We start from the raw sequence: 61,056 nt of genomic DNA, 5'->3' as shown, positions 1-61,056 counted from the left end.
AGCCTACCTCACTAGCTCCCTCTCCATCCCTGTTCAGTATATGTATTGACCAGTAAACCCACTGCAGCCTACCTCACTAGCTCCCTCTCCATCCCTGTTCAGTATATGTATTGACAAGCAAACCCACTGCAGCCTACCTCACTAGCTCCCTCTCCATCCCTGTTCAGTATATGTATTGACAAGCAAACCCACTGCAGCCTACCTCACTAGCTCCCTCTCCATCCCTGTTCAGTATATGTATTGACCAGCAAACCCACTGCAGCCCACCTCACTAGCTCACTCTCCATCCCTGTTCAGTATATGTATTGACCAGCAAACCCACTGCAGCCTACCTCACTAGCTCCCTCTCCATCCCTGTTCAGTATATGTATTGACCAGCAAACCCACTGCAGCCTACCTCACTAGCTCCCTCTCCATCCCTGTTCAGTATATGTATTGACCAGTAAACCCACTGCAGCCCACCTCACTAGCTCCCTCTCCATCCCTGTTCAGTATATGTATTGACCAGCAAACCCACTGCAGCCCACCTCACTAGCTCACTCTCCATCCCTGTTCAGTATATGTATTGACCAGCAAACCCACTGCAGCCTACCTCACTAGCTCACTCTCCATCCCTGTTCAGTATATGTATTGACCGGCAAACCCACTGCAGCCTACCTCACTAGCTCCCTCTCCATCCCTGTTCAGTATATGTATTGACCAGCAAACCCACTGCAGCCTACCTCCATCCCTGTTCTGACCAGCTCAGCCTACCTCTCCATCCCTGTTCAGTATATGTATTGACCAGCAAACCCACTGCAGCCTACCTCACTAGCTCCCTCTCCATCCCTGTTCAGTATATGTATTGACCAGCAAACCCACTGCAGCCTACCTCACTAGCTCCCTCTCCATCCCTGTCAGTTAGTATATGTATTGACCAGCAAACCCACTGCAGCCTACCTCACTAGCTCCCTCTCCATCCCTGTTCAGTATATGTATAGACCAGCAAACCCACTGCAGCCTACCTCACTAGCTCACTCTCCATCCCTGTTCAGTATATGTATTGACCAGCAAACCCACTGCAGCCTACCTCACTAGCTCACTCTCCATCCCTGTTCAGTATATGTATTGACCGGCAAACCCACTGCAGCCTACCTCACTAGCTCACTCTCCATCCCTGTTCAGTATATGTATTGACCAGCAAACCCACTGCAGCCTACCTCACTAGCTCACTCTCCATCCCTGTTCAGTATATGTATTGACCAGCAAACCCACTGCAGCCTACCTCACTAGCTCCCTCTCCATCCCTGTTCAGTATATGTATTGACCAGCAAACCCACTGCAGCCTACCTCACTAGCTCACTCTCCATCCCTGTTCAGTGTATGTATTGACCAGCAAACCCACTGCAGCCTACCTCACTAGCTCACTCTCCATCCCTGTTCAGTATATGTATTGACCAGCAAACCCACTGCAGCCTACCTCACTAGCTCACTCTCCATCCCTGTTCAGTATATGTATTGACCAGCAAACCCACTGCAGCCTACCTCACTAGCTCCCTCCATCCATCCCTGTTCAGTCCCTCTCCATCCCTGTTGTATTGACCAGCAAACCCCCTGCAGCCTACCTCACTAGCTCCCTCTCCATCCCTGTTCAGTATATGTATTGACCAGCAAACCCACTGCAGCCTACCTCACTATCTCCCTCTCCATCCCTGTTCAGTATATGTATTGACCAGCAAACCCACTGCAGCCTACCTCACTAGCTCCCTCTCCATCCCTGTTCAGTATATGTATTGACCAGCAAACCCACTGCAGCCTACCTCACTAGCTCACTCTCCATCCCTGCTTTGGACAATTAATAGCATGACTCTCGTACTTTGCCCTTTCCTTTATGGTTGATATTAATGATGAAAGGAAATATTATCTGTACAGCTGTTAAATACTGAGGAGAAAAATAAAAAAATAGGGAAAATAAGTACTTAGAATGACCAATTATTAAAGATAAATATTAAAGAAAAGGGTAAATACAACACTGGACTGAACCCCCTAATTGTCAAACTAATATTAATGAACAACAATATTGAAGATACATGACTAGAGGTTATGCAATATGTGTGTATATCCACCACATGCTTCCTAGGTGTCTAATTGACCAAGGAGCTATTGAAATGTAAAACTATGAAAAATGTACGGTACACTGTGTGATTTTACAGAACACAAGCAAGAGTGTGCCATATATAATGCTAGTCCGTGGACATTCTAAAGTTTGAGTCTAGTAGGTCACATGACCAAGGAGCAATTCAAGTTTGAAAAATGAATGTAAAATCGAGTGAGATGAAAATGGACAAACTAAAGGGTGTGCAATGTGTAGGCCCACTGAGTGGACATTCTGAACCTTGTTTGAAGTCAGTAGGTCACATGACCAAGGAGCCATTGAAATTTGAAAGTTTGAAAAATTAATGGAAAAACGTGTGAGATGAATATGGACAAACTAAAGGGGGTCCAATGGTATCAAAAATGTTATCAAAAATCTGTATACAATCAACCTATTCCAGACCGGTCTGCACGTTTTAAAGTTTGAATGGCGTTTCTATCGTTGAAATGCATTGGGATTCATGCACATTTATTTGTAGTGTGAAAAGTATAAGTAGTATGAAGACGTGTTTTTCAAGCAACTTGGAGACATTCTGCACCTTTTAAAGTTGCTTTAGTCTCGGTAGCATTAGCTTTTTTTGCGCTAGAGGTTCCAGCAGAAGGCAAATCATAATAACTATACTGAACAAAAATATAAACGCAACATGTAAAGTGTTGGACCCATGTTTCATGAGCTGAATTAAATTTCTCTCCAATTTTGTGCACAAATTTGTTTACATCCCTGTTAGTGAATATTTATCCTTTGCCAAGATAATTCATCCATCTGACAGGTGTGGTATATCAAGAAGCTGATTAAACCATGATCAATACTGTGCTGGTGACAATAAAAGGCCACTCTAAAATGTGCAGTTTTGTCACACAATCAAATGCCACAGATGTCTCAAGTTTTGAGGGAGTGTGCAATTGGCATGCCGACTGCAGCAATGTCCACCAGAACTTATCCCAGAGAATTCTATGTTAATTTCTCTACCATAAGCCGCCTCCAACGTTGCTTTAGAGAATTTTGTCAGTACGTCCAACTGGCCTCACAACCGCAGACCAAGTGTAACAACGCCAGCTCAGGACCTCCACATCCGGCTTCTTCACCTGCGGGATCATCTGAGACCAGCCACACGAACAGCTGATGAAACTGAGGAGTAAATCTGTCTGTAAAAAAGGTATTTTGTGGGGAAAAAAAACTTACCCTGATTTCCTTGGCCCGCCCCTGCTCAGTCACGTGAAATCCATAGATTAGGGCCTAATGAATTTATTTCAATTGACTGATTTCCTTGTATGAACTGTAAATTGTTGCATGTTGCATTTATATTTTTGTTCAGTGTAGAAATCTACAGAAAATGTTTGTGCTTGCTAGGCCCTGTGGGGGCAGGGGCTGGGATTTAAAAAATAATAATTCATTAATTAAACATGGCAGCAGCACAAAACAGGGTACAAACACCCCCCCTAAGTTTTAGATGCACTATTGTTAAGTGACTGTCCCACTGGATGTCATAAGGTGAATGCACCAATTTGTAAGTCGCTCTGGATAAGAGCGTCTGCTAAATGACTTAAATGTAAATGTATGTAAATGTAGAACAGCACAAAGGGCAAGAAGGTAGAGACAACGATACATTACGCAAAGCAGCCACACCTGTCAGTAAGAGTGTCCATGATTGAGTCTTTGAATGAAGAGATTGAGATAAAACTGTCCAGTTTGAGTAGTTGTGGCAGCTCGTTCCAGTTGCTAGCTGCAGCAAACTGAAAAGACGAGCGACCCAAGGATGTGTGTGCTTTGGGGACCTTTAACAGAATGTGACTGGAAGAACGGGCGTTGTATGTGAAGGATGACGGCTACAGTAAATATCTCAGATAGTGGGGAGTGAGGCCTAAAAGGGTGGTATGATAGCAACTGGTTATAGTTGAAAAGTAGATAGATGGGACAATTGATTGATTGATTTATTGATAGGATAGTCTGAACTTGTGAAAGTTAGTTTGTGTCTTTAACTTGAATGGTTCAAGAGTTGCTATTGTTGTTTGCTGGGATATTAATGATTTATGAAGAAGACATTTTTTTTATCAAGTTTTATAATTTTGGGGTTGACAAGACAGAAAAACACAAATCAAGAGACATTACACAGATACACACTTATCCCCTCACCCCTCCCCTTCCCACCCACAATACATGCTTATTTGAGAACATAAGGTTCATTCGGAAAGTATTCAGACCCCCTGACATTCTGTTAGGTTACAGCCTTATTCTAACATAGATTAAATCAAAACAAATCCTCATCAATCTACACACAATACCCCATAATGACAAAGCAAAAACAGGTTTTTAGATTGTTTTATTAAAAAGAAAAAAAAAAGGAAAAAAAGAAAATTCCTAAGTAAATTCCTAAGTATTCAGACCCTTTGGGATGAGACACGAAATTGAGCTCAGGTGCATCCTGTTTCCATTGGTCATCCTTGAGATGTTTTTACAACTTGATTAGGTTCACCTGTGGTGAACTCAATTGATTGGACATGATTTGGAAGGGCATACCCCTGTCGATATAAGGTCGAAAAAAATGTCTGCAGCATTGAAGGTTCCCAAGAACACAGTGGCCTCCTTCATTCTAACATGGAAGACGTTTGGAACCACCAAGACTCTTAATAGAGCTGGCCACCCGGCCAAACTGAGCAATCGAGGGAGAATGGGCCTTGGTCAGGGAGGTGACCAAGAACCCGATGGTCACTCTGAGAGAGCTCCAAAGTTCCTCTGAGGAGATGGGAGAACCTTCCAGAAGGACAGTCTGCATCTGGGTCTTACCTTGATTCCTGATAGTACAAACTGGCCATGACTGACCCAGCAGACCTGGGCCAGCTGCGCAACGCCATCTCCACCCAAGTTACCACCATCGGTAAGCATTGCTTCGTGGCTTTGTGGTGGGGGTACAAATATTGTCTGAACGCCATGACTGGGCATTGGACAGTTTGCTGGAGCAATTCCACAGTTGTCTGGGAGGCCGCCTGCCAATGTGGTAACCCCCACAGCTGCTAGCAGCGCCATCTCATTGGTCAATCCACCTTTTCGGGAGCCTCACTTACTTCCTCCGGAACACCTGGCGGGTGTTCCTATGTCAGTGTACCCTCGTGTTTGAGCTTCAGCCCTCCTTCCCCTTGGATCACTCCAAGATAGCCTACCTCATCATGCTGATGGCCGGGAGATTGGGGCGATTTTGGCCTGAACACTTCTGTCTCAGTACCTTTTGATCCGAGGACGCTTGCCCTTCCATATACATTTGGAGATCAAAGTGTGCAGTTTCTTCCAATATGTGAAAGGGGAATCATGGGGCTGTAAAAGTTTATCCGTGGAAGTATGTTCATCTTAACGATGGAAATGCATGTATGAACAGAGCTTGAATTTGAGCATTGAGACTGCCTTTGCAGGTCAGACTCTATTTGTTTTAAACACTATTCAAATTGGTGGTAATCTGTAAGGATGGGGAGATGTCAACACCTGGGTATTTGAAATGGCTGACTATTGAGATGTCAGTGGACAAGGAGGTGTTCCTCATATCTTCATTCAGTGGTAATAGTGCACATTTTGACCAATTAATTTTGTAACCTGAGATTGAACTGACGTTTTTAAAGATATTGAGAAGGAAAGGTAGAGAAGGAGGAACGTCTCCAACACATATTATCAAATATCATCTGCATAAAGGGAGATATGGTGGTCAGAGTTGTGAGCAGTGATAGGAACATGTGTGGACTGACAGACTGCCTGAGCCAAAGGTTCTAGTGATAAAGCGAAGAGTAAGCTGTTGAGAGAAACGCCTTGCCTTGTCCCTCTGTCAATGGGGAATTGTTTAGAACATCATTTCCCAGGAAGCACCATAGTGGATGGGTAAGAATACAGTGATAGGAACATGTGTGGACTGACAGACTGCCTGAGCCAAAGGTTCTAGTGATAAAGCGAAGAGTAAGCTGTTGAGAGAAACGCCTTGCCTTGTCCCTCTGTCAATGGGGAATTGTTTAGAACATCATTTCCCAGGAAGCACCATAGTGGATGGGTAAGAATACAGTACTTTGATCATATTGATAAAACAATCTCCAAATCCCATATGTTTGAATACTGTCCAGAGGTAGTGCCAGTCAAGGCGATCAAAGGCCTTTTTGGCATCAAGTGAAAGAACAGCAGCAGGTAGTTCCACATTTTCAGCTGTTTCAATGATGTGTAATAGACGGCAGATGTTGTCATAGGCCAGACAACTTTTTATAAAGCCAGTTTGAACGTGATGAACTAAATTTGTCATGTAAGATTCAAGTCTTCGAGACATTAATTTTGCAAATAGTTTGACATCTGAATTTAACAGTGATAGGGGTTGATAATGAGCACACTCTAATGAATCTTTGTTTTTCTTAAGTAAAGCAAGATAATTGCTTTGTTTACATCTATTGAGAATGACCTTTTGGACACAGAGAACTGGATCATATTAAATAGTGGCTTCCCCAACTGTGCCCAAAAAACAGACAATAACTCTATTAGTCTATTGTGAATCCATCATAGCCTGGTGATTTTCCTATGCTCAAGTTTTGTACTCTCTCTTTAAGCTCAGCCAAAGAGATTGGAGCATCTAATTGAGATGCTGCAGGATTAGGGAGATGTCTGAGTTGTACAAAACTGGTGCAATCAGTATCATCATGTTTAACCTGTGATGAGTACAATTCAGAGTAAAAAGAGCGATATGTATTGTTAATTACCTTTTGGTCTGTATGGACTATCCCCTCTGTTGATTCGACTGCTGTAAGGTTCTGCCTGTTGTCTGTATAGACCAGTCTGTTCTTTCTTAACCAATTCTAAGTAATTCTAATTTGAATTGTTATAGTTTACAAAGTTTTGAAGATGTTAAAGTTGTTGAATGTGTCACTGTCTGTCCATGTGTCCCTGTCTGTAATCTCACATTTTTCTCTCAACCTGTGTGCACCTATGTTGTAAACCTCCATTCATAGGCTAGATTGTAGCAAGCTCATGATGGATATAAGGACATTTTCAGTATCATGGGGTCAATGTCAATAGTCCAGGTAGCCATTTGGTTAACTGTTTAGAAGTCTTATGGCTAGGGGGTAGAAGCTGTTAAGGAGCCTTTTGGACCTAGACTTGGCTCTCCGGTACTGTTTGCCGTGCGGTAGCAGAGATAACAGTATATGACTTGGGTGACTGGGGCCTTCCTCTGACACCACCTGGTATAGATGTCCTGGATGGAAGGAAACTTGGCCCCAATGATGTACTGGGCCCTACGCATTACCCTCTGTAATGCCTTGCGGTCGGAGGCCAAGCAGTTGCCATACTAAGCAGTGATGCAACCAGTCAGGATGCTCTCGATGGTGCAACTGTAGAACTTTTTGAGGATCTGAGGACCCATGCCAAATTTTTTCAGTCTTCTGAGAGGGAATAGGCATTGTCGTGCCTTCTTCACGACTGTCTAGGTGTGTTTGGACCATGATAGTTTGTTGGTGATGTGGACACCAAGGTACTTAAAGCTCTCGACCCGCTCCACTACAGTCCCGTCGATGTGAATGGGGGCCTGTTCGGCCTTCCTTTTCCTTTAGTCCACGATCAGCTCCTTTGTCTTGCTCACGTTGAAGGAGAGGTTGTTGTCCTGGCACCACACTGCCAGGTCTCTGACCTCCTACCTATAGGCTGTCTCACCAATGTTGGTAATCAGGCCTACCATTGTGTCGTCGGCAAATTTAATGATGGTGTCGGAGTCATGCGTGGCCACGCAGTCGTGGGTGAACAGGGAGTACAGGATTGGACTATGCACGCACCCCTTAGGGTCACTGTGTTGAGGATTTGCGTGGCAGATGTGTTGTTGCCTACCCTTACCACCTTGGGGTATGCAAATTTTAAATGTTGAAAAACTATAGATAGTTGGAATGTTTGTTTGATTGATTGATTGATTGCTATGACAGGATAGCCTGAACATGTGAAAGTTGATTTGGTGTCTCTAGCTAGAACACTTTGTGAGTTACTATTACTGTTGGTGCGTTATTTTATGCTAATTTGTGCAAATTTAAACAGAGTGGTCTAGCCTTCAGCAAGCACATTAATAATACAACTATGTAAGAACTCTAGAGTGGTCTTGCCTTCAGCAAGCACATTAATAATACAACTATGTAACTCTAGAGTGGTCTTGCCTTCAGCAAGCACATTAATAATACAACTATGTAACTCTAGAGTGGTCTTGCCTTCAGCAAGCACATTAATAATACAACTATGTAAGAACTCTAGAGTGGTCTTGCCTTCAGCAAGCACATTCATAATACAACTATGTAACTATAGAGTGGTCTTGCCTTCAGCAAGCACATTAATATGAATATGTAAGAAATCTGGAGTGATCTTGCCTTCAGCAAGCACATTAATAATACAACTATTTAAGAACTCTAGAGTGATCATGCCTTCAGCAAGCACATTAATAATATGAATATGTAAGAAATCTGGAGTGATCATGCCTTCAGCAAGCACATTAATAATACAACTATGTAACTCTATAGTGGTCTTGCCTTCAGCAAGCACATTAATAATATGAATATGTAAGAAATCTGGAGTGGTCTAGCCTTCAGCAAGCACATTAATAATACAACTATGTAACTCTATAGTGGTCTAGCCTTCAGCAAGCACATTAATAATAAGTATGAAACATTTCTAAAGTTGTGCTTGGCTTCAGCAAGCACACCTAATGATGGTTTTGAAAGAGAGACAGAAAGCACAGTCAGACATTGGGAGGTAAACAGAGGAATTTACCAACGGATATGGAAAAGCCTCTCCCCAAGAGGCTGCATGCTCATACATTCTTTTGGTCTGATAGGACAGGATATTATTAGACAGCTCTAGGGCTATGAACATTTCTCAAGACATCCTACTGTCTATATCAAATGTGAACCAGTATACAATTTATTTTCTTTCTGTGAGAAGACGTTTGCCAATCGTTCACTGTGTGTTATAGATTTGTTCATATTTCCCTGTCCAGTAATAACCTTTGATGGGGCTGGAGAAGAGAGCACCTTGTGAACCTTAGAGTTGTTGATGGCTTGACGCCCAGCTCCTACAGACTTGTGAACCACAACACCACACTCTGCCTTGAAAATGCACACACACACACATGCAAACGCACACACGCACACATGCACCACAAGAACAAACACACACACATACGCACGTACACACACAGATACACACACAAGATTCAGTATGTGTTGTTTGCGTGCTCTTAATTGTTGTTGCTGGACAATCATTTGTTTGTTCTCCACATAATTGTTTTTAGAGAAGTGGTCCTCAAGGATCTCCTTATTAATGTATTGAAGACGATGTGTCAGTTCTACGATCATCTACAGCAAGTAACAGAAGAGGGCAGCAGACTCAAGCACAGTATTATATCAAGAACCCCTGGCAGAGATCCTTGTTTAGTATTTCTTCATTTTTGGGATGGGCTCATTTTGAGGAATCATTGCGTACTTGATAGATGAACATATTTAAACAATGTAATTCAGAATAATAGTACATTCTGGTCAATATCGAATACTGATCCATATCTAATTCAAGGGTATTGTAATGCAGTGTCTGAATCACCTCAAGTAGACAAGTCTACTCTATATTTTCCTTGAGGCTCCTTCTGAAGTGATCCTGCTCTTACAACTCAACTGTATTGAGTTGAATCTGCTGCATCTTCATCAAAATGTTCACAATCAGAGTGACAAAAACAAACTCCCATTGACACATTCTGACAACGAATCTTCATCAGAGCACACATCAGCTCTTTTTAGTATTTAGAAGCAATATAGATGCACTTGTGTGTGGAGACCGTGGAGCTTTGTCTCCATGTGGCTGGCCAGTTTATGAGGGACTGATTAAGCCTGTGGTTGTGGATGACACAGGAGAGCAGCTGGCTGCTGCTGCCTGTTAGTTCCCTATGGACCCAGACTGCTGCTGAGGCTCAAAAGGCCCCTGTTGTCATGGGAAGAGTGACTGATCATGGCATTACTGCTGTTGAGGAGCATCCCTGTTGCTGTTTCATACCCATTCTGGGTTCCCTATCCAGTATTTAGTATCTATAATCCCTCAGGATAACCCCTAGTGGACTGGCACTCCAAAAATATTCTCAGGGTGTGATTCACAATAGACTGTTGGGTGGGAGTAAGTAAGGTGCTGAGGGAGGGAAAATAACATTATTTGAATACTGTAAAACACTTGTTCTCTTTGGCTCTTAGATCAAATTAAAGGCTTATTATTCCTCTGTTGCTGTGATGAAACTACAATGGCTTGAAATCACTGGATTGTTGTCTATTCCAACTATCTTAACATGTAACTGCAACCCTTTACGTTTTAGTCATTTAGCAGATGCTCTTATCCAGAGCGACATATGGTTATTTTGTGGTTTGCTTCCTTAGCTCTCCTGGTCCTGGTCAGCTCATAGTCAGGGCTGGGGGCATAGGATACTAACTACCTACTCAATCTGAGCCACTATCAGTTACTCACTGAAGGTGATTGTGAGGGAGCTCAAGATGAAGGTGAACAGAATGTCACCGGTATGATTAATGGAATGAAATGAGAAATGAAATGTAATGAGAACCTGAGAAGCTTTAAAATGCATGCTTAACAATTGTCTTTAGCCTCTACTTCAATATTCCTGCTCAAGCTCAAACCAGACTTTCCAGAACACTGCACTTTGTTCTGCCACCATCATTCACCTTTTGTGTACAGGAAGTAAGCACAGCATGTATGAAATACTGTTAAACCAACTTAAAATACAATATCTGTCACACCCTGATCTGTTTCACCTGTATTTGTGCTTGTCTCCACCCCCCTCCAGGTGTTGCCCATCTTCCCCATTATCTCTAGTGTATGTATACCTGTGTTCTCTGTTTGTCTGTTGCCAGTTCATTTTGTTTGTCAAGCCTACCAGCGTTTCCCCCTTGCTCCTGTCTGTTTCTAGCTCCTGTTTTCTAGTTTTCACAGTTTTGACCATTCTGCCTCCCCTGTCCCTGAGCCGGCCTGCCGTTGTGTACCTTGTCACATCACACTGGATTATTGACCTCTGCCTGCCCTTGACCTGTCGTTTTGCCTGCTCCCTGTAGTAATACACTTTTGTTACTTCAACACTGTCTGCATCTGGGTCTTCCCTAAAGCGTGATAATATCCTAAAGTGATGCTTTTGGCCCAGTGAACAATTAAAAAAAATGTAGTTTTACCATCCATATCAGGGTAAGAGATGTTATGGTATTAATATTCAGGCTCAATGTCAATATGATTCTAAGTATTTTTGTAAGTAATGTATAAGCATTTGTATTAATTAAACAGAGAGATTATCTTTTCTTCTGAATGTCATACAGACCTACAAAAGATGAAGTTATTAGTTCCTGCTGGAGATTGAACCACATTTGACAATGCAGTACATTGCATGACATTGTGCTGCATGACAAAATGACAGGATGACACTCCCTCTTTCTACCAAGCTTCCTCAGGGATGATTGACTTTCAAGAAGGTTTCATCAAATTAAAGGTCATATCTTTGCAAATTTGCCTCTGATATGATTTTTCAAGACTATTCTATATAGATAGATTTTCGTAAAGGATGTATACCTACACCAAGTAAAGGAAGCAATTCCGTTGTTTATTATAGTACAGGATTTAATCGCTATAATGTCATCTTACACACAAGTCATGTGAGAGGGAGGGTGTATTAAAGGTTTGAAAAGTGTCACTGCATTGGCAGGAACCTGTAGTGTTGCTTCCCATATTGCCAATCCGTGTAAAAAGTTAATGTAAGCAGGATTCGTAGGGAGCTGGTGATGAAACTATGCTGTAACTGTTACCAATGTACCATACTTGCGAAGTGCAAGCCCTCCTTTGAAAGCAGTTCTCTCTATGATGTAGGGTCAGATCTCCCAAAGATTCTTGGACAGTAGTTGCAGAGAAGGCAACGCTTTTGCAGCAGAAAATATGATTTGTATTATTTTCCATAAATGAAATTTAGATAGAAAATTAATCAAATATAGCATAAAATGATATAGGTACGGCATACGAGATGATATGTGACTACATATGCATACAATATGCCTGTTATAATATAAACCTTCTCTGTGACCTCTTCAAACCGAAAAAAGGGGAAAAACATGAAAATATTTGCACATTGTCCACATCCACACACACAAACATCCGTTCGTGACAGCATGCATCAGTGTTAATTGGGTGCTTCATGTTGAATTTTTCCACTATTCCAAATCTTAAAGAACCTCTCGAAAAGCAACAGTACTCTCCCATATGATTATAATAGTTACATTCCAATTTACTAGTGCTGGTCTCCTGGAGAGATGTTAAACAATAACAAATGGACTATAATAGCAAGTGGACTACATTCCTCAACAATGCTATTGATAACACCAGGTGGCGTTTCTGCTGCTATCAGATGGTTAATGCTGTGAGAAATTGAAATGAAAGCGAAGAAAGCAAACAAAAAAAGACAAAAAAGTGTGTCCTGTATCCTTATACTATGACCAGTTTTGTGCATTATTTTGGGAATGGAATAGAGTCAAATTTTAATATATTACAATAGAATATCGGTTGCAGGTTAGGTTACACACGTCGAGAAAGAATAGACGTAGAAAGGGTCAGACGACTGCAGGAAGTTTTCATGAACTTCATGGCACGAATATTACAAATGCAAAGAATTAAGAGGTTGTATGCACAAAAGCTGCAAAGAGTGCAATAACAAGAACATTGTAAGCGCAGAGGTAAGGGGATTATTTTAAACCCTTGGCAACAGACACGCCAAAAAGCATGTTTTCAAAGGGGGGCAGTGTTCCCTATTACTATAGCAACAGGAAGACATGGCTGCTTCAATCAGCTTTTGGTTTCTCAGTGAGGAAAATGCATAGCAATTCCAGACAGAGAGTGGTGTAACTGTTGTACTAATGAGAGATAAAGTCAAGTGTAAACTGCTTTGACCTCCTGTGTGTCCTTTTGTCCTTCTAACCATATAGCCCTTTGGAATTATTATTTTACTTTTATTAATATTCTACACACAAAATATGTTAATAAGATATTTTTTTATAGAAGTTTGACCATTTTAGTTGAGATGAAATTGATGGCTAGCAGCCTACTAAGTTTTTCTCTGGTTGATTACACTAAAGTGCATTACATTTATAATAGAATTTGCTCATTCGTAAAGTTATAGGTTGCAACCTTCTTATTATAACTATTAAAGAGGTAATGTCTTATGGAGGAAATAATAAATACTGAAAGAGGCAGGTGGCCTCTATCTCCTTACTACTTGTACACACATATACAAAGTAACATTGGATCTATGATGATTAAAAATAATTTGACAATTCCTAATCGACCAATAAGAGGTTTAGTCTAGATAAACCAATAGTGTGACCACAATCCTACAACATTCGGCGAACCCGCTGCGTAACTGATGCAACAGTGCTGCAACAAAAGTCACACCTTCCAACTGCAAGACTGTATCCTTCCTCACGTGTGTGTGACTAAATAGTCCGTTATAAACCGTGTCCGTTATTACAGAGTGCTTTATGTAGGACATTCTCTGTTGGTGACAATTTATTTACCAACAAGATATTAGCTCGGAAATATGATCCTTAAAAATGCCATGATTCCTGAGGTGAATTGCGTTTTTGCAACCCAAGTGTGGTTGTAGAAATTTAAATATATATTATTATTTACATGTAAATAATGTAAAGTTACATCGTTTTATTTCCATTTTATTTCCATTACAATATGTCTTTTGGAAATAACAGGGTGGAAAGTCCCTTGGATATGACGCGATAAAAGGGGTAAAATGTAAACTGCGGATTGATTTGTAACAGTGTGATACGATCCGGATTTAGTAGTTCCAGAAGAAGTTGCTGATTCCTAAACTTTCTGTTTGAAACTCATCGTCTTCATAACACACCAAATGAGGTCATTGTGTTCTAAGTAAGAGATGACTTATTAAACTGACCTCCCTGTCACTAGTTGTTGTGCTTTGCATTTGCAACGCACTTCCAAACAACTATACTATTGAGAAATAATGGGGTAAGTGAAATCATTTGTTCTCTTTATTCTACAGTTGTTGTCAAGTATAATGTGTTCAATATGTTAGCTTTGACATTGTAATTGTTTTATTAACCATTTCTGAAATGATGTTGGGGTTATTGTAATGACCTTTTAGTCTAACAGATATATTTAGAATCTACAGTTTTACAGTAGCCTACTGAGCTCAGAGGTGAGAACTGCCACTGAAAAATATTTTATCAGTGGGCTACTAGTAAAATCTATATTTTTCAAATGTAGACATTTGCTATATATTTAAAACATAAACATATAATAGTTTGAACGAGAGGAAAAATAATACTTTTTAATATTTGATATAGAATACACATAGGCTAACTAACATAAACGTTGTTTACTATCCTGTCGTGTAGGCACTGCTTTCCTGGACTGTGAAATGGATTATAACAAATACAATTTGATATGTTGTTGAGATATTATAGTTGCATTTTACGAGGGGAGTGAGTTTTCATAGAGACAGTGTTATATAGCCCTGTAACAGATTTCCAAGCCTAACTTATTTTCCTAAAGTTCAGTGATTTCGTAATGTGAAAACTAAGATGTTGGTTTATGGATGCAAAATGCAATTATCAGGAATCTTCAACCATTTTTTGGTCTGTGAAGACCCTCTGATAATTGTACAATTTTAACAGTTGTTTTTAGTGTGTGGTGGTTTTGGGGGTGTGGCAGTGGGGTGAAATGGGGTGTTTGGGTGTGGAAATTCAGTAGTTGTTGATTGTTTTAAGTAGATTATTTTGTCATTCACAGGTCTTCAAGTGTTCCCACCACTCTGTCCATAGTGACGCTTCTCTGGAACCCTCGCACACTTAGTGCATTTCACCATTTTGACCGAAATAAAAGACACGATGGCGATATCGATCCTTCGCAGGAAAATTCCTCTTGTTTGCACGGTCGACCTCATCATTCCCTCTTCCCAACAAGCTAACGACAGCCAATCCTGGGGAAGGAAGGGGTGGAGTTACCGGAGAGACAGCACAGAATTGGTGAGTTACGGCAAGACGCTTTTTTTATTTTTCCACATTCCAGGTGGAACCGCACTGCAGTACGAGCTTATGTCGTACAATGAGTGAAGCTAAGTGGATATTTTCCCAATGAAGACGATGGCGTTAAATTATTTTCAAATGATCGGTTAGTTTCGCAAGGATATATATATATATTTTTCTACATTTATCGTTTATCGTCTGAAATTAAAGGACCGTTTAAAAAAATCCTCATTTAATTTTATGCCTGCGATATGGACATTTGAATTCAATATTTTAATAAAATCATTTTTTTTTCATAGGTGATGGTCAGACGGACTGGATGACGGAAAAAGTTGATTTGTCTTCGTTCCAGTCGACTACTGAATCCTCTTCTAGCTCATCATCTCCGCCCTCACCGTTGGAACATGATGTCAAGGTGCCCTCTGACTTGGAGGTCATGACCTCTCTTTTGCAAGAGGAGCTTGCTCAGCTTGAGGATTACTTCCGGTCTGAATCGACTTCAACCAAAGTGGACAAATCACCAAAATGTGACAAAGGCGCCCAAGCAATGGGTGCCCATTCTTACTACCAGTTGCCCTATGCTTCGTACAGTGGCAACCAATCAGAAACCAGCCCATTGTTTGTTACCCTGGCAACAGGGGAACTCGACCGAGTGAGCTTCTGTGGTGGTCCCATTGGAAGACCCAAAATGGCTAGACAATCCCCATACAACTGTCATCATCGTTCATACAATACTTGCCGAAGAATGGTTTCAGATGGTGTCAACAAAGTTGGAGAGGAACTTGAGCATGACACCTGGAGTGCCAAAGGAAGTTCCTCAGGAAGCACAGAGGTTGCTGTTAACCACTTTTCTACATTGAAGAGAGTTGGGAAGAACATTGGCAGTGTAAAGAAAGTCAGAGAATGTGGTGTAAGAGAATGTGGTGTATTGCTGAAGGAAGAGGAAAGTTATTGTTTTACAGAGGACGTTTTTTGCAGTGAAGAGATGACCAGAAGTTTTTGTGTGGGTGGGTCCTTCGATACCCACCCCAAGAGAGAAGGACAGTTGATGCATGGAATGAAGGTTAGTGGCAGGGGTTATGATGGTATGGGGCTGGAGGTCTTTCATTGCAACAAAGATGGTGGACTCTCTGGAGGTATTCCTCAAGAGCCAGAGGCAAATGGTGGCTATTACCACCACCACCCGAACATTGCTGATACAGAGCCTTATAGCTTTATAAGTGAAATCGAAGAGCCTACACAAGTACATGGTATAGAGCCCCAGCATGGCCACTACCTCTTCCCAGAATGTCTTGGAGACCAAAGCTACGAATGTCTGTCAAGAGGAGAGAGCGAGAGGCCAATGATGGACTCGCCCATTCACAGGCAAGCAGTACAGAGGCTAAAGGAAGATCCATGCTCCCTGAGCTGCCTCAAACCAGGCCTTGTCGCTGTCCCTCTGGAAGTACATACCGGAGAACGGAAGCAGAAGAAGAGAGACCAGAACAAAACAGCTGCTCACAGGTATGTTGTGAAAAATGTACTGATTTTATAAAGTTTAAATAAAAACTGTGATGATAGAATGTTTGGTCATTTTTAAAAGTCTGACCAAAAAAATGTCTGTGCACATTTTAAGTAGACCTTAATCTCTGGTTTGAATGGGATCACTGTGTCTTTTCACTGGTGTGATAGTGCTACAAGAATTTCTCAGATATAAATGTGTTTATAAAATCTGAAATCTGAACTCTTCTAATAGGACCTGCTATCTTGGATATTATTATTATTATTATTATGTTCATAGATACATATCCGGAAATCTAGTACTTAAGGGATGAGGTTGGGAAAACATGTCCATGTTAAATTCACGACACTAGCTTTCTCTATCTCTTAGAGAGAACTGATATTGAACTGCCAACCTACTGTAGCTCAGTGACTCAGACAAGTCATGGTTACTTCTACAAAGATAGATGAGATGTTGTGGGTGTAGGATAGGTTGGCAACTGCCACTTGTGGTGGGGACTGAGAGAGGGACATAAATAAGGGGAAAGGGGAGGGGGCTCCAACGGTACAGCAGGTGCAAGCTGACCCTGGCATTTTGTAAACTGTAGGTATCGACTGCGTAAGAGGGCGGAGCTGGACATACTGGAGGAGGAGCTTCATGGGCTGGAGGAACACAACCGGGAGCTCCGCGACAAGGCGGAGTCAGTGGAACGAGAGATTCAATATGTCAAAGATTTACTCATCGAGGTCTACAAGGCACGTAGTCAACGCTTAAAGCAAGATGCCAGTGCCTAATCTCCCACCCACAACACCAGCACTCACATCAAAAGCACTTGTTTGTTAAAAATTATAGTTGCATGATTTTGGTAGTTTTTCAAAAAATAAATAATATAATCGCTTTATTATTGTTACAGACAATAAACAACACAATGTATTTTTACAAATGTTTCCCTGAATGACTTCAGGCCTTAGTTGAATTAAGGAGGGAACTAAAATAAACTGTCCGTGACCACTGTGACACTGACTTGCCTTGTAATGTTTGAGCTTGCAATGATTGACTGTTTAACTGTCATTTTTTTTAATTATGTCTGTGTTATTGACACTCAATGGCAGCATAAAGGAAGGAAGCTTTATTCTGTGATATTGTACGTTTTGTTTTATTTATTAATGTAAGTACCCTTTTGCTTCTTCCACTCATTTGGTTTAAGGGACTGAAGAAGGAATGTTTAAAATGCTGTGTAAAAGTTCATTCATAAATGCTGCAAACTACTAGAATATTTGATTGCTAAAATGCTCATGTTGAACATGTAGGAAACCACCTAGACCTTGCTAAAGTACCCAATGCATGTTTGATTGTTAAAAAAGCATGATTGATTGTTATTTGAAAATGACAACATTCTCTGAACTGCATGGCTTCCTGATTTAATGGTTTCCATAGAGCATTTTCTCAAGTCATGCTTTAACTGTTTCAGCTTCATTAGCTGACTATTTCTACAGAGCTTCCCCCTCAAATATTGAATCATACTCAGGATGTTTGTCCACTTTTACATAATGGGGAAAATATACATGCCATTCACTGTTTTATCATCTTGGTTTTTTCTTGGCTGTATTTTGCGAAAAAACAATCACCTGTTAACACAACAATAAATTGTTGTTGGGCATAATGTCTTCATGAGAATCTTATTTGATGAGTATGTGTTCAATTCAGGTCTGCTTGTTTGATAGATGATGATGTCTGGTAACTAACTATCAGGTAAATTGCAGCCAAATAAACTAGTTGTGTTTTTTATCATGTATTCTTTGTGGACTGTTATTACAATACATTGTTATTACACTGTTATAGAAGTCAGACACAGTTTACATCATTGTTGCTCAATCCATTTCTGTGGGACCCACAGAGGGAGTGCACTTGTCTTTTATAGCCCAGCTAACAGTGATTGGTCATGTAGCTTAATGTATCTTCTGGAAGACTTGTTAACGGTGGACTAGATGTCTGTCAAAGTCCAGCAAATAAACAACAACATCACCATCAGCCCGGACACCGCTGTGTCGGGCATTACACAGGCCGAAAAGTATCTGCTCAAACACGTACAAACCCAATGCGGTGGTAAGGGGCATTGCAGGGGCATTATCCAGACTGAAAGGTACCCTCTCAAACTCATACAGACCTGACCAGGTAAAAGCTGTCTTCTCGTAATCTGTGGCTCTAGTCTGCTAGAACCAACTGCATTCACCATTCTATTTCACTCCACATATTACAGAATGGTGAACGCAGCGATCAGGCTGGTTTCAACAGGCTATTGGGGATCCATCTCGACCTGCCAATATGTCGGTGTGTAGTTTTGAAGGAATCAGATTGTTGTAGCAATATGGCCGAAACCCTGACCCCGATAGAAAGGTTAGGTGTAGTGCTGTATCACCATTTTGTATACACCTATTCAATTCCTTCATATCCCAATAGTCTATGCATTTTATTTAGGCCGTAGTTTCAAAGTGACAGACAAGGGTAGGAATGCGGGATGCCCATCCCTTCTGTGTCTGTTTTGAACCAAGATTTCACTCCCTCTGGTCTGGTTGGCTGCATTGCAGGGAGAGTAAGTAAATCTATTTTTCACCACTAGAGGAATGTACAGTAACACATGATTAATCATATAATGCTGAAAATGAGTAAAAGTTCTGAACACCATAAAGTCTTGTGTTTTTCAGGGAAATATGGGATATTTTACAGGGAAATTACAGGGAAATAGTTCTTAACACAAACTCAATTTCTGTAATGCTTGCAAACAGTCACTACAGTATTAGGAGAACACATTCTCTCGTGTAAAGTCAGGGAGGAAAACACAGAAAGGGTCAGTTATACATACATACTGAACGTACGTACGTACGTTCAGTATGTTTTTGTGCGAAACCTCTCCATATCCATACTACATGGGCCTCTGAAAGTATGAGGCAATCTTACACAATTCTTGCAGATCAAAGTTAGAATAGGGAGTCGCTGGAATGAATAAAATTGTATATCTTGCTCTAGTGCTTCACTGTCTTCTCACAGGGTGGTTGTGGTCTTCTAATGTTTTGTGATTCAATTTGCATTGATAGTATAGCACATTTGGAGGTTCATTCAGTTACACTTGCAGTTATATCAGTAAAGATTATACATTTTATCGCTGTGAAAAATAATACATTGTTCACCTGATCAGACAGACAGAAACTTGAACAGAATTTAAAAAGAAAATCAGGGCAGTAATTAATGTCTTCACCAAGGGATGTCCAGCTCAGCGTTGAAGACTCTCAGAAGTGTGACTATAGATGTGAATTGCAGACATACTACCATGTATCCCACTGCTGGCATTCCCCTGAAACACGGTTTGGCCTGCTTGATCCTTAGATGGGAGACCAGATGCTGCTGAAGGTGATGTTGGAGGGACAGTAGGGGGCACTCTTCCTTCTGGTTCAAGGACATCTCATTGTCCCAGGGCAGTGAGAGTCAGGGGCATGCCTCTGTACAAGCTATCATTCATCAGATAAGATATTAAGATAAAATCCTGATTCTCTGTGGTCTTAATGGTCACCCAGGTGGGTGCAACACATTGGTAATGGAAGGGATGAGTTAAGCGCCATACAATGTAAAGTGCTTTGAACATCTGGACAAGTGTCGTATAACTGAAATAATGCCTTATCAAAGCATCCTATGTCTTCTCTGTAATGTTTCTGCGGGTGTCAGTCACTGTTTCAGTGAGCCACATGGGTTTAGAAACGTCACACAAACATCAAACTTTCTCAGACCACAATCACTGAAAATAAATACAAACGCAACATCCAACAATTTAAAAGATTCAGTTCATATAAGAAAATCAGTCAATTTAAATAAATTCATCAGACCCTAATCTATGGATTTGACATAATTGGACAGGGGCGTGGCAATAGGCACACCCACTTGGGAGCCAGGCCCACCCACTGAAACATGGGACAATGAAACAAGGGACCAGCACTTTACAAGTTGCATTTATATTTTTGTTCTGTATATGCTTTGCATGAAAAGTATTCAAGAGGCCTTGAACATACAGTGTATGTGTTTTTAGAGTTTTGTATTGCCTTATATGTCTACCTACACTGTACAAAAAAATATAAACGCAACATGTAAAGTGTTGGTCCCATGTTTCATGAGCTGAAATATAAGATACAAGAAATGTTCCTAAAAAAATATATATTTCTCAAATGTATCCTTTGCCAAGATAATCCATCCACCTGACAGGTGTGGCATATCAAGAAGCTGATTAAACAGCATGATCATTGCACAGGCCACTCTAAAATGTGCAGTTTTGTCACACATCACAATGCCACAGATGTCTCAAGTTTTGAGGGAGTGTGCAATTGGCATGCTGACTGGAGCAATGTCCACCAGAGCTGTTGCCAGAGAATTACATTTTCATAAGCCGGCTCCAACGTTGTTTTAGAGAATTTGGCAGTACGTCCAACCGGCCTCACAACCGCAGACCACGTGTAACCACGCCAACCCAGGACCTCCACATCCGCATCTTCACCTGCGGGATAATCTGAGACCAGCCACTGGACAGCTGACAAAATTGTGGGTTTGCATAACTGAAGAATTTCTGCACAACTGTCTAAAACCGTCTCAGGAAAGCTAATCTGTGTGCTTGTCATCCTCACCAGGGTCTTGACCTGACTGCATTTGGGCGTATTAAATGACTTCAGTGTGAAAATGCTCACCTTTGATGGCCTCTGGCACGCCGGAGAAGTGTTCAAGGATGAATCCTGGTTTCAACTGTACTGGGCAGCTGTCTGACAGTAGAGACAGAGTGGGAGAGAGCGAGAGAGGAAAGTAGAGACAGAGAGGGAGAGAGAAAGGACAGGAGAGACAGAGAGGGAGAGGACAGGAGAGATAGAGGACAGTAGAGACAGAGAGGGAGAGAGAGGACAGGAGAGACAGAGGGAGAGAGAGGACAGGAGAGACAGAGGACAGGAGAGACAGAGGGAGAGAGAGGACAGTAGAGACAGAGAAGGAGAGAGAGAGAACAGTAGAGACAGAGTGGGAGAGAGCAAGAGAGGAAAGTAGATACAGAGAGGGAGAGAGGGAGAGGACAGGAGAGATAGAGAGAGAGAGAACAGGAGAGACAGAGAGAGAGGACAGGAGAGACGGAGAGGGAGAGAGAGAGGACAGGAGAGACAGAGAGAGAGAGAGAGAGAGAGAGAGAGAGAGAGAGAGAGAGAGAGAGAGAGAGAGAGAGAGAGGACAGTAGAGACAGAGAGGGAGAGAGAGGACAGGAGAGACAGAGAGAGACAGGAGAGACAGAGAGAGGACAGGAGAGACAGAGAGAACAGGAGAGACAGAGAGAGAGGACAGGAGAGACAGAGAGAGAGGACAGGAGAGACAGAGAGGGAGAGAGAGGACAGGAGAGACAGAGAGAGAGAGAGGACAGTAGAGACAGAGAAGAGAGAGAGAGAGGGAAGTAGAGACAGAGAGGGAGAGAGAGAGGAGAGGAGAGACACAGAGGGAGAGAGAGGACAGGAGAGACACAGAGAGGGAGAGAGAGAGAGAGAGAGAGAGAGAGAGAGAGAGAGAGAGAGAGAGAGAGAGAGAGAGAGAGAGAGGACAGTAGATACAGAGAGGGAGAGAGAGGACAGTAGAGACAGAGCGGGAGAGAGAGGACAGGAGAGACAGAGAGGGAGAGAGAGAGAGAGAGGACAGTAGAGACAGAGAGGGAGAGAGAGAGACAGAGAGAGAGAGAGAGAGAGAGAGAGAGAGAGAGAGAGAGAGAGAGAGAGAGAGAGAGAGAGAGAGAGAGAGAGAGAGAGAGAGAGAGAGAGAGCAGCAGAGTCAGAGAGGGAGAGAATGGACAGGAGAGACAGAGAGAGAGAGAGAACAGTAGAGACAGAGGAGAGAGAGAGAGTACAGTAGAGAGAGAGAGAGAGGACAGGAGAGACAGAGTGGGAGAGAGAGGACAGGAGCGACAGAGAGGGAGAGAGAGGACAGTAGAGACAGAGACGGAGAGAGAGGACAGGAGAGACAGAGCGGGAGAGAGAGGACAGAGAGCTGGTATGGCATTGTGTGGACAAGCGGTTTGCTAATGCCAATGTTGTGAACAGAGTTCTCTTTGGTGGCGGTGGGGTTAAGGTATAGGCAGGCATAAACTACGGACAACGAATACAATTGCATTTTATCGATGGCAATTTGAATGCATAGATGAGGCCCATTGTCGGGGAATTCATCTGCCACCATCACCTCATGTTTCAGCATGATAATGCACGGCCCCATGGTGCAAGGATCTGTACACAAATCTGTACTCAATTCCTGGATACTGAAAATGTCTCAGTTCCACCATGGCCTGCATACTCACCAGACATGACACCCATTAAGCATTTTTGAGATGCTCTGGATCGATGTGTATGACAGCGAGTTCCATTTCCCGCCAATATCCAGCAACTTCACACAGCCATTGAAGAGGAGTGGGACAACATTCCACAGGCCACAATCAACAGCCTGATCAACTCTATGCGAAGGAGTGGTTGTTAATTTGCATGAGGCAAATGGTGGTCACTCCAGATACTGACTGGTTCTCTGATCCATGCCCCTACCATTTTTTTAAGGTATCTGTGACCAACAGATGCATATCTGTATTCCCAGTCATGTGAAATCCATAGATTAAGTAATTATTTATTTTATTTTATTTATTTCAATTTACTGATTTCCTTATATGAACTGTAACTCAGTAAAATCTTTCAAATTGTTGCAAATTGTTGCATATTGCGTTTATATTTTTGTTACATTTCATAACTGTTAACTAACCAAACCAGTACTGTAGACAGGGACACATTGTACAGTTTGAACACTGATGGTAGACAGTGGTAGACACGAGGGTAGAAACAGCATAGATCAACTCTCTGACAGCTGTTCATTTGTTTGTTGGCAGGCCTTGCCTTTAGGTCTATCATATTCTTAGAAAAGCAGTGACTAACATTGGCAAAATTCTCTTTATTAAGAGGGGATTTCATAATGATGTTTATGAACAAATTCATATTCCAGAGAATATATTTTTCAGATTTAAGGTGGTAGACATACAATAGAAATTATTAGGAGTCCAATTCCCAGATGACTGCATTGAGTTTATGCAGCTATTCTGGTACAGATATGTGTTATTAACATTTATTTAACTAGGAAAGTCAGTTAAGAAATAATTATTATTAACAATGACAGCCTACACATCCCACTATGGAATTCCCAATCACAGCCAGTTGTGATTTGAACCAGGGGGTCTGTAGTGACACCTCTTGCACTGTGCTACTTGGGAGCCTGACATGCTCTGACAAAACCTACAGGTGATACTAGACCTATTTAAGTGCCTTTACAGTCAGCTGCATTGTGAATAATGTCAAGGCACCTGGTTACAACCTGGTCTCAGAGCATTTCATATCATTCGGTTAATAAATCCGAGACACTTGTTAGTTTCGTATTGTACGTATTGCAAATTTGTAACATATAATATGAATTGTAATGTCATTCGAAATGGGTGACTGAGATCAACATATCAATACATACCATACCAAACCTAACATTTCATACTATATACAGAATCATAAGACATTCTGAGACCGGGTTGCGTGAATGAAAATGTAAGCTTGCGAGATCATGTTGGAACACTGTAATGAGATTGAAACAAGGCGAAGGCCTCAGGTAAAATTCCTTTTAATCTTTAATAAAGGTCATGGGAAAGTGGTATACATGAATCAACTTAATAAAGGGGCAGTGCACAAGCTATGTTGACATTCAGGAGCAGTGCACCACCAGAAACATCTTATACACTCAGGCATCACTAAACCCAAAGATGTGAGTGACAGCCTATCATTTGTTCAACAACCCTCCTCCAGCAAGATGAAAACAAATGTATAGCTGCTTGCATTCCTATCAGTTTCCAGCTTATTCGTTGATCAACAAAGCCTCAAGACAACCAGTCTAAATTAGAACTGCACACAAATACAGAAATAATGAACATGGATGGCTATTTTAGCCTGACTATTGTTACTGAATCCTATTCTCATCACCAGCCCGCTCTCTCTGTTGACCCGGAGCCTGGGGACGAGGTTAGCTGAATTCTAACCCGAGATCTGTGTGTTAATCTTGATTAATTCAGTTTGAAAATCTCCAATCAATTCCAAAGATCTGAGTTGTGCATATATCTCATTCAAAAAAAACATGTTTCCATTATATTGATCAATGTATACAAATATATATAAAACATTACATACCAAACACCAGATTACAGATAATATTCCATTTATAGTGGGATAAAATAGTTACTTTACAGGTGTAGGATCGTCATTTGTTCTGTGCAGAACAGGAACAGGAACAGTAAATTGTGTCGTTTATTTAGGTTTAAAAAGGATTCTGAAGTTTGTTCTTTATACTTTGACATTTTTCCTTATAAATAATGTATCCCTTCATACATTTCCATTAATTATAATCCACATCATAATTCCCATTTCCTGTTGATGCAGGGCTATTTTCCTTCTGTAGCAAACTGGGTCAAATTAAGATCCTACATCTGTATATTCATGCCAGGGGTTGAATTGGAGATTGTTGAGCTCTATCACCAAATGTTAGTAGACAGGATAGAGTCGAAATTGAATATATTCCACAGAAATCAGGGAAATTTCCACCACCTACATAGTCCCAATTCAGCCCCTGTTAAAGCGCTACATGTACGAAACAATAACAAAACCATAATATAAAAAAATTAAGGGTTTTCATGAACTTCATATGAGTTCTGTGAATCAAGGCCATACAACTCCTACTAAAAGTACCAGCCAGTACTGCTCCTACTCTCTTTGCGCCACATCTTTCACTACTTCTACCACAACTCCTATGATTGCTGTTGCAGCCACAGCTACATTGCTACTGCAGCCACACAACACAACAATTACTACTAGTCCTACCATAAAACTTGAACAAAAACGCATGTCAAATACAATTACTACACCACTACAACTACATACTACTATATGTGTAATAAAAATGACTAACAACTATACCATTACAACTATAAGAAAAAAAGTGCACATAAAAACTGCTTTAAATAGTTGGAGCTGAAATGAAGCCAGCTACATCACAACCATTACTTACAAAAACAACACCATGCAAACCACCAAATATTTTTAAGTGAAGAAATTAGGTCCTTTCAGGGACTAATAAAATGCTATCGTATCGAAAGTATTTGATACACAGCCAGCATATTAATGGGATTATAAAATGCCAAAGGATTTAGTCAAAGAATTCAGGGTTGACACCCAAGCGCTACCAGAGATTCATGGTTGTACTAGTGGACCAGTTCACCTGACCGCCCTCTGAATGTACTGTCATCAATACAAAAAGAGCAATGCCTACATACTGTGTAAAATAAAGAGCAACCTTTTTGCTTCATAGTAAATTATATTTTGTGAATGTCTTTAAGATATATATATATATATATATATTTATATTTCTTGTAAATGACACTTCACTACAATTTCAAAAACCTGTAACCACACACATTATCACAAGCCTTGAATGTGTCTGGTACAAGATGACCATCTTGGTAATATAACGCGACACCAGACAAAAATGTATAACAAAGCAGTAAAATTACAAATTCTTTGTATCCTGTGGAAATGTCACAAAGTACAATGTGGTTGGATTTAAGCCAATGAATGTGCCTGTTCCCCTACTTCTTTTGTTTTGCACTTGCAATGACCCTCTCCATCGGCTGAGACCAACTTGGATTTCACCTTTTACATACATTCAACATATAGGCCTATACACATAAGAATATTGTTGATAACCCCGGGATTCATTACAGAATAAAAATACACACACACACACACACACACACAGATGCACACACCCATACAGACGTATAATAAACTTTTCAACCGTGTAACAACATGTTGGCAACTTGGTGTCTACTTTCCGGCCAAACTAGCTGCTTTGAACATTATCACTTTCCCTCCAAGATGTGAGTATGAAAGAATTTGACTCCCTTGTTGTATTACATACAACACCAATAACACATTCACCAAATACAATTGAGCTTAACTTGCATTAACATTTTGCTACTTTAATGTAACAAACAGTGGAAGTTTCACAGAAACCAGCCAATGTGCAACCAAGGTCTTAACGCAAGCCATAAAAACACTCCATTTACAATTGTGTTTCAGCTTACATAAAACCTTGGATGCTTTACATAAGACTTGTACCTTGCCTTGAAGAAAGCCTCTCACTTTAAAGCCACGTAACAAAGAGATAGTTCATTAAAGGCTTTCTAAACCACATTGGCCTTTCTCCAAGACAAGTTCAAGCTTGTAACAACTCAGAAACATTAACTGTCAGTTCTCTGGCATGCCTTGCTTGGCAGATGCACACATAATGTCATAAGGAACAGCTGTGGATGGACACCATCTAAGTCACGTAGTTCCCCTAAGAAAGAGACAAACACCAAATTAGAACCATAAATCTAATAGATTCCGGAAACTATTCATTTCATGGAGGATCCTTTTAAATCAAACTGTAACCAAATCAAACTGTGTTTGATACATCAAAAACACAATTATTTTAGTACAGCAAGAAATGACATTTACATTTGTGTGTGCAATAAAACAAAGACAAACTAAAATGTACAGTACTATAAATAAGGCCTCTTGTCTATAACCCCCTTGGAAATCATATGAAAAATACTGAACAAGTTAAGTAGCTCACGTTACTGGGTCGGGAGACCACTCCTTGCATGAACTTGTAGGACTCCATTTTGCTTCCACTTTATTTGCATTCTACCCCCACATTCTCCCCGCACCTGCTGTCTCTAACCCTGAACGATCGGCTATGAAAAGCCAACTGACATTTACTCCTGAGGTGCTGACCAGCACCCTCTACAATCACTATGATTATTATTATTTGACCATGCTGGTCATTTATAAACATTTGAACAGCTTGGCCATGTTCTGTTATAATCTCCACCCGGCACAGCCAGAAGAGGACTGGCCACTCCTCAGAGCCTGGTTCCTCTCTAGGTTTCTTCCTAGGTTCCTGCCTTTCTAGGGAGTTTTTACTAGCCACCGTGCTCTTTGGGGTTTTAGTCTGGGTTTCTGTATAGCAATTTGTGACATCAGCTGATGTAAAAGGGCTTTATAAATACATTTGATTGATTATCCTGAGGGAGAGTAGTTGACAGCATTTTAATCTCCTGTACTTCAAGGCTTAACTCTGTCAAGCAAACAGAGAATGAATGGTTATTGAAGTACTCCAATATCTGTATATTTGTGTGGATTCGTTCAAACTTAACACATTCTTAGCTTAGTAACTTAAACACATTATGACTTCCAAATGGAAAACTTTAGCCGCCTATATTATAGGGAGACTCTGACCAGAGTGTGATGGTAGCTTCCCATTTGCAGCAGACACCCCAGTGTCTCCATCATCTGCTCCTTGCGCAGTGTGTGGAGTCTCATCTGACTAGGTGCCACACTTCTCTCCAGCTCTCGCACAGTGACTTTCAGAGCCACAACTGCACACTGAAACACACTGAGTCCTGACCGCAATACACACCAAGCACAGACATGAGGCATTGTAGAATAAGACCAACCACCCAAAACCTATCAAAGTATGTAAGGCAAAGGGGAATTTATCACTGTATGAAACATGGGTTATGACAATGACATTGTGGTCGTGCATTTTTCAATGTATAGTGCCTTCAGAAAGTATTCACACCACTTGACTTTTTCCACATTTTACAGCCTGAATTCTAAATGTATTAAATTGAGATTGTTTGTGACTGGCCTACACACAATACCCGATAAAGTCAAAGTGGAACAATATTTGGGGACATTTTTGCTAATTATTTACAAATTGAAAGCTAAAATGTCTTGGAGGGAGGTTTTCCAATACCTCGCAAAGAGGGGATCTTTTGGTAGATGGGTAAAAATAAACAAAAGCAGACATTATTATTAAGTTATTAATTACACTTTGGATGGTGTATCAATAAACCCAGTCACTACAAAGACACAGGCGTGTCCTTCCTAACTCTGTTGTCCGGAGAAGAATGAAACTGCTCAGGGATTTCAGAGACAGTGAATGCTCCTGAGAGGCCGAGTTACAGTTTTGATTTAAATCTGCTTGACAAATCTATGGCAAAACATGAAAATCAACAACCAATTTGACAGAGTTCACAAATTTTGAAAAGAACATTGGGTATATATATTGTACAATCCAGGTGTGCAAAGCTCTTAAGACTTACAGAGAAAGTCTAACAGCTATAATTGATGCCAAAGGTCATTCTAACATGTACTCACTCATTTGCAAAAAAATCTAAAAACATATTTTCACCTTGTCATTACAGGGTATTGTGTGTAGATGGGTGACAAAATATGTAATAAGTCAAGGGGGGTGAATAATTTCTGAAGGCACTGTATATACTGTAAATCTAAAATCATCAACTTTTTTGATGTGAATATAACCAGCTGAATAGGCTAGCATTACTGTTCCTTGTTGACCCCTCAGGTAGTATATTGAATGAGCATTCCTAAAGGGACAGTTCATTCTAAACTAAATGTTTTCATACCTCAAAAGTAGTCTTTTGTTAAGATAATTCCATCTTCCAGGACATTGTGTAGATCCAGCTATATGCCTCAGTCCCAAATGAATGGAAAATATAAAAGATGATTTTTTTCTGTGCTCATCTTTTCCATTCATTTGTAGTTGAGGCATATAGCTCAATCTGCACAACTAATGCCGTGGGATGTGGATTAATCTTGACATTTAAGTACTTTTGAGGTCTGAATCATATGACAAACTTTAATTTTGGAGTGAACTATCGTTTTAAAAAGGTCCAATATGCAGAATTCGCTCCGCCATTCCGTGGTTGCTAAAATTGGAATAATTTTGCTTAATTTCAGTTTATGTGACAAAACAAGCAAATTGTACCATCTAAACCTCTGTGAAATATATTCTCAAACACAAAATATTGTCTTATCAGCTGTTTGAAGCAGGCGTACAAAACCGAAAGTAAAAGATGCAAAAACTACACTTAAGAACGGGAAGCTCAGAAATAGAGCACATAGAACAGATCAACCATTTCTTAGGCTTGCTTTCAATGAGATTGAAAGATTTATAACTCACCCAAAAAGTTACATATTGCAGCTTTAAATATAAGACTTACATTAAGAGTTTTTAAATGGAACGCTCTGAATAGAACAAGAAAGCCAAACATACCATAATTATCTGTAGCTTCGACATCTACATAAATCCCTTCTTTCATCATATTTTTCAGAACCTAAAAAGAGGAAATATGTATGCTGTTAGACACCATAAGATCTTATTGAGGTTCAGGGTATCGATTTAATTGAGGGGACAAACCAAACCTGACATACTGGGTTGTGAAGGTGATGCAGTAGAATTACATGAATCATGACAGGGTAGCATGTTAAAGGGAAACTTTAAAGTACCTCCTAAAAATACTTCAAATACTATTTGAAGCTATCCTTTAAAGAGCTCAGCTCACAGAACAGGTTTGGCCTGTCAGTATTGCAAGTCAGATGGCTATATTTACCTCCAGAACTCGAATGTATCCATTCTCGACACTGAGGTGCAGGCATGTCTTTCCACTCCTGTCCTTCTCGTTCACACTGGCACCAAGGTGAATCAGATCAGCCACCATCAGGTGTTGGTTCTTTTGGGCAGCCAGGTGAAGTGCAGTCTGGGAACAGAAGTCAGGGGCTTAATCCACCAGCATTGCCAGGTTGAGCTAAACATTTTAAACCAAAGATCTCAGAAGACCCACCCACAAGGCCTAAAACGAGCCCATTTTTTTCAGCAATGGAGGAGTTGCCACATTTAGCCATGAAACCCTTTATTCAGCGAATTAAGAGGGAATATCTACGTCATTTCTAGGCTAAGAAGCTAAATTCGTTTTTCCATCAAAATAATAATTCTTGCAAGTTTAAGAATGTTAAGAATGTTGCAAGAGAAAATAAATTGCCCTTATTAAACTCTCCAGATTATTTTCCATCAACGGATGTCGATTTAAATTGTTTTGACTGCTATGATTAAAGGCCCTAAGAGGTGTGGTGTATGGCCAATATACCAAGGCTAAGGGCTGTTCCTTGGACTGTTCTTAGCCATGGTATATTGGCCATATACCACAAACCCGAGGAGCCTTATTGTTATTATAAACTGGTTAATACATAATGTGCCGAAGGGGATGGCTGCTGTTTTACGGGCTCCTAAACAATTGTGCAATTCTTTTACTTTTTTTGCAACTCATTTTGTACACAATAATGTTGCTGCTACTATCTCTTAAGACCGAAAAGAGCTTCTGTACATCAGAACAGCGATTAATCACCTCAACAAAATATTTTTTATTTAATGAGTCCCGACACAAAGGATATACTGCTTTGTCGAGACAAGGCCCAAATCCCCGTCTTCAGCGTGAAGAAAATATGGAGAAAAGGGGGAGGAGGGCGGGGTGCCTTGTAAGAATTTGCTGACGAGTAGGTAAACCACAACTACGCTTGGTATTTTTGACCAATGTGCAATCATTGGAAAACAAACTGGAATATCTACGATTAAGACTATCCTACCAACTGGATATTAAAAACTGTAATAACTTATGTTTCACCGAGACGTGGCTGAAGGACCACACTGATAATATAGAGCTGGCTGGCTTCTCCGTGTATCGGCAGGACAGAGTAGCTACATCTGACGAGGGGCAGGGGTGTGTCTCTACTTGTCAATAACTGCTGGTGCGTGATGTCTAATATTAAAGAAGTCTTGAGGTATTGCTCACTTGAGGTAGAATATCTCATGATGAGCTGTATACCACACTATCTACCAAGAGAGTTCTCATCTCTCACCTACAGCCATTTTCCACTGCTTTGTCACCGTTATATCAGTTCTAGCACGTTAATCTGTTCCATGGAAAAAGGAGTCTCCATAATGACTAATCTATATAGCCTACCTACCGAAATTCAGCTCTGGCTCCTTGACTCAACTGCAGCACACTAGTGCTCTCAATGCACACACACCCCTCTCCACCATTCAATCACTCAGTAACGACCTGCTCAGCAGCAGGTTACAGTTAAAAAAAAAAAAATATATATATATATATATATATATATGTTTTAAAGAGTAATGCCACGGCGACCGCGGTTCAATTTAGAAGTAGCCCAAAACACAGCGACCTGCAACCAATACATTTTCACCCGCGACATAGTTTTCAAAGTAGCTCAATTTGGACGGAAAACTACAAACATGGCAAACCTGTAATCAACTCTTTGACCGTCTTGTGATTTGATTGGGCAGCAATCCTGACGTAGCTCAAGCTATTTGAGCTTTATCACTGATTGCATACAGTAGTGCTGAGCAATAAGTGGTGCTGAGTGATTACATTTCTGTAATTTTATGTTTATTAAAGTTTATTAAACAACTAATTGACTGACGTCGGTTCAATTATTTGAATTCCATTTTGATCAGTTTTTTTTCTGTTAGCTCAATGTGCAGTTTCTGTAGAGACTAATCAGATCAAGACCGAACTGTGAGATGTAGAGTGCCAGCTTGTCTGGTCTGTTCGGAGCAGACACGGAAAGAAGAGAGAACGCACAAGAGGGACAGAGAGGTACAAGGCATTCCGACCCCTTCCATTTTTAAACATTTTATTATGTTACAGCCTTATTCTAAAATGGATTAAAGAAAACATTTTCCACGTCAATCTATACACAATACCCCATAATGACAAAGCGAATACAGGTTATTAGATTTTTTTGCAAAGGTCCCCAAGAACACAGTGGCCTACAGCATTTTTAAATTGACAAAGTTTGGAACCTCCAAGACTCTTACTAGAGCCGGTTTCCCGGACAAACTGAACGATCGGGGGAGAAGGGCCTTGGTCAGGGAAGTGACGAAGAACCCGATGGGCACTCTGACAGAGCTCCAGAGTCCCTACGCTGAAACATGGTGGTGGCAGAATTATGCTGTGGGGATGTTTTTCAGCGGCAGGGACTGGGAAACTAGTCAGGATCGAGGGAAAGATGAACGGGGCAAAGTACAGAGAGATCTTGATGAAAGCCTGCTCCAGAGCGCTCAGGACATCAGCCTGGGGAAAAGGTTCATCTTCAAACAGGACAACGACCCTAAGCACACAGACAAGTTTCTAAATGTCCTTCAAATCAAATTTTATTTGTCACGTGCGCCAAATACACCAGGTCAAGACCTTACTGTGAAATACTTACTTACAAGCCCTTAAGCAACAATGCAGTTATGAAAATATTTACAAAATAAACAAAGTAAAAATAATAATAAAAAGTTACAATAAAATAACAGTCGAGGTCATTTGTACATTTAGGTAGGGGTAAAATGACTATGTATAAATAATAAACAGCGAGTAGCAGCAGAGTAATAATAATTGCTCAGCAGTCTTATGGCTTGGGGGTAGCAGCTGTTAAGGAGCATTTTGGACCTACAATTGGCGTACCAGTACCGCTTGACGTGCGGTAGCAGAGAGAGCAGTCTATGACTTGGGTGACTGGAGTCTTTGACAATATTTTGGGTCTTCCTCTGACACCGCTTATTATATTAGGTTCTGGATGGCAAGATGCTTGGCCCCAGTGATGTACTAGGCTGTACGCATTACCCTCTGTAGTGCCTTACGGTCGGATGCCGAGCAGTTGCCATACCAGGTGGTGATGCAACCGGTCAGGATGCTCTCGATGGTGCAGCTGTAGTACCTTTTGAGGATCTGGGGATCTATGTCAAAACTTTTCAGTCTCCTGAGGGGGGAAAAGGCATTCTCGTTCCCTCTTTATGACTTTCTTGGTGTGTTTGGACCATGATAGTTTGTTGGTGGTGTGGACACCAAGTAACTTGAAACTCTCGAACCGGCTCCACTGCAGCCCTATCGGTGTGAATGGGTGTGTGTTCGGCCCTCCTGTAGTCCAAAATCATCTCCTTTGTCTTGCTCACGTTGTGGGAGAGTTTGTTGTCCTGGCACTACACAGCTAGGTCTCTGTCCTCCCTTCAGGCTCTCTCATCGTTGTCAGTGATCAGGCCTACCACCGTTGTGTCGTCAGCAAACTTAATGATGGTGTTGGAGTCATGCTTGGCCACAGAGTTGTGGGTGAAATGGGAGTACAGAAGGGTCCTAAGCACACACTCCTGAGAGGCCCCCGTGTTGAGGATCAGCGTGGCAGATGTATTGTTGCCTACCCTTACCACCTGGGGGCAGCCTGTCAGGAAGTCCAGGATCCAGTTGCAGAGGAAAGTGTTTAGTCCCAGGGTCCTTAGCTTAGTGATTAGCTCTGTGGGCATTATGGTGTTGAACGCTGAGTTGTACTCAATGAACAGCATTCCTTTTGTGTGTAGTGTGATTGAGATTTCATAATCTGTTGATCTGTTGGGGTTGTATGCAAATTGGAGTGAGTCTAGGGTTTACGGAATTATGGTGTTGATGTGAGCCATGACCAGCCTTTCAAAGCACTTCATGACTACTGACGTGAGTGCTACGGGCGGCGCCAGTTGGTCCGCGCATGCTCTGAGTACACATCCAGGTAAGGTCTTGCTCACATCGGCTACGGAGAACGTGATCACTCAGTCATCCAGAACAGCTGGTGCTCTCATGCACGCTTCAGTGTTGCTTGCCTTGAAGCGAGCATAAAAGGCATTTAGCCTGTCTGGTAGGCTCACGTCACTGGGCAGCTAGTTTTCCCTATGTAGTCCGTAATAGTTTGCAAGCCCTGCCACAGCCGACGAGCATCAGAGCCTGTGTAGTAGGATTCAATCTTAGTCCTGTATTGACACTTTTTTGATGGTTTGTCTGAGGATTAGTGTCCCGCTCCTTGAAAGTGGCAGCTCTAGCTTTTAGCTCAGTGCGGATGTTACCTGTAATCCATTGCTTCTGGTTGGGGTATGTACGTACATTCACTGTGAGGACCACATCGTCGATGCACTTATTGACGAAGCCGCTGACTGAGCTGGTATACTCCTCAATGCCATTGGATGAATCCCGGAACATTTTCCAGTCTGTGACAGCAAAACAGTCCTGTAGCGTAGCATCCGCGTCATCTTACCACTTCAGTATTGAGGGAGTCACTGGTACTTCCTGCTTTAGTTTACGCTTGTAAGCAGGAATCAGGAGGATACAATTATGGTCAGATTTTCAAAATGGAGGGCGAGGGAGAGCTTTGTACACGTCTCTGTGTGTGGAGTAAAGGTGGTCTAGAGTTGTTTCCCCTCTGGTTCCACATGTGACATGCTGGTAGAAATGAGGTCAAACGTATTTAGGTTTGCCTGCATTAAAGTCCCCGGCCACTAGGAGCGCCGCTTCTGGATGAGCATTCTCTTGTTTGCTTATGGCCTTACACAGCTAGTTGAGTGCAGTCTTAGTTCCAGAGTCGGTTTGTGGTGGTAAATAGACGGCTATGAAAAATATAGATGAAAACTCTTGGTAGATAGTGTGGTCTTCTGCTTATCATGAGGTACTCTACCTCAAGCAATCAATACCTCAAGACTACCTTAATATTAGACATTGCGCACCAGCTGTTATTGACAAATAGACACACCCCCCCACCCCTCGTCTTACCGGATGTAGCTGTTCTGTCCTGCCAACGCTTGGAAAACCCATGACTCGGTGAAACACAAGATATTACCGTTTTTGGTAGGATAGTCTTGAACGGAGCTCATCCAGTTTATTCTCCAGTGATTGCATGTTGGCTAATAGATCGGAGAGTAGAGGCGGGTTAACCACTAGGGAACAAATTCTCACAAGGCACGCTGATCTGCGCACCTAGTATTTCCTTTTCTTCATGTGAATGACGGGGATTTGAGCCTTGTCTGGGAGCAACATTATATCCTTCGCATCTGACTCACTAAAGAAACAATCTTTGTCCAGCTTTGTCATTATGGGGTATAGGGTGTAGATTGAATCAAGGGGTCTGAATACTTTCCGAATGCACTGTATCTCTAGCTGAAAATATATGATCTAAGCAATTGATAGTTGATATTCACCAGTCATTAAAGTATGCCTTATTTACTTTGAAAAACTACTAAAAAAGTGATTTTGTCAGACAGCAGCTCTATAGAGATGAAATTATGACTTGGAATTACATAATAAAGTCATCAAATAAAACAAATATTTTATTAAAGTAATGTGAATAAACGTTAATAATAAAGGTTAATAATAAGTGATAAGCAGTAAATGGGCAGCCACTACCATAATGGGTCTTTTATTCATTATTTTATTCTGTGTTAAAGCATTCAACCCACATAATGCCTAGTGCATTTAATGTCTAAACTAAAAAAGTACATTGAAATCGAAAACCGTGATTATTTTTTAATAAACTAACAGAAACCGAACCAACATCAAAAAGCACTAATCGCTCAGCAGTAGTATACAGTTGCTTCAAAGTTATCTGAACGTCTGAATGAATCTGAACAACCAGAAAACAATTTAAGTCATGCTATATTTTTCATTTGATTTACCTTTCCCTCCGAGTCTTTGACATCCAGCCTATTCAGAGCTGCCATTCTTTTGGCAATCACATATCCCAGGGCCCTCTTGCCTTGACCCACAACTCTGTGCAGAGCTCTACAGAAAGAAGCAATAAACATATTTATAGTGTACTCACATACATGTCACTGAGTTTGAATGGTTAACAACATGAATGCATTAAATTACATTTGAACATGAATGTACTGGATGATACATAGCAGCATGTCAATCGCATATCAACAATGTGGGAATTTTGTTTTGTTCTGTGGCTGGCCAATGATAATTCATGCGAGTCTGATTCGAATCAGTGGTAGCTTGAAAGTAATAATACATTTTTTAAATGATCAATTATATCAAGAACATGACATTTCACAGCAAAATGTATATTAGATAGATACCTCTTGCTGTTTTTGTTTCTAAAGTCAGCCGTTCAAACAATTATTTGTCTATTTGGCCTCCTATATCAACATTGGTCATGGATTTTCAGTCATTGTTTACTTTTTTGTGCAATTTCAGACAACGCCCCATGAGTCATGATGGTATTGTACTTTGAGGAAATTTCTTTGGAACACTGTTACAGGATTTTCCATTTATATTTTGAGGTTGGACGTTAGCACGTTAGCATGTGGGGCACACCGATCGGTGTCACCTCGTTAGTCCGTACGTGTTACACCTGTGCTGGCTTGTCCATCTCCTTAGTCGGAAGGTGTTTCACCGGTGCTGTTCCAGGTGATATTTAGAGTGGCTGGCCCAGTGCTCCAGTTGTCTTGAGAGATGTGGCGGGGTAACACCTTTAATTGGCTTTCCCCATTTGATTTCTAGACAAACAATCCTTCATCTGACCTTCCATGTTTTCGTTTTGCTCCACTTTTTGGTTTGCTTCCTGTCTTTAAGTTTGGTGTGGGGTTTTCTTTTGTTTGCCTCTTGGGCAAATTTAGTGAGAGTGTTTTTAGGTCCCAGTTGTTGTCCTAGAACCCCACCTATTCGTCAATGACTCTTTGCTAGTTCCCCCTTCTGTTTGAGTGACAATTTTTTTTTTCTTGCTGAGGAACGTAACAACAATAACACTTAACTGCTGCCTATTAGATACCCTCAGTATGTCTTGGCATAATTTGGGTGTTCGTGAATTATTGTAGGAAAACTAATGTGTCTGTAACAGGTTACTGTTTATCTTAGGACAACAAATATCTCATTAAATTACTACAAAGCATCCATTCACCATACTGTCACATACAGGCTCTGTACACTGCCTTTAGTGACAAACTGAGTGATACCATCTCACATTTCTGTCTGAAACTCCATAACATTACAGCTATTATACTGCTATAGCCTCCCGGGGTATACAATTTAAATCAACAGTTGGTGTATCTACGATGTACTAGCACTGTCTGCAAGCACTGATACGGTATCAGACACATGCACCCTTTTCACACTATTGTGCCGACCTGGATCGCACTGTGCTAGTTTCTCTGGTGGATTCCTAACAAGACCAGGCTACAGCTCAGCAAGGCTCAGTAATACGAAAAGGCTAAAATATCAATTGTGACTAAGAGGTCATCTAATTGCATATGCTTCCTCTAAGAAAAAAGCAATGGAAGCACACAGGCTAGATCTTGAGAGGGACCTGGAATGCTGTGAAAAAAATACATAAAAATCCCCAGACAGCACCTCTGGAGTCATCTTAAAGCAGCCAAAGCAAAACTGAATTTGGACTACACTCGGGATATTAAAAAAAAAACGTTTTCTTTACTAAACTGAAATACCATGAGTATAGCAATAGGCCCAGTAGATTGCTTGCTTACCAATTAAACAAGGAGCAGTCAGAGCGTACAATCATGGCTATCCGAACAGCAGAGGACGAGGTCACATATGACCCAAAAAATATCAATTTAACTTTTCATGATTTTTACTGCAAACTATAACTCTATAACTCTGAGAGAAAACACACGGAGGCAGAACTCCACTCTTTCCGAGAGGGAATCTCGCTACCTAAACTATCAGAGACCGACCAAGAAGATCTCAACTCCCCCTTCACTCCTGAGGAGATCCTGGAGGCAATTACCTCCATGCCACCTAATAAGTCCCCAGGCCCAGATGGATTCCCCAGAGAGTTCTACAAAGCTTTTTGGCCCCAGCTCAGCCCTATCTTCATGCCAATGCTGGAGGATTTTTGCAAAAATGGAGTTCTCCCAGACTCAATGCACACAGCTCGCATTACAGGGTTGCTAAAAAAGGACAAGGACCCCCTATCCTGCTCGTCCTTCCGGCCCATAAGCTTGTTGGATTTCGACTATAAAATAATTACCAAATTGCTCGCCAAAAGACTAAACACTCTTCTTCCCAAAATAAAATAAAAGCGGACCAAACTGGATTTATTAGAGACAGATACTCCTTCTGATGACATTCGCCGTCTTTTTGATATTATTGATCAAGTAAACACACAGAAGACCCCTGTCCTGCTGGCTTCACTGGATGCTGAGAAGGCGTTTGACAGGACGGAGTGGAGCTTTCTGTTTTCAGTCTTAGAAAAGTTCAATATGGGCCCAAATTTGATTAAATGGATCAAATCACTATACTCTCATCCAAATGCCATGGTGACTACTAAGGGACTGAACTCTGACAGATTCCCTCTGGAACGGGGCACAAGACAGGGGTGCTCGCTGTCGCCCCTGCTCTACTTGTTGGGGGCGGAGCCTCTGGCAGAGCTGATAAGGAGCAATCCAAGTATTATGGGTGTTTCTGCAGGCGGCCTGCAGCACAAGATTTCGCTTTACGCGGATGATGTCTTGCTCTACATATCCAACCCTGAGAAATCCCTCCCTCTCATTTCAGACACAATTGCTCAGTATGGCAAGTTCAGGTTATAAGATCAATTTTAACAAATCCACTGTCTGCCCTCTCAATATTACACTCACCAGCTCTATGAAGACACTTTGTCCTTTCCAATGGAAAACATAGGGGTTTCAATACCTCGGGATCTTCATAACACCAGATCTGAATAGCCTTTTTAAGGAAAATTATCTTCCACTCCTGGATCGAATCAAGAACGATCTCCAAACCTGGATCTCCCTCCCAATTAGCTTAGTAGGAAGAATGAATGCAATCCGTATGAATGTCCTCCCTAGACTGAACTACTTATTTCAGATGCTCCCATGCTATCTCCCAGTTTCCTTCTTCAAAACAACTAACCAAAGCATCACCAAATTTATATGGGGCAATAAAAAACCTAGGATCAAGTTTTCCACTTTATCAAAACCTGAATCTAAAGGTGGTCTTGCCCTTCCCTCCCTTCAATTGTACCACTGGTCTGCCCAAATCCGCAACATGCTAACATGGATCACAAACAGACAAGAGTCAACGTGGATTCAGATAGAAGCCCAATCCTGTGGTTCATTGCCCTTAAGCTCAATTATATTAATTAATAACTTTAGTGAAGTTGGCAACATAGCCAAAACCTTTGTGACTTACAGCACCCTACTAGTGTGGAGGGACTGTAAGAAATACCTGGGCATTTCCTCCCAAATATGTTCTCACTCGCCTATAGTAGGCAACCCAGACTTGCCAAAAGCCCTGAGGGATGCCAACTTTAATCTTTGGCATACTCTAGGAATCAGGACCGTTTCAGACCTATTTCATCAGAAAACCACTACACTGAAATCCTTTCAAGAGCTCTGCAGTGAATTCGATGTGCCAAGATCCCATTTTTTTTAAATATCTTCAAATTAGACATGTCATTTCCTCATTTACCTCCAAGAGAAGGTTTAGAACTCAGTTGAATGAAGTTGAAACCCTTATTGTCACAGCACAATCCATTAAAGTGGTCCTTCTGTAGCTCAGTTGGTAGAGCATGGCGCTTGTAACGCCAGGGTAGTGGGTTCGATTCCCGGGACCACCCATACGTAGAATGTATGCACACATGACTGTAAGTCACTTTGGATAAAAGCGTCTGCTAAATGGCATATATAAAGGCAAAATAACTTACATCTATAGACTCCTTTCTGAGAAAGGAAGCTCCTCCTTTACTCCTTTGAAAATAATCTGGGAAAAGGACCTTGGTCTGACTATCAGTGATGAGTTATGGGTGGAGGTTTGCGACAGGGTATCCTCTACCCTATCCTCTCCTCTACCAATGTAAATATGAAAGGATCTAATTACACATTTTTGTACAAATTTTATTATACTCCTTTGAGACTCCATAGAATGAAAACAGATATGTCTCCTAACTGTAAAAGATGTACCTCTGAAAGTGGAACCTATATTCATGTATTTTGGAGCTGTAGGGAGATTGCCAGAAAATACTAGAGGTACAGTTTGATATGACCCCGTGTATCTGTCACGCCTTGGTCATTGTATCTTGTGTTTTTATATGTTTGGGTAGGCCAGGGTGTGACATGGGTTTATATGTTGTATTTCGTATTGGGGTTTGTATTAATTAGGAGTGTGTATTAGTAGGGGTGTGTCTAGTTAGGCTTGGCTGCCTGAGGCGATTCCTAATTGGAGTCAGCTGATTCTCGTTGTCTCGGATTGGGAACCGTATTTAGGCAGCCTGAGTGCGCGTTGTATTTCGTGGGTGATTGTACCGGTCTCTGTGTTAGTCACCAGATAGGCTGTAATTAGTTTCACTCGTTTGTTGTTTTTGTATTTTCAGTTATTTCATGTACAGCATTTTCTTCATTAAAAGTCATGAGTAACCTACACGCTGCATTTCGGTCTGACTCTCTACAAACAACAGACGAAGTTCATTACAGAATCACCCACCACCATTCACAGACCGAGCAGCGTGTGAACTGGCAGGAGCTAAAGGAGGACGATATGGACGGCAGAAGCAGGGATTATACGATGTGGGAAGAAATCGACAGGTGGGCGGCCGACCCAGAGCGAGTGCAGGAGCCCGCCTGGGATTCCCTACAGCAATGCGAAGAGGGCTATACACGTATGGAATCGAGAAGGAAAGCATTGCTATACAGAGCGAAAACCGAAGGTAAAGGGGGAAAGCGCAGAGAGAGAGTGGCTGAGTCAGAGAATAGACCTGAGCCTACTCTCCCTGTTAATCGTGAAGAGCAGTTGCAATGGGAGAGACTGCATCATTTGGAGATTTGGACATGGGAGGAGGAATTAGACGGTCAAGGACCCTGGGAGCAGCCGGGAGAATATCGCCTTCCCAAGGAGGAAATAGAGGCAGCTAAAGCGGAGAGGCCCATGCATGAGGAGGCAGCACGGCGACGCAGTTGGAAACCGGAAAGTCACCCCCAAAAAAATATTGGGGGGGGGCTAAAAGGGAGAATAGTTATGCCAGGTAGGAAACCTGCGCATACTCCCTGTGCTCACCATTGGGCTAGAGAGACCGGGCAGGCACCGTGTTATGCTATGGAGCGCACGGTGTTTCCAGTGCGGGTGCAGAGCCAGCTGCGACACATACCAGCCCTTCCTATTGGCCGGGCTAGAGTGGGCATCGAGCCAGGTAAGCTTGGGCAGGCTCGGTGCTCAAGAGCTCCAGTGCGCCTGCACGGTCCGGTCTATCCAGAGCCACCTCTACACACCAGTCCTCCGGTAGCAGCTCCCCGCACCAGGCTTCCTGTGCGTGTCCTCGCGCCAGTACCACCAGTTCCAGCACCACGCACCAGGCCTCCAGTGTGCCTCGCCTGTTCAGCGCAGCCAGAGCCTTTCTCCTCTCCTGCGCTGCCGGAGTCTCCTGTCTGCCCAGCGCCGCCAGTGCTCCCAGTCGGCCCAGCGCGTCCAGTGCACCTCGCCTGTTCAGAGCAGCCAGAGCTTTTCTCCTCTCCTGCACTGTTGGAGTCTCCCGCCTGTTCAGCGCAGCCAGAGCCTTTCTCCTCTCCTGCGCTGCCGGAGTCTCCTGTCTGCCCAGCGCCGCCAGTCGGCCCAGCGTCACCAGTCTGCCAGGATCCACCAGAAGTGCCAGTCTGCCAGGATCCGCCAGAAGTGCCAGTCTGCCAAGATCTTCTAGATCGGCCAGACAACCTTAATCATCCAGGTCCACCAGCCAGCCAGGATTTACCGGAGCCTACTACCTGCCTGAGCTTCCTCTCAGTACCGAGCTTCCTCTCAGTCCTGAGCTTCCCTCAGTACTGAGCTTCCTCTCAGTCCTGAGCTGCCCCTCAGTCCTGAGCTTCCCCTCAGTCCTGAGCTGCCCCTCAGTCCCGAGCTTCCCCTCAGTCCTGAGCTGCCTCTCAGTCCCTGAGCTGCCCCTCAGTCCCGAGCTGCCCCTCAGTCCCGAGCTGCCTCTGTCCCAGCCCCTCTGAGCTGCCCCTCTCAGTGCCCCTCTGTGAGCTGCCCCTCTGTCCTGAGCTGCCCCTCTGTCCTGAGCTGCCTCTCTGTCCCGAGCTGCCCCTCTGTCCCGAGCTGCCCCTCTGTCCTGAGCTCCCCTCTGTCCTGAGCTCCCCTCTGTCCTGAGCTCCCCTCTGTCCCGAGCTCCCCTCTGTCCCGAGCTGCCCCTCTGTCCCGAGCTCCCCTCTGTCCCGAGCTGCCCCTCTGTCCCGAGCTGCCCCTCTGTCCCGAGCTGCCCCTCTGTCCCGAGCTGCCCCTCTGTCCCGAGCTGTCCCCCTCTGTCCCGAGCTGCCCCTCTGTCCCGAGCTGCCCCTCGGTCCCGAGCTGCCCCTCGGTCCCGAGCTGCCCCTCGGTCCCGAGCTGCCCCGGTCAGTTATGTGGGGATCAGGGTGAGGACTATTAGGCCATGGTCGGCGGAGAAGGTGGATTATCCTAGGACGCGAAGGGGAGGAACTAGGACATTTATGGAGTGGGGTCCACTTCCCGAGCCAGAACCGCCACCATGGACAGACGCCCACCCGGACCCTCCCTATGCTCTTGAGGTGCGTCCCGGAGTCCGCACCTTAGGGGGGGGGGGGGGGGTTCTGTCACGCCTTGGTCATTGTATCTTGTGTTTTTGTTATATGTTTGGGTAGGCCAGGGTGTGACATGGGTTTATATGTTGTATTTCGTATTGGGGTTTGTATTAATTAGGAGTGTGTATTAGTAGGGGTGTGTCTAGTTAGGCTTGGCTGCCTGAGGCGATTCCTAATTGGAGTCAGCTGATTCTCGTTGTCTCGGATTGGGAACCGTATTTAGGCAGCCTGAGTGCGCATTGTATTTTGTGGGTGATTGTACCTGTCTCTGTGTTAGTCACCAGATAGGCTGTAATTAGTTTCACTCGTTTGTTGTTTTTGTATTTTCAGTTATTTCATGTACAGCATTTTCTTCATTAAAAGTCATGAGTAACCTACACGCTGCATTTCGGTCTGACTCTCTACAAACAACAGACGAAGTTCATTACAGTATCTATCTTCTTAACACCCAGCAGGACTTTGTTCTTGATCCTGACAGAGAAAATTTGCTTATGACTATTACATACTTTTCTAAGAAATGTATTCTTCTATTGTGGGCCTCTAATACCCCTCCTACATTTAAAATGTGGATTGACCAGATTGTTGACTTTCTTCCTCTTGAAAAGCTCACTTATGACCTCCACAAGAGACAATATTTCAACTATATTTCAAACTGGACAGAGTGAACGGGGTGACTAGGGAAATGCGCAGATACATGTTGTGTAAGGTACTGTAAAACCTAAAATCGAATTATTGGCCCATCGTCTCAGCAAATGCTTGAAATAGCTGATAAGAACCTTGATAGTGCTGCTGCAAGTGTTATACGTTTTTTTTGTGTGTTTTTATTTTAATTTAGTTTTTGAGTACGTGTGCGTGTGTGTGTGTGTGTGTGTATGTATGTATATGTGTGTATGTATGTACGTATGTACCAAGGAAAATATATAGATTAAGAAAAATAAATGCTTTTATTTGACTTTATCATTCATTTTAATTGTATTTAATTTTTCAAATGTATTATTTTTTTGGACTTTCTTTTTTTAAAGCCTGTCACATCTGTGAATGTGGAATGTGTTTTGTTGGTTGATTGAAAAACGAGAACCTGATAAAACTTTCAATTGAAAAAAATAAAAAATAAATTGTGATTCCAACTTACGTCCTTCCGTTCCCGTCTGTGGCCAGAACCTCTGTGTCAGAGACCACCGCCAGTAAGCTCTCCTCCCTCTGGAGCTGGTTCCAGAAGTATGCTGTGCTGTTCCAATTCTGGCCCATGTAGCTGAGCCAATATGAGCTAAAGCTATCCTGGCACTGGGGGCTAAAGCTATCCTGGCACTGGGGGCTAAAGCTATCCTGGCACTGGGGGCTAAAGCTATCCTGGTAGTCACTACCTCCATCCTGACCTAACTCATAGCTGGAGGACAGGGGGCTAGCAAAGCCCGAATATTGGGGAGATGGCACTTGACATTCACTGGTGTTGCTGGGGGAGTAAGTCATATATGAATCTGGACTGGGCATCATATTGTCGGATTCGTCGTTGATACACCGTCCTTGGGAGTTCAACGGAGGAACACTAGTGTTGTGATTGTGTGCAGAGCGGGATAGCTTTAGCTCTGACATACAGTAGTTTGTAGCTTGTTGTGGCATCTTGTTTTCCTGACTGAACTTCATTGAGTGACTATGCTGGAGTTGCTCTGCACTATTCCATGGTTGCACGTTGGGCTCTGGGCTGTAATCAGGTGACTCAGACGTGTTAGACTGGCTGTATGGTTTGCTGGCTTTGAGATCCTCCTCCAACACCTCCACTATTATGGCGAGTTCCTCCAGGCTCTTTGTAGGTTGTTTTCTCTGGAACACAGCGGCCACACATAATAAGTATGCAGTGTTGAGTGCTGAGAAGTCCACGTTAGAGCAAGGCACACCGGGTGAAAGGACATGTCGGCTTATTCATATGGTGTACTGTAAATCACTCACCTTGCTACTTCTGCCATCTCTATTGGTATTCACCCGTTTCTTCTCTCCTGTGAAGAATATAAGGAATTTTGATAAGCAGGTTTCATGAAGTTGACAGTATCTTTGCTGTTGCATGCCCTTACCCACAACAGAAATGCTTGTGTAATAGTACATAATTGTTGTTGTGACAGTTTGTGTTATTTATGTTCATATTGTAATGATGAAATATCAGTAACACGTTTTAACTTGTATGGTTAGAAATCAGAATCCAACAAGTGTCTTTTTCAAAATGGCTGTGATATACTGTATTATTATGAAACAATGCTAAGATGTAAAATATGCGTATGTATTCCTACTAATTGATGTGTACATCATTATGCATTATATCTATAGGCTTTAAGTAAAGTTTTGACTACATTTTATAAATGTGAACCGCGTGTGATCAGCCTTACCAAATACCAAGCACTTTATGACACTTAATGTTTGCAGAAGGTAAACAACCCTAATTCCAGAGCAGAACAAGACACACTTTTGAGGAGACAGCCAGAAGTGTTAAATCTTGGTTATAGGCCAAGAACATAAGCATAATATAATTTTTACGAGGTTTTTTTCTAACCTTTCAATGCCTTGCCGCAGTTACCCTGTAGAAAGACGTAAAGGATAAACTGTGAATATGTCAAAACATCTGACTGGGGAATGTGGAAATGATCTTCCAAGCAATTTAGCCACCATGAATATACAGTATGTCATACCTGGATATTTTTTGGGTCCATTCCCTTCGCTATGCGAATCTTATTAAGCATGTCTCTCACAGGCATTTTGACCCTGACTCCCAGGTACCTTTTCTCACCGTCATAGTTGGAGCATTTTGGACCTGATGAATAAAACCATATTACAACAGAATGCAATTGATTTGTGAATTCAGACAGCCTAAAAAGAAACATGATATCTGATGATCATATTATCCTAAAATGTATCACTCATTCCAAAAAGTAAGGCCTAAAATATGACTTAATGTAATTTACAAAAATGTATCACATGTACTGTATGAATCCTATAGATTGCACAGTACAGTATATGAACAACCAACAGTATGAGCCTTGCTTGTTGTAAGACAATATGAAAGCTCATACATGCTTATAACAAGTTCTAAAGATTTATACCTGGATGTGCAGCCTGCTCTCAGACTACACGTAACATAGTAAATTTATTTCGGCGACACTCAAATTAGTTACATAAGACAGGTAACTAGCAACCCAAAGGTTGCGTGTTCGAATCTCCTCACTGACAACTTTAGCATTTTAGGTAATTAGCAAATTTTCAAATAATTACTACTTTTTTATATACTTTGCAACTACTTAGCATGTAAGCTAGCCCTTCCCCTAACCCTAAGCATAAACCTTTTGTTAGCCAGCTAGCTAAAATTAGCATTAGCCACAACAAATTGGAATTCGTAACATATCATGTATCTTGCAAATTCGTAACGGATTGTACGTAAGTCGCTCTGGATAAGAGCGTCTGCTAAATGACTTAAATGTAAATGTAAATGTACGTATTGTAATTCTTACTATTTTGTAAGTTTAGGAAATTTGCAAACATATCATACGAATTTTAATTCATAAATTAAATCCACAAATTAATACATGCCATACGAAACGTGACATATCATACTAAATGGACTGTCTTGGATTTCGTACAGAATAATATACATGCTCTGAAACCAGGTTGGGATGTCAGGTGTTACTAAAAAGCTTTTGTATTGCACCTTTTAGTCTAATGTAGTCTACTCAACACAAGTTGACGCATTAAAGTGGTCATTCTCATTTTCAGTAAGGTTGTGATATAAAACATTTATGCATGTCAACTTCTTAAATTATTATATTTGGTTAGATAATGACATTTGATTAGACAAGGAAGGCATTCACTAAATTGTGCTGACCTGTCAAAGACGAGTTCATTGTCGAAGGCCCATTCCCGTCGTCCAAACTTGTCAGGATACCTCCATTTGAGGAATTTGGCCCCTCCGAGTAGCTGGCAGGTTCTGAGTCGTAACTCCTAAACAGCCCGTTTCCAATGCCCCGTTTTGCCTCAAAAGCATGGATGCATTCACTGCCCGCGTTCTCCTTACTTTTATATCGCCCACGCATCTCGCTCTCCTTTGCAGCAGTGGGGTAATGTATTAGTTGGAAACAAAATCAAACGGAGAACTCTCAAGATATTGAAACAGACTGTTTACCTGGGAGTCATAGAGTGTAAATACCCGCGTTCAAGGTCTGTTTTGTCTGAAATCCCTCAGTGAGGCGGTAGCCTGCCCTACACAAAGCACCTGGTGGAGCGAATTCTAAATTGCTCTTATCACCTGTTTTTCAGGTCAGTGGGCGGCAGGTAGCATAGCAGTTAAAGCTTTGGGCTATTCGCCAAAAAGTCCCTGGTTTGAATAAACCACGTGACATCTGTCGACGTGCCCTTGAGCAAGGCACTTAACTGTAATTTGCTCCTTGGGCAGCTTACTACTATGGCTGACCCTGTAAAACAACACATTTGTATGACTTTATATACTGGGTTGTTCGAGCCCTGAATTCTGATTGGCTGAAAGCCGTGGTATATCAGACCAAATAACATAGGTTTACTTCTCTAATTACATTGGTAACCAGTTTATAATAGCAATATGGCACCTCCGGGCCATATACCACACCCCCCCTGGCTTATTGTAGAGGGGTTGGTTTAAATGCGGAAGACACATTTCAGTTGAATGCATTCAGTTGTACAGCTGACGAGGTATCCCCCTTTCCTTATTGCTTAAATTAAACATGTTTTTGGGAGGTTTAGAGCAGTGGCGACCTGTCATTCGGGCAGGTAGGGCAGAGGCCCACCTGTTTTGAGCCCCACATTTTTTGCAAAAAAAATATTATATAAAAACATGTTATTTTGGCATTAATATGTGTCACATATCAGTTTGCAAACAATGTAGAAAAAAATATATATAAATATTTGAGTTAATAAAGCAGCATACAAACATGTTTTTTTTTTTTAATTGAGTAAGGGACCAAAATGCAAGCCGTTCAGCCTAGCTCAGTGCTTTCTGTGGTGGTGGGTCAAGCCAGCAGAAAATACGTTGCGCCGTGATTGGTTCCATGTTCTGTCACTCATGGGGACACTACGTAACCGCCAAGTCTAAGGGTAGACCTCAAAAAGTCTATAGCCGTTGGGTACTGCCATAGAAGTGCCCATCTGTCATGTTTTGTCATATATTGTCATGTCTTGTCCTTGTGCTTCCCCTTCTGTTCGTTTCCCCCTGCTGGTCTTATTAGGTTCTTTCCCTCTTTCTATCCCTCTCTCTCCCCCTCCCTCTCTCCCTCTCTCTCTCTCTCTCTCTCTATCGTTCCGTTCCTGCTCCCAGCTGTTCCTCATTCTCCTAACTACCTCATTTACTCTTTCACACCTGTCCCCTATTTTGCCCTCTGATTAGAGTCCCTATTTCTCCCTCTGTTTTCCGCTTCTGTCCTTGTCGGATCATTGTTTGATGTGTGCTGTGCTGTGTTCTTGTTCCATCGAGTTTTTGCCTTCTTCAGATGCTGCGTGTGAGCAGGTGTCTATGTCAGCTACGGCCTGTGCCTTCCCGAAGCGACCTGCAGTCTGTGGTCGCGTCTCCAGTCGTTCCTCTCTACTGACGAGAGGATTTCAGTTTTCCTGTTTGTATTTTCCTGAGATAATTTCCAGGATTATCGTTTTTGTTAAAGACTGGAATAAAGACTCTGTTTCTGTTAAGTCGCTTTTGGGTCCTCATTCACCAGCATAACAGAATGATCCGACCAAGAATGGACCCAGCGACTACGGATTCTCTCTACTCTACTGTCGAGTTCCAGGGAGCGATGCTCGGCAGACACGAGCAGGAATTGTCTGCTGCTCGGCATGCCGTTGAGACCCTGGCCGCTCAGGTCTCCGACCTCTCAGGACAGTATCAGAGTCTTCGTCTTGTGCCACCAGCTACTTCCTGGTCTTCCGAGTCTCCGGAACCTAGGGTTAATAACCCACCATGTTAATCTGGGCAGCCCACTGAGTGCCGCTCCTTTCTCACCCAGTGTGATATTGTGTTCTCTCTCCAGCCCAACACATACTCAAGAGAGAGAGCTCGGATCGCCTACGTCATATCACTCCTTACTGGTCGGGCTCGAGAGTGGGGCACAGCTATCTGGGAGGCAAGGGCTGAGTGTACTAACGATTATCAGAACTTTAAAGAGGAGATGATACGGGTTTTTGATCGTTCTGTTTTTGGGAAAGAAGCTTCCTGGTCCCTGTCTTCCCTATGTCAAGGTAATCGATCCATAACGGATTACTCTATAGAGTTTCGCACTCTTGCTGCCTCCAGTAACTGGAACGAGCAGGCGTTGCTCGCTCGTTTTCTGGAGGGACTCCACGCTAAGGTTAAGGATGAGATTCTCTCCCGGGAGGTTCCATCCAGCGTGGATTCTTTGATTGAACTCGCTATTCGCATTGAACGACGGGTAGATCTTCGTCACCGAGCTCATAGAAGAGAGCTCGCGTTAACTGTGTCCCCCTCTCCCCGACACTACCATCTTTCCCCACTGACTCAGGTGTTGAGCCCATGCAGCTGGGGGTATTCGCATCTCGACTAAGGAGAGGGAACGGAGAATCACCAACCGCCTCTGTCTCTATTGCGGTTCCGCTGGTCATTTTGTCATTTCATGTCCAGTTAAAGGCCAGAGCTCATCAGTAAGCGGAGGGCGACTGATAAGCGCTACTACTCTGTCCTCTCCGTCAAGTACCTGTACTACCTTGCCGGTCCATCTACGCTGGACCGGATCGGCAGCTTCCTGCAGTGCATTAATAGACTCTGGGGCGGAGGGCTGTTTTATGGACGAAGCCTGGGCTCGGGAACATGACATTCCTCTCAGACAGTTAGGGAGCCCACGGTCATGTTCGCCTTGGATGGTAGTCCTCTCCCCAGTATATTATGTGAAACACTACCTTTAACCCTCACAGTATCTGGTAACCATAGTGAGACCATTTCTTTTTTGATTTTTTGTTCACCTTTTACACCTGTTGTTTTGGGTCATCCCTGGCTAGTGTGTCATAATCCTTCTTTTGATTGGTCTAGTAATTCTATCCTTTCCTGGAACGTTTCTTGTCATGTGAAATGTTTAATGTCTGCTATTCCTCCTGTTTCTTCTGCTCCCTCTTCACAGGAGGAACCTGGTGATTTGACAGGAGTGCCGGAGGAATATCATGATCTGCGCACGCACGGTCTTCAGTCGGTCCAGAGCCAACTCCCTTCCTCCTCACCGGTCGTATGATTGTTGTACTGATCTCCTCAAGAAGCGTTTTGCATCCGCTCCTATCCTTGTTGCTCCTGACGTCACTAAACAGTTCATTGTCGAGGTAGACGCGTCGGGGGTGGGCGTGGGAGCCATTCTGTCCCAGCGCTCCCATACTGACGATGGGGTCCACCCATGCGCGTATTTTTCTCATCGCCTGTCGCCGTCGGAACGTAACTATGATGTGGCTAACCGCGAACTGCTCGCCATCCGTTTAGCCCTAGGCGAATGGCGACAGTGGTTGGAGGGGGCGACCATTCCTTTTGTCGTTTGGACTGACCAAAAGAACCTTGAGTACATCCGTTCTGCCAAACGACTCAATGCGCGTCATGCTCGTTGGGCGTTGTTTTTCGCTCGTTTCGAGTTCGTGATTTCTTATCGCCCGGGTACTAAGAACACCAAGCCTCATGCTTTATCCCGTCTCTTCAGTTCTTCTGTAGCGTCTACCGATCCCGAGGGGATTCTCCCTGAGGGGTGTGTTGTCGGGTTGAATGTCTGGGGAATTGAGAGACAGGTCAAGCAAGCACTCACTCACACTCCGTCGCGCGCTTGTCCTAGTAACCTTCTTTTCGTTCCTGTCTCTACTCGTCTGGCTGTTCTTCAGTGGGCTCACTCTGCCAAGTTAGCTGGCCACCCCGGCGTTCGGGGTACGCTTGCTTCTATTCGCCAGCGGTTTTGGTGGCCTACTCAGGAGCGTGACACGCGCCGTTTCGTGGCTGCTTGTTCGGACTGCGCGCAGAATAAGTCCGGTAACTTTTTTTCTGCTTCTGCTCCTGGTCTTGCTGGGTCTCAGTCTGTCCCCAGCCACCGCATCTCTCCTGCCCTTGCTGTGTCTCAGTCTGTCCCCTGCCACCGCATCTCTCCTGCCCTTGCTGTGTCTCAGTCTGTCCCCTGCCACCGCATCTCTCCTGGTTCTGCTCCTGCACTTGCTGTGTCTCAGTCTGTCCACAGCCACCGCCTCTCTCCTGTTCCTGGTCTTAGCCTTGCTGTGTCTCAGTCTGTCCCTAGTTGTTACTCTCCTGGCCTGTTTGGTCCTGATTGCTCACACGCTTACAGTTCTCTACCCGTGTCTCATTTTTATAAGAGTAATAGCCCTAGATTCCCTCTTCATCGTCTCCCGTTACGGTCCTGAGGAGAGGAGTTGGGTTCTTCTCGGGACATGCTGGACCGTTTGTTGATCTATGATTTCCTCCGTTGCCGCCAGGGTTCCTCCTCGAGTGCGCCAGGAGGCGCTCGGTGAGTGGGGGGGTACTGTCATGTTTTGTCATATATTGTCATGTCTTGTCCTTGTGCTTCCCCTTCTGTTCGTTTCCCCCTGCTGGTCTTATTAGGTTCTTTCCCTCTTTCTATCCTCTCTCTCCCCCTCCCTCCTCCCTCTCTCTCTCTATCGTTCCGTTCCTGCTCCCAGCTGTTCCTCATTCTCCTAACTACCTCATTTACTCTTTCACACCTGTCCCCTATTTTGCCCTCTGATTAGAGTCCCTATTTCTCCCTCTGTTTTCCGCTTCTGTCCTTGTCGGATCATTGTTTGATGTGTGCTGTGCTGTGTTCTTGTTCCGTCGAGTTTTTGCCTTCTTCAGATGCTGCGTGTGAGCAGGTGTCTATGTCAGCTACGGCCTGTGCCTTCCCGAAGCGACCTGCAGTCTGTGGTCGCGTCTCCAGTCGTTCCTCTCTACTGACGAGAGGATTTCAGTTTTCCTGTTTGTATTTTCCTGAGATAATTTCCAGGATTATCGTTTTTGTTAAAGACTGGAATAAAGACTCTGTTTCTGTTAAGTCGCTTTTGGGTCCTCATTCACCAGCATAACACCATCCAAGAAGGCTCAAGTTCATTGGCCACAGATAAAATGCCGTCAAATCACGTTATATGTACAGTAGCTTTTGATTGAACTGATCATGTCAACATCACACTTTCAAAATCTTAGGTAGCAGTCATCATCATGAATCAAGTCAACAGTCTACAGGCAAATCCTCTTTAATCCTTATCATATGAAGATAAATAATGAAGAGAAATTCTAGATAAAACGTATCGGTGCTCATCGGCCATTGGACATAAACATTACACAACAAGTTGGAAAATTAAATAATAAGTGGTTTGGAAGGAATCAGTGACAGTGGCTGTGTGGGCCCAAATCTGGGATTAAGGGGCTCTTTTCCAACGTTGAACTTTTCCAAGTTCAACATTGACCATGCTGTCAATGAAGCATGATTTGTGCCACGCTCAAAACAACTGTTAACTCGGAACTGCGAAAACTTGACTTCAGTGAGTTCAAGACAACTGGGAAATTGGGAATAAATGAGCTTCGGCTGGGGAAATACCTTTTGAACGGTCATCAAACTCGGAATTGTAAATTTGCCCTCCTTCTCGAGCTACGACCTGAAGATCAATGACGTCATCATGATTCAACCATTTGAAAGCAACAAAAATCCAGAGAATGCCAGACTTTGATGACAACATTTTCCCACGAAGGACCGCTGCGCCACCTTCCTGTTCAAGTGAGCACAGCACAACAAGGTCCAAAAATGTATTGTATTATGCTGTATAAATTATGTAATATGCCAGGGAGATATGTATACTATAGCTAAGAAAGTAATACTAAGTGTATGTTGTGTAGTAAGATGTTAGTAGCCCATGTGCCTCACCCTAATCATTTGGTCTGTTTACCCCGCTTAATTTAGCCTACTGTTCTGACTTGGTGGTGCACAATGCACATGTAGCCTATAACCTGTTTTAGAGAAATGTCATCATCGAATATTGTAAGAGCTTTCATTATTTATCCTATGGTTCTGACTTGGTGTACAGGGAGAACACTGAAAGAATGAATAAAAAAATGTAATGAATTCTATTGCTGTAAATTTCTAAGTGCTAAACAAATAGTTATATTGACTCCGCCCGTCCTAACTTGCTCATTGTCTTAATTGAAATTACAGATGGCCTCTTATTCGCTTGTCATCCCCTTATGCCATAGTTTGTACATCTCAATTGTCATTAGAACCCACATGTGTTTTAGCAAGTCAGCCATATCAGCTATGTTTTTTTAAAAGGCAGTAAATAACACTGAATGAACTGTTTCGCTGCCAGACAAGGCTATGCTGATAGCCAGGTATAGAGTGACTGGATTAAGGTAACATAAAGGCAGCTAGGACTCGTTAAAATAGGTTGTTGCTTCCCTCGGATGTATTGAGAGGTCTCAGAGAGGATCTTCGACTAACTCAACATTCATAACCCACAAGAAAAAACCCTACAGCCTTACTGTACTGGCCTACCTTGTCCCTCAGTTTCGAATGTGCACAAGGCCTACCATACTTCACTGTCTTTTCAGTCACATTTAGGCTATTATTTCTTCGTTCAACTGTTCTCTTTCCAGAGAGCCAAGCTGTATTGAACACATTAGGTGTAGGCCTACACAGTATTGCACTGAAACTACACACTGAGCACTTGTAAAGGGTATATCCCCGGGACCACCCATACGTAGAATGTATGCAACATCTAAAGTCTTGGTCCCATCGAAAATATTTAAAGTCTTGGTCCCATCTTTCATGAGCTGAAATAAAAGTTCCCAGTCATTTCCATATGCACAAAACCTTATTTCTCTCAAATTTTGTGCATACATTTGTTACATTCCTTTTAGTGAGCATTTCTCCTTTGCCCAGATAATCCATCCACTTGACATGTGTGGAATGTCAAGAAGCTGATTAAACATCATGATCATTACACAGGTGCACCTTGTGCTGGGGACAATAAAAGGCCGCTCTAAAATGTGCAGTTTTGTCACACAACACAATGCTAACGAGTTGTCAAGTTTTGAGTGTGCGCGAAATTGGCATGCTGACTGCATGTCCAACAGAGCTATTGCCAGAGAATTTCATGTAAAATGTATCTACCATAAGCCCCCCCCACTAGCTCTGACTTTGCTGATAGCTACATTATTGAGGAAAAATGTACTTACTATGACTGTGATATGTGGTTGTCCCACCCACCACTGAGATGAATGCGCTAACTGTAGGTCCCTCACAGATAAGTGTCTGCTAAATTACTAAAATGTCATTTAAATGGAAAATGTGAAAACCATCAACTTCAGTTGACAGAGCTGAGCCTAAACAATATTAAAGGCAATCTTCAAAGACCTTAATCAGACCTTAAACAATCTTCAAAGACCTTAATCAGTGTTGCTTCACAACAATAAATGACTGTATCATCAGCATAAAAATGAAAACTAGCATTTGACACCTTGCCATGAAACTGAGTTCTGGCTGACAGGTAACTCTTGAACCATAAGCTACCATACTATTTTTTTAAACCTGATTTAAACTTCGATAAAATGTAATTGATACATCAAAACTTATTTAATTGATTAGACACTAGGGCCTCCAAGATTTTATCTGGAATAGGTTACAGGGTTCACCTGCCTTTAACAGGAGCAGAACACAAGCTGACTTCCAAGCACTGGGGATGACATTTAGCTCAAGGGTGAGATAAAAGAGGTAGGTAAGGGGCTCAGTGATGTAGTCAGCATCAAGTTTCAATAGATATGGATCAAGAGTTTTAGGACCAGCTTTTTTGTTGAGTCTTTTAGAGCTGTAACTGTCTGTCTGTCTGTCTGTCTGTCTGTCTGTCTGTCTGTCTGTCTGTCTGTCTGTCTGTCTGTCTGTCTGTCTGTCTGTCTGTCTGTCTGTCTGTCTGTCTGTCTGTCTGTCTGTTGTGGTGTCCATAATTATTGACATCCTTGATAAAGATTAGCTAAAATATGGTGGTGGATCTTTGATGTTTTGGGGATATTTTGTTTCCACTGGTCCTGGGGCCCCTGTTAAGGTCAACGGCATCAATAACTTTACCAACTACCAGGACATTTTTGCCAAAATCCTGGTTGCCTCTGCAGGCTGACAATAGGCTGCAAGTGGATCTTCCAGTAAGACATGAACCCCATGTACTAATCTGTCTGTCTGGGGATTGGGAACACCTGTAACACGATGGGTCTGTTTTGTCTGGGAACACCTTAACCTTAGTGGACACTGAGGAATGTGTTTGGACCTAGTGTAAATGTTGTTACGCTGCTTGTTTAGCCAGTTCCTCTTCCTCCCGATACGGCCCATATCTGCCTGGCTCAAACTCGGAACCTATGTCTTACAAAGACACGTGACCTCTCTCCTCAAGCATCTTAGCTGATCGCGCCACCTCAAAAGCTAGCTAATGAGGCGACGCAAGCGGGACATAAAAGGCTGAGGAGTAGGTGTCACACATCCTCATGCACTACATTCACCCCTCAAACTCACTCAACAGAGACCCCAGCATTGAGCTGAGCATAACTGTAGATCCAAGTCACTAGGCACCACTGTAACGGACATTGCACTGCACTGCACGCTTAGCAACAACCACTTCCTCCCGTAAATGGTTTGAAATCAGGACCTCTGCCTTGCAAACACACGTGAGCACCCTCCTCAAGCGTCTTAGCCGATTGCACCTCCTCAGAAGCTAGCTAATGAGACGAAGCAAGCGAGACACTTAACGCTGAGGAGTACATTTGACATATCCCAATGCGCTACACTAGCACAGGAAGATGAGGAGTTGGCAAGAGTCAATGCATCATCTTATCATCTGTCAAAGAATGCAGTCCCTTGTTGACCTTCCAATCAGACCTAATTTTGTACTAATCTGAAGTGTTTTCCGAAGCCATCAGCCTGTTTGGGCCATCAGGCTGTTTACATTATCTCAGGAAGTTGAATCAGGACTAATTACTATGTACAGTAACTGGCTAGAAAGTAGCGGTTATACAGTGTTTACAACGTAGGTGCTCTCTTTTTGGTATTTTCTTGATAAACAGAAATAACTACTTGTACTGACACAGGTTACCTTCTAGTCGTTTTTCTCTGTCCCCTTATCCTGAAATAATGGCTATGTAAGTGACTGTTTTGTCGATGATGCTTTTCTAATTGACACCAACCACTCAGAAGTACTGTCATATTTGTACTTGTGAAAATGTTGGCCTATTATACTATGCAAACCTGTACATTTCTTCACAACAGCAATCCTCAATCAGGGAAATGGTGACCACTAGAGGGCCGCAGTGAGTTTTACTGTAATTGACCCTGCGTCACAATTCCTACCTTGCTACTAGCACTGGCATTCCTTTCTTTCTCCCACACATTTAAACCCACTGGATTTGTGTAAGTTCCACTTTAACAGGCCTTTCCTTTTACTGTAAATCAATGAAGGGAAGTGAACAAGTGCACACTTGGGACAGAAAAGGACACACAATTGGGAAGTATTGAGTTCAATAGGGCTCAGAAAGGAGAGGGTTGAGAAAAACCCTTGGTGTATAGCAGTAAAACACCGCCATCTACAGGATTTGAACAAGTAGTCTATAGATATAGTATCACGTCTCCAAGTAACTGTAGGCTGGGTTCTTTGAGTAAATCTCAATTGTATTTCATTAATTCCGCTTGTCCTCCTCGCTGGCTAACAATGCATTTAGCCTACTAAACTACTTCATCATTTGAGTTCTACTATGATGTTTTTGTAAGTGTACATTTGTGAGTGTATATTTTTTTAATTTACATAATTGTTTCAAATCCCATTGCACCCTCTGCTGTTTGTGATACAGTATCGCCTGCCCTATAGTTACTGTATTACAGTGTGGGACCTTGGTGTATTGTGGTAATTCGTCCATATCTACACTAGATGGCAGTAGTGTATTGGAATGTAGCATAATAGGAGAGGGAATACCAATTCATTACATTTTTATTTTACTGAGTAAGGTACTGAAGTTTAAAGACTAAACCATGGTATTTTTGCAGACTTTGCCTGAGCAAGTCGAAAATTGGTGGTTCAGTTTATGTTACTGTTTCAGCTTATAAGAACAATGTCCAATGAACTAGTATAGGGATGGGCAACGTTGATCGGGGTGGGGAGCCACGAAAAAACTCTGACCTCGTGATGAGGGGCTATGTCCCCACATCCAGACCCACACATGCAGTCAGAGCCGGCCCTAGCCTTTTGGGGTCCCTTGGTGTTATATGGGGTTATGTTCGACTTTCATACTAAAATCTACCATGCAGGGATTTAAATAGGCCAAGGCATGTGTAACCAATAAACTGTACCCAGACCATTTAGTCAGAACATGTGGTTGTATTCCTTTCCATTAGGAATGTGGAATTATCATCCCATCACTTCAGAAAACTTCCCAGAAAACTGTTTTTTGAATGTAACAGTTAAACTGGTTGGTTGAGTGTAGGGAAAACCTACAAGACATATTTCAGCACCTACTGTACCACTACTCATCCACAATTTGCAGAAAGTTCTCCTTGAAATAACACATTCAGATTTACAGTTTGTGTTCCTTGAGCAAATATGTACGTTAGCATTTGACTCGCATTAGCAGGGATATGAATCACATGTCATTGATACTTGGAGCACCGTGAATGTGTTGGGTGGGTCTATTGGAGAGTGACTCTCTATAGGCACTATGAAACAGGCCTCTACACGCTCTGTTGGGACTGCAAGTCATCTTTATATTTGTTTCAATAGATCATGTCAAAATGCTTTCATCGAGGATCATATTTTTCTAACGATGTTTGTCATTGAGTTAGTTAACCCTTACAGAAAAACCACATTATTTCACATGACATTTCACATGTGAAAATGTGTTTTTGGAACACTTTATATGTGACATTTCACATGTGAATACAAAAAAACAGGTAACATACAGTGTGTTCAGCATTGAATAACATTGAGCAGAATAATATACCCCACCAACATTAGACTATACAGAAAACCCTTAAATGGCTGAATTAAATCAATGATGAGAGCAGTCAGATTAACTGAAATAGTAGCAAAGATCACGCTCTTTTGCTAAGTGCAAAGATGTATTATAGGTAGATGATTGCTACAGACTTACTGGTGCAACAGAAAGATCAGTGCACCTTCAATCCAGAGGTTGTAAGTTCAAATCCCAGATAGGGTAGTATTTTAGCTGAACAGTGTACCACTTACTTTAACCAAACATACCATTATTTGGTTTATAATGGTTTGGGACCTTAAGGAACATCGTGCGATGTCTTGACGACTGGTAAGACAAATGTCTTGAGAACATCTTACAACAATCCTAACACAGTCCTCAGCCTTATGGGGAAAACACATGCATTTCAAGTGATCACGTTTTCACGTGTCAAATGTCACCTGAATTGTTCCAAAAACACATTTTCACATGTGAAGTGTTACATGTGAAGTGTTACATGTGAAGTGTTCCAAAAACAAATGTTTTCACATATGAAATGTCACATGTGAAGTGTTCCAAAAACAAATGTTTTCACATATGAAATGTCACATGTGAAGTGTTCTAAAAACAAATGTTTTCACATATGAAATGTCGCATGTGAAGTGTTCCAAAAACATATGTTTTAGAAATGGTGGGGATCCAGTAGCATATTTAGGGCCACGATCTAAAATACGCTGCATTTGTGGCAACCATTAGTGAAAATGGTGTCTCCAGTTTATCGTTATGTGGTCCTTCTGTAGCTCAGTTGGTAGAGCATGGTGCTTGTAATGCCAGGGTAGTGGGTTCGATCCCCGGGACCACCCATACGTAGAATGTATGCACACATGACTGTAAGTTGCTTTGGATAAAAGCGTCTGCTAAATGGCATATATTATTATATTATATTATTGTAAAAGGTTGAGCACCTCTTTTGACACTGTCAGTTCTGCCATCAGTTCTGCAATCGCTGTACTGTTAAGAGGTTACTCTGCATTTTCCAGTAGCTTAATGGCAGCTGGTTGACAGAAAGTTAATGTTTAATTTTCAATGACTTACTTTCAACCAGTTGCAATTAGATTATTGAATAATTCACAGTAATTTACTGTAGCTAATCTGCACACTCACTAACCTGATGGTGTAGCAGGGAAGTGAATATTACAATGACATGGTGACTAGCCATATATAAAATATTATATGGCTCTTTGTTATCACATACACTTGATCACTAATAATCAGAATAATTTGATCATCTTCATGATCATTGATGGCCTGATAAATCCTACCCCCACAAACCTATGTGAACTTTCCTCCACATCTAAATGTGATGAGTTTGCAGCATATTTCAGAGATAAGATAAACATTAGGCTGGGTATCAGTCAAGCAAGACCTGATGAGAAGTTTGATGATATGTGCCCTATCCTACCACGCAAAGGCACTATGGATGTATTTTCCCTGGTTGACACAAACATGCTCAGGAAAGTGAAATCACAACTTAAGCCTTCTACTTGCCTTCTCGATCCTATCCCGATCCTATCCCGATCCTATTTCGATCCTATCCCCACCACCTTCTTCAAAACAGTTTTTAATTGCATACAGTTGAAGTAGGAAGCTTACATACACATAGGTTGGAGTCATTAAAACTCAATTTTCAACCAATCCACACATTTCTTGTTAACAAACTAAATCAAAAGAAATCTGCCAAGACCTCAGAAAAAACATTGTAGACCTCCACATGTCTGGTTCATCCTTGGGAGCAATTTCCAAATGCCTGAAGGTACCACGTTCATCTGTACAAACAATTGTACACAAGTATAAACACCATGGGACCACGCAGCCACCATACTGCTCAGGAAGAAGACGTGTTCTGTCTCCTAGAGATGAACGTACTTTGGTGCGAAAAGTGCAAATCAATCTCAGAACAACAACGGAGGACCTTGTGAAGATGCTGGAGGAAACCGGTACAAAAGTATCTATAAAACGAGTCCCATATCGACATAACCTGAATGGCCGCTCAGCAAGGAAGAAGCCACTGCTCCAAAACCACCGTAAAAAGACAGACTACGGTTTGCAACTGCACATGGGGACAAAGATCGTACTTTTTGGAGAAATGTCCTCTGGTCTGATGAAACAAAAATAGAACTGTTTGACCATAATGACCATTGTTATGTTTGGAGGAAAAAGGGGGCGGCTTGCAAGCCGAAAAACACCATCCCAACTGTGAAGCATGGTGGTGACAGCATCATGTTGTTTGGGTGCTTTTCTGCAGGAGGGACTGGTGCACTTCACAAAGTAAATGGCAACACGGGGAAGGAAAATGATGTGGATATATTGAAGCAACATCTCAAGACATCAGTCAGGAAGTTAGAGCTTGGTCACAAATGGGTCTTCCAAATGGACAATGACCCCAAGCATACTTGCAAAGTTGTGGTAAAATGGATTAAGGACAACAAAGTGAAGGTATTGCAGTGGCCATCACAAAGTCCTGACCTCAATCCTATATAACATTTTTGGGCAGAACTGAAAAAGCGTGTGCGAGCAAGGAGGCCTACAAAGCTGACTCAGTTACACCAGCTCTGTCAGGAGGAATGGGCCAAAACTCGTCCAGCTTATTGTGGAAAGCTTGTGGAAGGCTACCTGAAACATTTGAACCAAGTTAAACAATTTAAAGACAGTGCTACCAAATACTAATTGAGTGTATGTATACTTCTGACCCACTGTGAATGTGATGACAGAAATTAAAGCTGAAATAAATCATTCTCGCTACTATTATTCTGGCATTTCATATTCGTTAAAAAAAGTGGTGATCCTAACTGACCTAAGACATGGAATTTTTACTCCGATTAGATTTCAGGAATTGTGAAAAACTGAGTTGAAATGTATTTGGCTAAGATGTATGTAAAATTCTGACTTCACAGGCACTTTCCCCACTGCACTGCTATGGTGAAACCACTTCTGTAGAAAAGTCGTCTAGATTCTT

At 42.3% G+C, this 61,056-nt stretch overlaps 1 protein-coding gene and 1 pseudogene across 3 annotated transcripts; one reads left to right on the top strand and one right to left on the bottom strand.

The window, feature by feature from the left end:
- Window positions 1-13,964: 13,964 nt before the first annotated feature.
- Window positions 13,965-18,472, top strand: LOC124004794 (annotated as a pseudogene). The gene is made up of 4 exons (XR_006833531.1): window positions 13,965-14,185; window positions 14,969-15,204; window positions 15,504-16,707; window positions 17,292-18,472. The product of XR_006833531.1 is annotated as an uncharacterized LOC124004794 (transcript).
- A 5,896-nt stretch (window positions 18,473-24,368) lies between these two features.
- On the bottom strand, window positions 24,369-47,616 carry zgc:113279 (uncharacterized protein LOC553749 homolog). 2 transcript variants are annotated; one of them, XM_046313591.1, is made up of 11 exons: window positions 47,226-47,616; window positions 46,929-47,145; window positions 45,742-45,863; window positions 45,606-45,630; window positions 45,011-45,057; window positions 44,196-44,884; window positions 36,194-36,299; window positions 30,273-30,419; window positions 29,936-29,996; window positions 28,093-28,256; window positions 24,369-27,148 (listed from the first exon to the last, which is right to left on the bottom strand). In XM_046313591.1, the coding sequence occupies exons 2-11, from the start codon at window positions 47,134-47,136 to the stop codon at window positions 27,131-27,133; spliced, it is 1,587 nt and encodes a 528-aa protein (XP_046169547.1). In that variant the 5' UTR covers window positions 47,137-47,145; window positions 47,226-47,616; the 3' UTR covers window positions 24,369-27,130. The 2 variants fall into 2 exon arrangements, with proteins under 2 accessions (XP_046169547.1, XP_046169546.1); XM_046313590.1 differs by having other exon boundaries at window positions 46,929-47,615.
- Between the last annotated feature and the right edge of the window lie 13,440 nt (window positions 47,617-61,056).

Source organism: Oncorhynchus gorbuscha, linkage group LG19 (genome assembly GCF_021184085.1).
Source record: "Oncorhynchus gorbuscha isolate QuinsamMale2020 ecotype Even-year linkage group LG19, OgorEven_v1.0, whole genome shotgun sequence".
NCBI lineage: Eukaryota > Metazoa > Chordata > Actinopteri > Salmoniformes > Salmonidae > Oncorhynchus > Oncorhynchus gorbuscha.
The sequence above is the reverse complement of the archived record's forward strand: the minus strand, read 5'-3'. Positions and strand labels throughout refer to the sequence as shown.

What these genes read in the sequence shown, in the direction of transcription:
- zgc:113279 (XM_046313591.1), bottom strand. Translation starts at nt 47,136, where the DNA reads ATGCGTGGGCGATATAAAAGTAAGGAGAACGCGGGCAGTGAATGCATC. An exon ending in AATGAACTCGTCTTTGACAG is followed by an intron (nt 45,864 to 46,928) that starts GTCAGCACAATT and finishes TTTATTCATCAG; the next exon opens with GTCCAAAATGCTCCAACTAT. An exon ending in ACAGACGGGAACGGAAGGAC is followed by an intron (nt 36,300 to 44,195) that starts GTAAGTTGGAAT and finishes TTCTTTCTGTAG; the next exon opens with AGCTCTGCACAGAGTTGTGG.